We start from the raw sequence: 72,089 nt of genomic DNA on the forward strand, positions 1-72,089 counted from the left end.
CAGAATTAGGCTGCAATTGAGCGAGCTCATGCCTGCTAAGACCCAGACAGAATAGAGCTTGGAGGCCTAAAGGAACCTTGCAGGTCTTTTACTCCAAACTCAAGACCCTATGCCATTTCAGATACGTGGCTGTCTAGTCTTTTCTTTAAAAACCCCACTGATGAAGCCCCTACCACTTCTGAAGGCAAGCTATTCCACTCGTTCATTGTCCTCACTGCTAGGAAGTTTCTCCTTAATTCCAGGTTGCTTCTCTCCTTGATTAGTTTCCATCTGCTGTTTCTTGTCTTACCTTCAGGTGCTTTGGAAAATAAGTTGACCCCTCCTTCTTTGTGGCAGCCCCTCAAATACTGGAATACTACTATTCCAGTATTTGAATGTGAATTCAATGGTCTTGCTCTGCAGTACATAGACTCTGCAGTCTGCATAGATTCGAGGTGGCAGGACAGGAATGGGAAATACCTTTTCTAGGAAATTGCAAGGAACTGTGTACTGAAGCTCAAATAGTGTGGAAACATGTTTCAGTGGGAATACCTACCATTTTATTCGAGGCCCGGGGCTTATTTTGAAGAAGCTACGTGGGATCAGATGAGAAACTGCTCAGAATCCCAGAGAAGTAGGCTAGCCTGGGAATCTTCCCAATTTGAGGGAAGTGTAAAATTTATCTTCTATAAACTCAGCCAATTATGGACTTAGGCTTCATTTGTTCAAATGGAACAGGAGATGGTGTGATTTATCTGGACAATGAAATATGTCATTTAGCTTTAAAACAAAATTATATGAGCATTCTTCAAAACATTCAGCTAAGTGATTATTGTCAAGAGCGTGCGTACTATTGAAAACAAACTGTCCAAGATGAAGCAATCATCTCAAATAATCCAAACTTGAAAAATTCAAATAATGTCATAATCAAAAATATACCACAGATATTTCCCCTATCAGAAAATTCAGGGTAATAATTGCAAACCTAATGGTTTGCCCTGAAAAAAAGAACTGGCATTATAATGATTATAAAAATAATAAGAACAGACTTCAGCATCCTAAGATAAATAACACTGTAGGACAATGTTTTTGTTGCGAAGTTTTGAGCCTCCTTGTGAAGAAAAGAATTTTTGCCCTACATGATTTAATAACAAATTTAAAATGTATTCCTATTCCACTGAAAAGTTTACAGAAATAGACAATCTTATTAGCTAAGCTGTTTGCTTATTTTTATTGATGACATCATTTCAGATATGACTTAAAAGAGCCGAGGTGGCGCAGTGGTTAGAGTGCAGTATTGCAGTCTACTTCAGCTGACTGGTAACTGCAGTTCGGCAGGTCAAATCTCTCCGGTTCAAGGTTGACTCAGCCTTCCATCCTTCTGAGGTGGATAAAATGAGGACCCAGATTGTTGGGGGCAAGATGACTCTGTAAACGGCTTAGAGATGGCTGTAAAAAGCACTATGAAGCGGTATATAAGTCTAAGTGCCGTTGCTGTTGCTATTAAGGAAAAAAAACCTTTGTGATTACTTTTTACAACACCCATACCCTTTTAATATTGTGCTAAATTTGAATGCTGCAGATGTCAGTATCAACAGTCATAGAAATCAATTTGAAACATAAAATTAATACCCGTAACTATCTACACGAAGGTGATATAACACTCAGATTGAAATCCCCAGTATATAAATAACATCACAGAACATAATGCACAACAATTTGTTTGGCTCCATTAGCCAATTCACTGATAGAGCAGAGAGGATTATGTTTACATAATATACAAGCCCAAATTGAACAACCCAGTTTTATTTTTTGTTATATGAACTCAGGAACTTGGAAGTCTTCTAATCCAACCCCCTGCTCAATATACTATTTCAGACAATGAGATTAATTATCCAATCTTCTTTTAAAAACTTAGAGATAAAGCACCCACAATTCTGAAGGCAAGCCATTCTCCTAATTGATCTGTTACTAACTTAACAACTGCAGTGATTCATTTGACAACTGTGGCAAGAAAGGTCACAAAATGGGGCAAAATTCATTTAACAATTGTCTCGCTTAGCAACAGAAATTTTGGGCTTAATTGTGATTGTAAATCAAGAACTACCTGTATATGATTTATTTTTTTGGCACTAAGCTCTGCTAGCTTCTTCGTGGTTTCCTTGCATGAATGCAGTGAGCATTGCAAAGGGGACTGTGGACTTTGCTTAATTAGGACTGAAAATGACAAAATCTCCACAAATATAACCCGCCTCACAAAATATAACAGCAGGAGGGACAACATAACTGTGAAGAAGACACTAAATGCTGTACACATCCCAGAATTTGCAATCATCGTGCACAATTTGTGTATTGTAGTCCCAGCACTGTTAGAAGGATGGCTGACCTAATAGAAAAAATATTCAGAGATGTCTTTGTTTTCATAACTGATATAGGGCTGACTTCATACATACAGATTTCAGTTTTAGCCAATGCTCTTTAGAAAAAGTATAGGCAGCTGGAATTTTGGGACCAAAGCAAGTGAACAAGAAAGCAAACAAAAGGAGTTTTGTGAGGACCTTTAGCAGAGGGAGGAACAGGATAACTCAAATCTTGCCCAAAAAAATTGACATCAGTTGACCAGCACTGGTGATTTACCAGATGAGTGACAAGTTTCCAAACTAGAAGAGTAAACTAGTTACTCCTATTGCAAATGCTAAGCTTGTCTTCTTACTGGAGGACAAAATAAAAGGACTGCAGGACTACAGCCCATCTTTTTAAGAACATCAGAGAAGATGTAGCATACATCCTACATAGGCCAGTAGAACAAAACCTTCAAATAAAGACAGGACTTAGCAATAACAATAGCATTTCATATACCACTTCATAGAACTTTACAAATGCCAGCCAGTTGCCAAGCATCCAAACTGTGATCACATGACTGCAGAAGTGGTGCAACAGTCGTAGCCCTGAGGATGGCTGGTAAGCCACTTTTTCATGGCCAATGTAATTTAGAACCATTGTTAAATGAATGGCCATAAGTCAAGGACCACCTAAACAATGTTACCTTGTGTTATATTGAGTTAAATGGGATTTCAGTTAATATGATTGATTTTGATAAATGGATTTACATTCTTGTGATATTAAGAACTGTCATTAATCCATTTGTCAGATAATAGTAGTACTGTTAATATAGTAGTAATACTCTCTGCAAGTGCTTGAGCATCTATGTATTGTTTTAGCCACAAGATGTCACCATTGAGATACCTTAATTTCCAATTTCCAGTATTGAAGGTGAAACTATTCAATGCTATTATCACATATGAATTTTTTGCTGAATTGTTGAAAATACCTATTAAAAGTAACTCTCTTTCTTTGGTAGATCCAGAGCTACAGCAATCTCTAAATATAATGCCACAAATAAATTCCAAGACAAGAACATTCTGAACCTGGAATCATGATGATTTTACCAATTCACATCAATCTAGTGTGTATAAAATGAAAAAAAACAGGCCATCTAGACAATAGACTCTTACCGTTATTGTTAGTGGCAGGCTTGTGCATTTTTTTCTTTTTGTGAAATAGCCAAAAAATATACAGTAGAAAATTCTCAAAACATTTTGAGAAGAGTATTTAGGTACCTATTTATTATAAACTATGCCAGTAACATTTTGCCACAGCTATCCAATCAAATCTATAGACCTTATCATATTTACTAATGCGACTGTAAGCTAAAAGCGGTGGACAAATTTCATTTAGACTGAGGGCAAGATAAATACAAAATCTACATTCTCTGAGAAAAGTTCCTCTACATTTCATATAACAAAACTTCATATTCATTACTGAGAAATATTAGGCTGAAGGGATTCAGCAGCTTACAGTATTATGGTTCAATTCTATCTATCTGGGTTTAACAAGCTAAGATGGTGAAGCTGTTTGATCCTTTTGGCCATGGTGTATGTTCTCGTTTCTTTCATTTATGTTTTCCAAGGTGATGTTCTCATAAGTGGGATGAATAATAACCATCATTTCAAGCCAATATACCATGCTGACAGAGGACGAGGGCACTGTAGGCAGTAGGTTGGAGAAAGCTGGTCTAATCACTGATCAATTGGCCAGTATTCTTTTTTTCAGACTGAATTTGTAGCACTTCCACTTTTGTTCAACTAGGTCAAATTCCAACTGTCTGCTGGGGAATCAGACTGGCTAGGAAAGGAGTAAAATCTTTTTGTCCAAGGAGAAAGATAATGATATGATGTTGCTTTCTTTCTAGGGAAAAATGATATTAAAACTTTTTTAAAAAAAACAATTTAGCCAGAACAGGAATTTGTACAAATAATACAGTATCCTTTTGCAGAGATGTGGCCCAATTCAACAATAAAGATTGATACAGTAAGACCCTAACAATCTTATGAAATATATCTGATTTTGACTTGACTTCGGTCACTATTCAATTAATCAATATAGTCTGCCATTCCAAATGAAACCTTTATATCAGTTGAAATATAGGCTATGGGACTGAAGCTCTTCGTGAATTCTAGTTTGCACTGACATTGGATAAGAATGGCCAATTAAAAAATAGTCTGTCCTAGAAATAGACTGATCACGATATTCCAGAGTTTCTTTTTCTATTAGGAAGCCAACACTGCATCTGTCAGCTTTTTCTTGTTGTCAGCCTGCACCATGGGGGATTTTTACTCCAAGGCAAACTGATATTCCTTTTCCTCATAAAAGCTGCATGGCAAATAGATGAGCCACTCATTCTGCATCACATCACAAGAACTTAATTGATTGATGTCAGAAGCGTGTTCGCGTGTTGTGTATTGCCTTAGATTCCAGATACATTTTCACAAGAAGAAAGGATTCTAAATATGAAAGTCAAAAGAAAAGGAAATGCAGAAAGTGAATAAATTATGAACGTTTCACTTTCATAAAACTGTTCATTAATAAAAATGTTTAGTATCAGATCATAGCACACATCATCCAGGCAAAGGATGAGCAAATGTAAAAAAATAAAATTTTAAAAAAGGTAAATTCTTCCTTAAGATAAGTTAAATTTCTAACCAGGTTCAAGCCTGTGTAGCATCGGCACAGACAAATTATTGGAAAATAAACCTTTCTGCTTTAATCAAATTATAGGGGAGCTGAATGGTTTGTTGCTTTTTAACTCAACTATTATTTCTATTTTTCAGTTCTTTTACATTAAGGTACCACAGAATTTTTGTTGTTTTGAATAATACGATAGAAAGATAGAAAGAATTCTCAGGGCAGTGTTCTCATTACATTTTGACAACACTTCTTTTTCTACTTACCAAAAACCCTACAATTTCATTACAAGTTGTAAGAAGCACCTATGGGATCAGATCAAAATTACATTGAGTTCAATAATTAATAGCTAATTCAATTCCTTTAAAGCCTACAAACAGGACATTGGTACTATGCACCATCATGTTGTTTTATCCAACTGTAATTCAGAAATATACTGCTTTTAATGTTATCAATAGAATACATTATTCTATTCTAGATTAATAGCTATCTTTACTTTCATCTTCAACCTATCTGATTCCCACTTGGGTTATTTGGGTATTCTGCACATTTTCTGCCATTTTTTTTAATCTTGGCTATAGGCATCCAAGAAGTGGCTGATGTCTGAACTACATAAGAAAGATAGAAAACTAAAAGATCTAATAAACAGTCTCACCCAATTTTACTTCACCTTTCCAGGATAGATTCTAGAACATCTGCAATGAAAATTTTCTGCTCTTCTCCTCTATATTACAATTTCCCCCCCTAAATTCTATAGCCACCCATCAATCATTTGTTTTCCATTTGTTTGTCTAAGGCGGAAATAAGTGTTTTTTGAAATGGCATCACTTCTCAGATTTTTGGAGGCATCTCAGAGCCTCTCTTTTGCTAAGAGAATATGAAGTAATAAGGCCAAAGCCAAATGCAGTCCTTACCCATGCAAAGCAGTGGCTCCCCAGATCTTTTCACACAGGTTTTTCCCTGCTCCAAAAGTCTCAGTGCAATGCAGGAAGGGAAGGACACATTTGCCTCTGGCTTGACTTGTGGATCCGCAGCTTAGTTAATCTTGCTGGTTCTTGCTTGCTTGACAATATGACACTAGTTAAAAATCGGCAGCATATTAGAGGAGTAGAGGTCATCAGTTGTGAAGTTATATTCATACGTTTTCTCCTGGATGCAGAAAGAACAGAGTTCATTTGTTACAAGTAAAGAGCAGAGTAGCACTAATAAGGCAGAACTGTAAAAATCAAAGAGGCTTCTACATTGAGCCATTTTGTGAAACACTGAGGATATTTGCTCACTTATGTAAGAATCCAGACAATGCCTTTTCCAAACTTTAGTGTGAATTTTTTTTAAAAAAAAAATCTGGAATGAGTACACTCTTTTCGGGTGTTAAATAATAATAAATTGAAAGTCGGTTTTCAAATATAAAAACTTCAAGTCAGTTTTTACTCATGGCAACTGCGTAGACAAATCCTGGAATGGCTTGCCATGGCTTCCTTCAGTTTAGGACTCAGAGAGAGAGAGAGATTCCACTATACTGGTATATATTCATTCCAGATGTTGAAATCCATCAGTCTAGTGTGGTATAGATGGTATGAATGGTTGGAGAATAGGAAAAATGAGAAAGAGGAATAAAGGAGAGAGGGGGGAAAAAAGAAAAAAAAGAAAAAATGTTGAAGATCAAGGTACAATGTAGACGAAATAAAGGAAGATGGAAAATAATTGTTGAATAAGACAAAATATGTGTAAATAGATGTAAATAGCAAGAAAGGATCACCTTGAAATAGCTGAAGGAATAAGTGATATGTATATAAATGTTGTGTGTTTGTGTCTTGTTTTAATGTGTTCAAAATAAAAAACTTTTTTTTTAAAAAAAAGAAATCCATCAGTCTTAGTTAATAAAGCTGAAAGAAGATGAGCAGTGCAATTCAACAACATCTGGAAGACCCAGGTTACCCTTACCTCTCCTATCCAACAGGATTATTTTGGGGGAAAGATAAATTAGAAGTTTTTTATTCAAGAATGCTTTCATATTTTTCCGCTGATAATCAGCACGGAGGTTTCAAGTTAATCCTCAATTTAAAAAGCACAACCCTCTTCTTGCAAACAGTCACTAAGACAAAAAAAAAAAAAAAAGATACAAAACAAGGTTCACTCCACTGCCACCAACCCTCCTGCCAAGAAGAACAACATATTTTAAGATCTAGTGTTTGAAAAAGACAGATCCAAAATGAGTTAAAGAAATCTGGCACTTTTATATTATGAAACTATTGCAAAAGGCTGCCTTGTAGGAGCTAGCAGGGGAGATTAATCCTCTGGGGCGAGCTGGTCCTGCAGCCTTTCCAAATAGCTGACAAAACCCTTTGTCACTCCATGGAACCTAGGAAAGCAGGTTCCACCAAGATTGGAAACAGATCTTTGGAATGTCCGCTTCCAAGCCTCACTATTTCAAAAAAGAAAATAATTGACTTATTTTATTTTATTTTATTTATTTATTTGTCAAGAACCTATTAGGTAATTTATATAACTATAAGCATGAATTGAATACATAAAAATAGATACAAATAGAGGAAACATTAGGACAGGGACGGTAGGCATGCTGGTGCTCTTATGCACGCCCCTTACAGACCTCTTAGGAATGGGAGTGAGGTCAACAGTAGTTCAAAAATCTTTGCCTGAGAGAGACTATATCTATGAGGGTGAAAATTCATTCTCCGAGTTTGTGGGTTGGTTTCCAAACGTTTCATTACCAGGCTAGGTAACATCTTCAGTGGAGTGTGGAATTATCCAGAAGGCATTATCCAGAACCAAAGACAAGATACAGAAGGATGAAAGAAAAATGTAATCAATGTGATTCCAAGGGGTTGGAAGATTCTGGCTGTCATTTGCGACATACACAAAAGGGGTGTCAGAAATGACAGCCAGAATCCTCCAGCCCCTAGGAATGGTAATAGTCCACAAACCCGCAGCCACACTCCGCCAGGAACTATCCAGAACCAAAGACAAAATACAGAGGGATGAAAGAAACAATGTAATCTACAAAATCAACTTTAACCATTGCAACCAATTCTACATGGAACAAAAATCACATCAATTAAAAACCAGGACCCACAAATACCAGCTGGCAGTCAAACGCCATGATACCAAATTCTTAATCTCTACTCACACCGACACCAAACAGCACCAGTTCAATTGGAGCAACACAAAAATCATCGGCCACACTACTGCCCACCACACTCATGCGTTCATCAAAGTTTGGCACTCCACAAGTGATTCCATCAACAAACACATTGACCTACAACCAGCCTACAAACCCCTCAGAATCCAAATCAACCGGTACAGCCAACCAGAGACAGCACCAACCCACACAACCCCACCAGCAGTTCACCTCCCAATGACCCTGACTTGATGTAATCTCATTACAAGACCCATCATAAGACTCAATGATGACTCACTCTTGACCCATCACTAGACCCTCACTTGACATACCAATACCTGAAGCCCTTATAAACAGAAGAACACTGACACTGACATCTCCTAAACTCCACTGAAGATATTACCTACCCTGGTAATGAAACATTTGGAAGCCAACCCATAAGCTCAGAGAACGAACCTTCACCTTGATTGATTGATTGATTGATTGATTTGTCTCTAGAAACTCTCTAAAAAATATTGTGACTATTTGTGACAAACAAAACATTGCATAAATATCCTCTTTCATGAGGATCCCAAATAAAATTCCAATACATGGAAAATGCCCTACATATATTAAGCAAATCACAATTCAAACAATGGATCTTCTCCTTCCTCTCCATTCATATAAATATTAGAAGATTCCCAAGAAACCCAGTGAGTTTTTAATTTATTGTAATTGTTAACTGATATAGTACATGTACTTGTAAGGTCTCACATGTAACGTGAAGTGCATAATCAACCTACCTTCCCCTCTCTCCCATTTCACCCCATTTAAATCCTTCATCAGTCTAGCTAGTCTATGCATCTAATGCAGTGATCTACAGCTCATGAAAACATACAACTTTTAATAAAGATGTTAAAAGGTGCTACAGTACTAGATACTTTTATTACCTGATACAATACTAAGTTTTTTACTACCTGATTTTTTTTTACTACCATAAGACTAGCATGTCTGCCCTCCATAATTTCTTTACTTCACATATACTGGGATAACATACATGTCCAATAATAAACCAATTCTAGGCAACTGCAAGGGACTAGTGGCATGGTGGTTAAGGTGCTGGATTAAAATATGGGACACCCAGTTTAAGTATGGAGATTTATTAAGCAATATTAGGTAGGCAGGTGGACAGAGGACAGAGTATTCTATGCATCTCTGTAAGCTCTGGAGGAAAAGCAGCATAGAAATCTAATAAATAAGCTAATAAACTTAACTCAGAAGAAAGTAAGATGAAGTGTTTTGTTGCAGTTCCATGATTCCATAGATGGAGGTTAGAAACCTTGTTATGTATAACAAATTATCCAGAGGTATACTAATGGGTCCTGCTTTATTTTCCTTTCATCTCTGTTCTGAGCTGCATTCTGGTCACCTTTTTCAGAAATGTAGCATTTTTTGCAGTTTGGTTTTCATTACTCCCAATGGGATCTGAAAAGAGAAGAACAGGGTAGACATTGCCCCCAATCTGCCAGCGCAAATGTTCAGTGGCTCACTCGGGTGTCAGCCACAAAGCCTTTAGTATACAGGCAATTCTCAGTAGAGCCAGCCCCTCTCACCCCCCAAAACCCCCAGCCTTAATGGGATTTTGTAAAATGACCAATCACCAGTCCGTTGATAACTCCCCTAAGTATAAAGCAAGAGCCATGTTCATTAAAATTGGCTTTGTTAACCTTGTCATAAAAGAGCATAACTGACTCACTATGGATCCATCTGAATAGCCAGGGACATCCGCAGCAAGCCAAGATGTTGTCAAAATGATGAAATGTGTGTCATGACAGCACAACACAAGCTCTACCACTTATGTACTTGCAGGCAACACTGAGGCAGCAGTTCTGTGGGGACACATTTTATCATTGTCCCCCATCTCCCACTCTCACCCACTCTCCCCAACTGATACCCACATATATAGCCAGGATATCATTCGACTTTCAGATTATAAAGGTTCAGTAGCATATACATTTTTTTCCTCATTTTTTTTAACATAGCTGAAGAGCAAGGCAAACTTTGGGGCAACTGTCTGTCAAATGAGGCTTGAGATGCAGAGGACACCTGTCACAGATTAATTGTTCAATCATTCACTTAGGGACTTAAACATATATTACCCTCTATCAGCATTTGCAGATCTCAGAAATTGATTTAAAATGCCCAATCTTTTTTTTTTTTATCTGTGACAGAATACGTATCCATGTCCAAATGGTATGTATGAAAATGGCTGATCAGAACTACTACTCTGAATATTTCCTCAACTGACCCCAACTCGTTTCTGAGACATTATTTCAAGAGAAACTGATATATTTTTTTCTTTTTAAATGTCCTTTAAAAAATCTTGCTCTCTTCCCTTATATGAGCTAGGAATAAGCTCATATAAGCTTATTCCTAGCTCAATTATACCTTCAATTATACCTTTACACAGGGTTGGATCTCTTTTGTGATAAATGATCAGATCTATTTGTGTTAAACTCATCTTCTACTGAGGAAAGTCAGTCATAAATGCAAAAATTGTGAAATAAGACAGTAAATTTGGGGGTTTTTTTCTTCAAACATGGTCAAAAGAAGAATGCAAGAGGAGCCAAAGAAACCATTTCTCATCAGGAGGATCACTTGGTCCTGAGCTGACACAGGCATTATAGTAATCTCGGGCATCCATAAAACTTGTCTTCTCATATTGGCTGAGGTTAGCAGCAAGTACCGGCTTTCTGTCCTTCTGGAAACAGGAAGAAGCTGGTCCCACAATTACAGCGTAACCTTATCTTTCACATCTCTGGATCTTGTAGAAATTCTTCAGGCTTCTGGCACAGGAGAAATCATCTCTTACGTGTAAAGTTTAAGGTGCAACAGCCACAGGGTATAGGGATGCTTTTGTTTTGTTTTGTTTAAACAGCTCCTTGTTCCATTCTTCCCTAGATACAAAAAGAGCAAAAGCTGTGAAATCAGGACAGCATCTAACCCAGCATCATTCATTATGTCTTATGATATTTATTTATTTATTTTTTATTAGTTCGATTTATATATGCCGCCCTTCTCCGGAGACAATGCAGTAAGCAATAGCCTTCATACTTTTGTATATACCTGCTTAATAGGGCTTTTTGGCCCCCAGGGGTGTTCTATTTTATACAAAGTAAGCTTATTGCCCCCACAAACCGGGTCCTCATTTTACCTACCTCGAAAGGATGGAAGGCTGAGTCAACCTTGAGCCTGGTGAGAATTGAACTCGCAGTAATTGCAGGCAGCTGGCAGCTAAGTATTACTTTAACAGCAGCAGTTTAGTCCATTGCGCCACCAGGCTCTTATCAGGCTCTTATCTCCTCAGAAAACTTCCGTGGTCAGAGTTAGACTTCTCAGCAGAGTTTAAAAGGCTCTGCCAAAAGTTGTGGCTACAAAGCAGTGGTGAAATACATTTTTTTTTACTACCTGTTCTGTGGGCGTGGCTTGGTGAGCGTGGTGTAGCTTGGTGGGCATGGCAGGGGAAGGATACTGCAAAATCTCCATTTCCACCCCACTCCTGGGTGAAGGATATTGCAAAATCTCCATTCCCACCCCACTCTAAGACCAGCCAGAGGTGGTATTTGCGGTTCTCCGAACTACTCAAAATTTCCGCTACCGGTTCTCCAGAATCTCCTGCTGGATTTCACCCCTGCTACAAAGCATGACAGTACCAGCCAGGATGCTGCTTCAAGCAGGATTAAATTCGCCCAGCCTAGGATAGCACCCAGCCTATTATGGCAGTAGCATCCTGGGTACCACAGCTGGCTGGGTGCCTCTCTCTCAATCGGATGCTCAGTTATCTTTTGGCCAACTTAACCTTCCACACAGGACCGTTGGGAAGAGACAAGGATGGGCGTTGTGCATTGTTGCGAGTACACCGAGCGCAGCGTTGAACTCAACACATAATTGCCCTTTTAGATGTCAAGAGTTGAGCTGCCACGAGTACCTCTGAGTTCGTGCAGAGGGCTTTCCGCCAGCCTCCGCGGGAGGGGGGGGGGTCCTTTATTCCGCGATCCTTCGGCAGTCGGACATAATAGCGGTGCAAACGCGGCGTCACCGGGGGGGAGGGAAGGCGGGGGGGGGATGAGGAATCGCCAACCAGTCCCACCTGCCGCCGCCTCTTTGCAAAGTAAACCGGGCGGGGAGGGCGAGAAGCGCCCGCCCGCTGCCACCGAGGGCGTGGTGCGCGGAGCCGGGCTGCCTCCCGGAGGCCGCGCCTGCCATTGGCTTTCTCCTACAGCGGGAGGCTGGGCTAGGCAAGCCGGGAGGGGTGGGGGGCAGGGAAAGTTGCTGCCTGCGCCATGCAGTTCCCACTCGGCCCGGGAGTTTGCGCGGGACTGGCGGAGCTGAAGCCCAGGCGCGAAACAGGTAAGCTAATGCCGGCGGGGCTGGGCAAGTGCGGCGCCGTCCGGGACGAAGGACTCTCCTTGCATTCCACCCCTTTCCTCGGCTGAGCTACGCAAGCCCAAGCCTCTCCTCAGCGTCCTCGCCCTCCCGGCCCAGAAGGCAGAGGGACGAGTCCGGTCTCCCGTCAAATCCCAGGTTGAATCATCCCTCCCCGCTTACGCCCCCCCCCCACTCCCCCGAAGGGGCGGGGGAATGTCTGTCCCCGAGGGTTCGATCCCGCGCATCTTTCCCTGGCAAAGGGCAGCCCCGGAGCTCGCCGGCTTCGCCTTCCTCTAGGATGGGAGGTATCCTTAGGGCGAAGGATGGGTTGTTGCTTGGGAAACCGTGGAGCTTTTTTTTTTTTTTTTTTTTTTTGTGGGGTGTGGCGGGGAATTATTTGTTGGGAAAAGTTGGAAGGGGATTAATAAACGCGACGACTTTCGGTTTGGGGCAACGGAGGGGACTTGCGAAAAGTTGCACATTTTCTCCGGCAACTTTTCTTAGGTTGGAGCCGGGTTGAACAAAAGCCGGGACTCTTGGTAATTGTAAAAAAAAAAAAAAAAACGAACGCGGATTAAGGCGCTGCTTTTCAGCATGGCCTCCGTAGGGACTAGAACCGCAATAACTTGCTGGCCCGTAGCGAATCCAGTCCTCCGAAAGGATACCGGCGGGGGTGGGAATCCCAGCGTTTTATCCAGTAGCAGCAATTCATGCCGATATGGTTTTGTATCCGTAGACGTTATAAAGGAAAGAACGTGTGGTGTAGTAGTTAGGGTAAGAGGACGTAGGTTCAAGGCCGTTCTTAGCCAGTAGAAGCTTGTTGGGCGGCTCTTGGCCAGGCACTGCCACTCTTAACCTGGCCTACCTCACAAGGTTGTTGGGGAAGTGGATTGGAAGAGGGAGTCCTGTAGACATTGGAGCTCCTGAGCAAAGGGAGAAAATGAATATATTACTATTAGATCTAATAAACGAGCTTACCCCAAACAGAGGCCCTCAGGTATTTGGACTACAATGGCCATTATCCCCTGCTGCTCAGGGTGATGAGACATTGCTATTAAACCCCACTGGGTAAGGTTGCCCAAGGGGGAGACTCTGTCAGACACAGGCAGGTTGGCAAAACTTGCTGTAACATGTCAAAAGGAATCCAAGGACTGCTCTCTTTTTTCCCCCTTTTCTTTTCTTTCTTTTTCTTTTCTTTTCTTTCTTTCTTTCTTTCTTTTTTTTTTGCAGTCCAGGCTGTTTTGTGGTTTGACTCGAGGGGTGGCACTTGGGAAGGGGGAAATGATCTTGAGAAGCAGGAGTGCACTGGCAGCATCCAAGAAGGCAGAGTCTGAGAAGAAAACATGATCTCTCTTCCTCATCCCAGCTTGGTTCAAACTTCTCTCCTCCTCCTCCTCCCATTTTTTTTCTGCTTTTTTTTTTCAAGGGTGGCAAGACGTGAAAGAGAACTGGTCCATTCCTAGGGCTGTTCCTACCCTTCCAAGTCCGCTGTGGAGTCTCAGCCTGGTTGCACGCGCGGAGACACTCGCACCTTCTCTCCAGGCTCCCTTTCTCTGCCTTTCTGCTTGACCCGAGAAGATTGCTTTCAGAGGGCTGGAACCAAGGATCCTTTTGAGACGGAGACAGCCCAGGGAGCACCGCAGGAGAACAGTCCCTGACAAGAGGCGGTGATGCTGGGGTGCTCTCTTTGGGGCTGTGCATCCCCTGCGCTAAGTGGGGAGAGGCGAGGAGCTGGGGGGCTGGAGCTGTTACTCCTGCTGGTCCTTTCAGGCTGGGTTTGGGCACAGCAGCCACAACCGCAAATTCTCCCTTGCCCTGCGCTATGTGAGTGCTTCGAGACAGACCGAACAGTGAAGTGCATCAACGACAACTTGACAGAGGTGCCGTCTGAGCTGCCGCCTTTCGTGCAGAGACTCTTCCTCACCCATAACAGCATCAGCAACCTCTCTTCTGCCTCCTTCCTCTCCGCCTCCGTCTCGGAGCTCACCCTCCTCGACCTGAGGGGTAACCAGCTGGGCTGGGTGGGCGCGGAGACTTTTGCTGAGCTGCCCCACTTAAAGCAGTTGGACCTCAGAGACAATTTGCTCACTTGGCTCAGCCCCATGGCCCTGGGCAATACCAGCAGCCCCTTGGAAGAACTGTACCTGAGCAGTTCCCTCTACAACAACAGTTTTGTGGTCCTGGTGGCTGAGCTGCTCCAGACGGGCACACTTCTCAACTTGAAGCACTTGGACCTGTCTGATAACAATTTGATTTATCTGCCGGCCAGGATGTTCTCCGCACTGCCCAGTCTGGAGCACCTAGACATGCATAACAACTCCCTGGTGAGTTTACGTAACGTGTTTCTGGGGAGCCTCCAACAGCTGCGCACCTTCAATCTCAGCAGCAACGGTTTCAAGACCCTGAGGAACGACACCCTCCAGCAGCTCCAGGGCCTCCCTTTGCTGTCCCTCAATCTCAGCGACAACCCCTGGGTTTGCGACTGCCACATCGAAGACTTGGTGAACTGGCTGAAGGAGAGCAAGCAGGTCGAGGCTAAAGGGTCCCTCGAGTGCTCCTATCCCCAGGAGTTGCAAGGACGCTCTTTGGTGAGCATCGATGCGTCCAAACTCAACTGCCCCCTTCTGATCGATGACCAGACCCCACTACAGACTTCATACGTCTTCCTTGGGATAGTCTTGGCTCTCATTGGTGCCATTTTCCTCCTGGTTTTATATTTGAACCGAAAGGGGATCAAAAAGTGGATGTATAACATCAGGGATGCCTGTAGAGATCACATGGAGGGCTATCACTACAGGTACGAGATCAACACAGATCCCAGGCTAACAACCCACAACTCCAACTCAGATGTCTGAAGAAGTACTATGTGGAAATGGGCCTGATGCATAATAGCCCTGCATGAAATGTAGACTTTAACTCTTGCCCTTACCCCTACCTGCTTCCTCTCCCCTTTTCACCTAGACATCAGAGACTTCACTTGTGCAGAGAATTATGCTTCCCTGCACAACATTCACATTATTGTTATTATGAACGTGGTGCATGGTGTTAGGCAGTCTGTGCCATTGCTACTTTCCAGCCTTTTTCCTTTGCAACTCGCTGCCAGCTTGTGGTTGGATATTTCTTAGCATCTAAACAGATAAGGAATGTTCCCTCTTTGTTTCTCCCTCTTGATATTTTCAAAGAGTGAGCATATATTAAAAAGTACCATTCAACAAAGACTGCCTCAACTTTTTTTGAGAGAGAAACATTTTACCGATTGCTGGAAGGTTGGTTTTTGTGCCTCATAATTGTGAAAAGGTTTATAGATTCCATACATACTTAGAAAAGGGACATGTACAGACAAGCAAGTAAACCGCAAGCATGCAAAAAGGGAAAACCCTTAGCCCAAGTAAAATCATACCCCTTAGCCAAGTAAATCGGTAGTTTGCATGCTTGCTCTTTCCTTGGTTGTTTGTACAAACCAGTGGTATGGTTTTGCTTTTGGTAAAAAAATACAAGCATTTGCAATTTATGTGAAAACTGGTGTTTTTAAGGAATTCTCATCTCATATAAATTGCATATGAAGTGAGCGTGCACTGTTAAATAAGTCAATAAATGTTTCTGTTTTGCTGCAGCAGGCTATCCTCTTATAATAAGGAAGTTAAGACCCCAACATGATATTCTTTCCTTTTTGATTAAAAATTGTGCAAAATATGAAAAAACATCCTGTTTTTAAAAAAGATTTATTTGGAAGCATGTCATCAACTTAGTTTAATTTTAGACAGGCTAGAAAAATACAAAGTTAACAATAATTTGCACTTTTTTTTTTGGTTAAACTGCATGTGAACTACCATCTCTCTTATTATGCAATCTCATTTTACAGTCTGTTGTGACCTAGGAGTGGCAACTCTTAAGTGGAAAGATCAAGGATTAAATGACACTGATTTTTGGAGCAATCGCTGAAATTGGGAGCAGGATCTTGCTGCTGAATAATGGGCACTTGCACCTTTTTTTAAAAAAATCTATGCAAACATTACTTTTGGCAACTCGGTGGGAATTACTCCCAGATGCATGTGAGAAATCTTAAACTGAAAACACATATTTCATTGAATTAAAATATGGATTGTTTCATTGTTGCTCAGCTTATGTGAACCCAGTAAACTATTATTTATTCAACAAACTATGATTAAACCAATGGTGGCTTAACACATGAACCCAACCATAATGTAGCATGAGTTTCAATGACAACCCATCTGTGGAAAAAGAGTAGAGTTGCAAGTGTTTAATTTGACTAAATTGTACCTAATGTATCTAAGCTGCAATAATTAGAACATGGATCTAGAAGCACATACTTTTGGAAAACTAATGTAATGATAGAATTAAGCCATAGGTCCTGTGGAGTGGTAGGCTTACTCCAAAATAAGTATGCTTAGCAATAGCGTCTGATTATAAAACAACTTTGTTGAAGTCAGCATGGCCTTAGTTTTCAATTGAGAGGTTGTACATCTTCAGACCTCAAGGGGGGAGGCTGACATAACTGTTCACCAAGCTGGAGACAATATTATACAAGTCTAGTCTTCAAACCTTAGCTAATATTCACAAGGAATAACATAACATCTGTGCAAATGTATATTTTATGGTTTAACTTTTGCATGGCTATGACTTTATGTGTCTCTTTGCCCATTTATAAGGAAGGATGTTTTGCAAACCATAGTATCACCTTCAGTCTGACTGCTGTGATAGTCCAGGAAGTATATTAAACACATTATTCTTTGAAAAACTGGAATGCATGAACTGTGATGCCAATCTGCATATCAGCTCTAAATAGATACATTTACTTTCTGTTAGCAATTTTTGGAAAGTTGTATATCACGTTCTTGGTATTGCTTGTGAAATGCTAGGTCTAATAAATCACAAATAAGTTTACTATAGTGATAAGCAATATCCAGTTCCATATTGGTCTGGAAATAATTTCCAACTAAATCAATGGCATGGAAATCTATGTGTGTATAAAGTAATTAACATTATTCAGAATGTTTATAGCTTAACTATGCCACTGTTTATGAAGCTTCCACTCTTATGCGCACACACCATTACGGTATTGCAAGTTTTGCTAAATCTCTTTTTGCAAATTCGTTTGTTCCAATTTGGGAATGAAGAGTAATAAAACCTGTACTACTGATTTATGCTTTTATTTCACAAATACAAATTTTCTGATTTTAATCATTTCTTAGTCTGTAATATTACCAGAGTTAGTAATATAATTCTGTTGTGATATAAGCTCTTAAAAATAAAGTAAAATAAAATACAGCAGGTACTAACTAAAAATAGCATTTTCAGACAATGCTAGTGTTTAAGTCATTTTTTCAATGTTTTCAATAGAGAACGGCATTGCTGGGGGAAAAAACTGGTTTTGGAAGGTGCACTGCATTTTCTTAAGCAGTTGTGCAATGCAAGTCTTGAAAAATGTACCGACCAAACAAATGAATAATGTTAGCAGATACTAGTATTACAGGAAAACGTCAGATTCTTAAGGTTCTAAATGGTGTTGTATGCTGTAATAACTTTATATTTGAATCAACTTGAATCAAATAGTCTTTCATTTTAAAAAAACCAATCTGGGCATATTTGCATGTTTCCTAATCAACGAATATTCTCCTGAATCAGTGTTAATCAGATTGTCTTAAAGTGGAATAGACTTTTCCAATAAGACGAAGACAATTATAAAGAATTGTTTCTGTTTTGCAACTCAGCTCTATCCCCTGTTTTTCTATGCATTTGTTAATACAGGACATGTTGAGATGGGCATATTGCTCTTAAATGCTTTTAGAATTGTTCAACAATAGACTGATATTTTTATGTAATTGTTATGTTAGTTTGATGTAGAATTAAAACGTACAGAATATAATTCTCTAGCAGCTGAAACTAATGCATCTATTTCCATTTCTCTGCAATATCCAACTAGAAAGTATCTCCCTCTGTTTCTGACATTGGAGCCCCTTGTCATATTTCACGATTTCTATTTCCTTATCAGCCGATAACGCTTAGTAGGGTCCAGATTTGCCCAGGAAATCTTTTAGAAATTAAGTGTTTCAAAACAAATCAATGCTATTTTGTCCTCATCTAAGAACTTTATTCAAATTCAAGTGTTACATGGAAAATGGATCACCCCAATAGATACTATCATACTGTTCCATCCCAATAGGTTGTGACCAGCTGGTAATTACATACGTCATGGTATTGTAGAGCTGAAAAGAGACCAAAGTCAATATGATCTTTCTCCAGGTATACTTGGAATCTGCACAACAACATCTTAACATTTCTCAGAAGATTATTCTTTTTCATAGAACGCCAATCTCCAAATAGCTCAGTAACACCAACCTTGTAGCTGCCTGTACCTTGGGGCTCCTTGCTTATGTAATACCTAAATTTTCACACTTAACTAATAAGATATGCCATCTACACACCAAAGGCAGAAGTACCTTATGATGCAAGGGTAGCCAGCCACATAGAAAGAGCCCTATATGTGAAGGGCCATTGCCAGTTTCCCTTTTGTTCTCTTTCCTTTAAATGGATGTTTACTACTGAGCAGCATTTTCTCAGGAAAAGGAGAGGAGACACTAAGAGAGGTTACTTTTGTGGTACCAAATTAGAAAGCCTGTCCTGCTAACCACCTCTTTCCATCGAGTCTCTCTTCCATATGGCAATCTGTTAATTCAAACCAGGATGGGAAGAAGTAGACAAAAAGATGGTGATGCCTATAAAACTTCAAGCTGCAGTCTTTGCCTATTTTCAACCAAATCTTGGTTGTTTGTACTATCTTTCCCCCCCAATACCTAAGAATAGTAACAGTAACAGAATTGGAAGGGACCTTGGAGGTCATCTATTCCAACCCCCTGCTCACGCAGGAGACCTATACTAGGGATTCGAATAACCAAACTTCCTGGTTAAATAGTTAACCTCACTTCACATGGCTTGCATAGATGGTCTTCCAGAGCTTTCCTTTATGAACAGAGGCCAGAGGCTGCATAGGATCTCTTGCATACAATAAAAGATGCTCTTCTCTTGAGGGACAGCTTTTTCTCAAATCATCTGACATTTCAGTAATCGTACGATTTGAGTTCTAAAACCTCTGGTCATTTTGCTCTCCTATGATTTTTTCCTGGATACCAACTATATCTGTGTATATACTAACTGTATTGTTAACATTATAGATACCGACTTAATGTGCAATAATAAATAAGGAAGATGCATTTTGATACAATGATTGAACCCCAATCCTTATTTCCCTTAAAACTACCTGGTAGTCCAGGCATGGATCAAAGCCCTGGCCTATTAGTTTCAACAATGTTTTATACATGTCTAATCCATTACAATATAACATGATTGGACAGCAAGACTGTTGATAAAATGACTTAGTAATTTGAAACTTTCTTATTTAAAAAAAAATCTCTACTTCAAAAGTGATTCCCCTCCCCCCCCCTTTCATTCCACCCTTGATCTGTTGCCAATGGACTGGATAAATACCTGCCTTGACTGTTGCTCAGATAATTTATTTGTTAAATTATCTCTCGGATCAAAATACTTAAGGAGCAGCAATGACAGCTGGCAAGATCAAAAAATCTGATTTAATTTTATCTTTCTTTTTTTCAGTGATTGAATGAATTCAACCAACAAAGAAAACATCTCTGTGGGAGTAAAGAGAATAAGGCTTGGTTCAAGAGAGTTTGCAATTCCAACTTCCATATTTCACTCTTTATGTACTGCAAAAGCAAGGTGGAACTTATGTCCTTGGTATGAAGTGGACAACAACCTGCTTGACTGAAACAGGGTCCTGTCATTCTCATGGACTCCCTTGTGCCTGCTGTGTGATAGATGAAAAACCCTACGGATGGTTGTTCTTTTGGAAATATCTGTAACGTGGGCACTTGTGCATTTTCCCCTCTTCATGTCTTAAAGTTGCACTGTAACTGCAATTACATACAGGGGAAAAAATGGAAGTAATTTTGCTTTAGGGAGAGTTTTAAAAATGGGCTTTATTTGGCTGACTGTGAAGAGAGTTCAAGAAAGATTTTGATTCTCTTTCAATTCTCTTAACATGGGGGAAGCAACCTGATATTCTCAAGATATATTTGACAATTCCTACATTCCAGAGTGGATGGGAGTTGAAGTTGAAAACATCTAGAAAACACCAAGTTGCCTATGGTTACTCTTAACATTGGCAACTGTGATGTGTGCAATCTTCAAGCAAGCAGGCAACATAGACTCGGGGATAAAAGTATTTGAGAAGCACCATGATTATATATGTGTTCTGCCTGTTGGTTTCAAGAAAGATCTTTCAAACTTTGGGCAGTATTGGTTTCCACAGCATGATTGTTCTTTTCAGTTAAATAGCAGCTAAAATCTATCAGGGAAAATGTTTGTAATCTTTGACATCCTTCCCCCTTTCTATCTCAGCACCTATTATCATAGTGGCCCTTATTATTATCCATTATGTAAAGTGACTCACAAAAATACCAGTAGCCTGCCATGAAAAGCAGCTCATTCAATTACTGACTTGCCTATATTCCTGCTTGCTAAAATAAGCCTTCATTTATTTGAGTTTGGATGCCCCATATAGCTTTTTTTTCCCCTTGAATTACAAATTTGAACTACAGGGATCAAACTCATGAAAGCATAAGAAATATCTTTAGCTGGTTTCTGCAGAGTGTTAAGAAACAGAGGTTTGGGGAAGGAATGATTTTATATTAAGTATTTGGGAACTTACAGTATTCAGACGATCTGTTGGAAGGTTCTTAAAAAGGAGTTATTCCACTGAAAATTTGCATTTACCTATAGGTTCATGACTGCACTGGATTGCTGGATAGGATTAAAAAACACTCAGATCTAAATCCTCAATCATCTAGTGAAAGATTACTGGGAAGAAAGTAGCAGTATTTAAGTATTACCAGCTGCTCTTTATTTTATTTTGAAAAACACATTAGGGAACAAGGGCTATTATTCTGTCCTAACCCAACAGAATATTTAAGTACATCAAATGTAGAGTATCCTGAATTCTGAGCACTGTCTATGCTGAGACACTTTTGGCTTCGTGTTTAGTGGGGCTTATTAATGTGAATGCTCAAAGATTCAAGACTACATATATTATGGGGTCCTTGGTGCTCTCTGAGCTTGGTTGTTTTCATTCACATATTTCATTACCAACTAGGTAACATCATCAGTGATAGAAGTGAATGGGGGTTTGCACTCTGTTTATATACAGGTGATTCTCTTCTATTGGTACTGTAAATATTGGTCCATATAATTTCTCCATTTGAGCTGTGATCCCCATTTTGCACTGTCTATCCAAGCCTCCACTAGAATTTTTATAGGGAACATTTGCAAAATAAACAAGGGACTGGCAAAATGTAGGACTGTCAATATTTCAAAGTCAGAAATTCCTGAGACCCAAGGAACATATGCAATGAATGCCACTGCACTCCTATCATGCTTGGGATTTTCCCATAAGTCTCTGTCAGCCCTTTTAAAAGTCAGGATGCTCTATTAGATACATAGAGGGCTGGACAAATCCTTTAAATTGAATGTTTTGGAACAGGGGGTAGCCCATAGGCAACATCAAATCATTAAAGCAACTGCTTTCAGCTGGAGAACAAGAGCAGTTTCTGAATAAAGATGCAGCTGCTTTAACACGTGCTTACATGTGTTCTGAGCAACCTCTTTTGAATAATTTGCAGAGATCTGTTAAAAAGGCTTTTGACTGCTCCAAAGGGTTCTTTTCACATGCTTTAATTTAACATTTCATTCCTTGAATTCGTAGCCAAATTTGTATTCTTCAGAAATAACGTTTGAAACAAGTGTAATCCGGGTTTAGAATAGGTTTATTTAACTACTGGAACATGATCCATCAAGAAACTGTTGAAGTGAATAGGAGCTGCACAAACACAGGATTATCTTCTTGTACAGTCCTTGAGGAGGAGAATTGGCTTGTACCCAGAATCCCTTTTAAGCTTTGCAATGATGGGAATAGATTGCTGGCATGAGGAACATTTGAGGTATCCTTTTCTTACGTTTGTACTCCCTAGAAATGATGCATGAAAATGTACATTCCGTGTCTGAAAAATAACAATGTTTATATCTAATGCCAATTACATCCTTTAAAACTGCATAGATTTCCATCATATTCATTTCGAATGCATATGGCATGCAGGATTCAATCATAATGGAACTACAAGTTAAGACAGCCTGACAGGCACTGAACTAGCTTCTATTTAATCTTAAATCTCCTATATAGTTTGCAGATCATGTATTGTTTGAATCAGACATGTACTGTATTAGCATCTAAAATGTTTGTTGTGGTGCATGTATCTCTTACCTGTTGGAGACAACTCTATGTACTGGTCTATGAAGTAAGTTTTAGAAGTAAAATTGACAGTTGGCTAAATAGGTTGAGCCTGTTTTTGTTTTCCTAACTATAGTTTCATTTTTTTACACAAAGCAATGCTGATGTTTTAACAAAGATAAACATGTTGACCTGTATGATACAAGAGAACATGCTTTTCTACATAGCTGCTTAATTTCATAACTTTTCTTTATCAATCGCCTTTGGTGATTGTTGTGTGTGCATTTTTATAATCAGCCATGATTACCAGTTTCATAACTTCTTTCACAGAGAAGAAAGTCAAAATTGAAGTTTGGAGGAAAGGCTTCACCCCTCCCCTAGCAATCTGAGCTTGGATCTGGATCCTGCATTCTTGCTCCTGAGAAGCTCCATAGCTGCACACAACCTGAGCAACTATACCTCCTATTTGTGGCCCACCAGGATTGCATTCAAACAATAGGCTAGCAGCTACTTTCCAAAAGAGTTTTGAGGCCTTCTTTCCATTCTCCCACCTCCAGAAAAGGGAATTTAAGACTATGCAATGATAATTGGACTTTGATGTACATCTGAACATTTTCAGGAGGATTATGGACCCACCTATGTTTAACCATTTTAAATCCCTCCTGTGGGACCACATCGGAAAAAATGGAAATAACCACATAGATTGGCCTATTTAGAAAAGTCCTGTTAAAGGCCCCTCAGATACTTTGCCTCCCTTACTAACATTCAAACTAAAAATAACTCTAAACAAAACTGGATTAGTTTGGTACTACATTTAAGGCCTTCTGGTTTAGTTGGCTGAGAATGCAATTTTGCTATTCTTATGGTATTTTTTTTTCCTTTCCGTGTTCCAGACAGAACCAATAGATAATTTCTTCTCTCAAATAATGGTTGGTCAAAGATTAGGGAGTCACCCTTATAGCTGAATGAGAATTTGAACCAAGTCCAATTTTGCACCTTTAATAAAATCAAGTAGGCTCACAAAGTAAACCTACGGTATGTTAAATCAGTAGACTGTACAAGAGTGGCTGACCACATCATGTGTAAATTGCTTCTTTTGAGACAAACCCATTTCACAGAATTTTACCTGTATTTTATCCACTTTTACACCATTTGATATATCTTGTATCTTGTAAAGCACAAGCAAAGTGCAGTATTCCAGATATTGAACAGAGGAACAACATGGGGGTGGGGGTGGGGCAGGGGAGGATAACATGTCTTGAGGCAAATAATGTGATATATAAAAACCCACTTGATAAAAAGCATCCATGAAAAAGACCTAAAACAAGATGGATCTATGCCATCAGCAAGTTTGAGGGCCCAATTGGCAAAAGAAAGCTCAGGGCCATATTGGTTGGAAACCTGAGGAAGAGGTCTTCCTCCTGCAGTGGGTAGACAATAGCTAAAATGATGAATATAAATATATACACATATGTATATTTGTTTTCTTTCCTTTTCGTAGCCTTTATGTGTATTTATCTTTAGCCAGGTTCTTCCTATGTAAACCAAGTTTTTTATGCAGCCCTAGTTCAGTGAAATCACAATTCACTAGTTTCTAGGCTTTTTTTTTCTGGACTTCTCAGTCCTCATCAGTTAGCCACACCCTCATCCCATGTATCCTGGCTAAAGAGAAATACACATAAAGCCTACAAAAAGGAAAGAAAACAAATACTGTACTTTTACAGGGAGGATACAGTATATTTACAGTATATATACGGTGTGTGTGTGTACAGTTAATATTTTGGGTTTCTTCCCGTGTAATTGTGAACATATCCCTAAAAGGGTAGAAGCGACATTTTAGGGATATGTTCACAATTACACGGGAAGAAACCTGAAATATTAACTGTACACACATATATACCTGTGAAAACTTACATAGACAATATATATATATATATATATATATATATATATATATTTGTTTTCTGAGGTTTTCGCGGGTGTTTGTATGTAGGTCTTTGATTATTTGGGTTTTCTCCCATGTAGAATTGGAAGTGTCTTGGCGACGTGTCAATGAAGTTTCATTCGTCATCTTCAGGCTGGTGTTTTCGGCTTTGTGCCTCCAGGAGCAATGTGTGATAGCAGCTGTTTCCTCCTTTTAACTGCCAGTGGGGGTGTGAACTGATTGGGTGGGAGCTTGGCTGTGTTCTGATTGGGTGGAGGTGTGTTCTGATTGGTTGGGGGCTTGGCTGTACTCTGATTGGATGGGGGGGTTGGCTGTGCTCTGATTGGATGGGGGTGTGTTCTGTTTGTAACAACTGGCTTATTTAATTAACTGTTGTCATGGGGGGAAGGGGGAGAAGCTTATTCCTTTTTATTGTTTTATATTAATTTTTTTTGTTTTTTTTTTAGAAAAACTTTATTGAGATTTTTTTAAGAAAAAAAAACATAAATGTACTGACATTTTCAATTAATATCGGATGTGCAGTGTTTTAACTATATAGAGAAATAATACTTGGTGATATTTCAAATCACTTTTTACCGTTATTTAACACACCTTTTGGTCTTTCTTTCATTTTATCATACATCCACTTATACCACCTTTCCCACACAATATAATAATCTGACTTCTCATCATCGTTTAATTCATGAGTTAATTTAGTCATCTCTGTGCACTCCAATATTTTCCTAATTGTAAGCTCTTCTGGTGGTTGGGTTTTCTCTTTCCAATACTGTGTGTATGCCAATCTGGAGGCTGTAATTATATGAATCATTAAATGAATCTTTTCCTTTCCATATGGCTTCTTTACTATTCCCAGGAGAAATATCTCTGGTGTTAATTCAATATCTTCGCCAATTATTTCATATAACCATCTCCTGATCTTATTCCAATATCCTTTCGCTTCCGGGCATGTCCACCACATGTGAAAGAAGGTGCCTTGACCGTGGCCACATTTCCAACAGTTGGGATGTATATTAGGGTATATCTTTGCTAGCCGGGGCTAAATACCATCTATGGAGCATTTTGTAATGGTTTTCCTTGTATGTCGCCGCTCTAGTAAATTTAAGGTTCCTATTCCATGCCTCCTCCCATTCCCCAAAATTTATATCACGCCCGATATTTTTCTCCCATGCATTTATTTGATTCTTTGTGATATCTTCGGACTTGTCATCACCTAATAAATAGTTGTATAGTTTAGCCAGAATCTTTTTACCTGTTCCCGTCAGGACTTTATCCAATCCATTTGAACCAAGTTCTACACCGTATTGTTCTTTGTCTTTCTGATATCTAGATTTTATTTGTGAATAGGTCCACCAATCTAGAGTTATTCCTTGCTCTCGTAAAGTATCGTTTGATTTAAGATTCCCTCCTTCATCTAAGATATCTTTGTACCTGCCCATTTTTTCCATTCCCCATCTATTGGGGTGAATCAGGGCCTCCATCGTTGAGAGCCAACTTGGAATTTTTTTATAATATCTTTGCCTAATCGGGGTCCATGTTTGTATCAATGAGTCTCTAATTTTATGTCTATGGAAATATGTCTTCCTTTTCTTCTCTACATCCCAAATGTGGGCATGCCACCCTTTTTGCAAATCGTGGCCTTCTAGGGTAAGGATCCTCTCGTTTTCCAGGGTAATCCAATCTCTTATCCAGACTAGCTTAGCTGCCCTGTAATATATTTCCCAATCGGGGAGTCCAAATCCACCTATATCTCTTTTGCCCCTTAAAATTTTAATAGAAAACCTTGGTTTCTTCCCCTCCCATATAAATTCTCTGATAATTTTGTCTAATTCTAAAAAAAACGTTTTATCTAAATTCACCGGAATGTTTTGGAATAAGAATAATATTCTGGGGAGAATATTCATCTTAATTGCGGCTATCTTGCCCAAAAGTGATAATCTTATTTTCTTCCATCTGTCAAGGTCTTGTTTCATCTTTCTAATTAGGGGGGTATAGTTGTCATCTTTTAAGGTCGAACATCTTGATGTAATCCAAATTCCTAGGTATTTAATTTTTTTGGCAACCTGTAGTCCTAATACTTCTTCTATCTCATTTTTCTGACTCTCAGTTGTATTCTTAATCAATACTTTGGTTTTGGTTTTGGTCAGTATGAAGCCTGCCACCTCTCCGTATTTACTTAATTCCTCTAGCACTTTTGGTCCCGATTCTATGGGGTCCTCAAGGATTAGGGCTACGTCGTCTGCAAATGCTTGCGTCTTGTAAATCTCCTTCCTAATCTTCAGACCTTTTATTTCCTCATTGATTCTAATTTTCCGTAAAAGAACTTCTAAGGCCAAAATAAACAATAATGGAGATAGGGGGCAACCTTGCCTTACTCCCTTACTAATTTGGAATGTTTTAGTCCTATCTCCATTCACCAGAATACTCGCCTTTTGATTATCATAAATAGATTTGATCATCATTTCAAAGTTTGTTCCAAATTTCATAATCTCAATTTGTTTGGTCATAAATTTCCAATTTAGATTGTCGAATGCCTTTTGGGCATCAACAAAAATTAGGGCCATCTGTTTTCCGGGGTATTCTTCCTAGTACTCTAGGGTGTCTAGCACAATACTCAAATTGTCTTTAATTTGCCTCCCCAGGAGGAATCCGTTCTGATCTTTATATAGCCAATTGTTAAGTATCTTTTTCATTCTTTCTGCCATTATGCCCATGAATAACTTATAGTCAGTGTTTACGAGCAAAATTGGTCTGTAATTTTGAATTTGTTTTAGGTCGGCACCTTCTTTTGGCACAAGTGTGACATGCGCTTCCTTCCATAACTCTGGGATTTTATAGCCTGTCAATGTATCATTAAAAATTTCTACCAATTTCGGTTGTAGTATTTCTTCTAATTTTTTATATATTTCCCCTGGGAATCCATTGGGTCCTGGCGCTTTGTTATTTTTCAGTTTGGAGAGGCCTATTTTTAGTTCTTCAATTGTAATCTTCCTATTAAGCATTTCTCTCTCTTCTTCTGTTATTTGTGGGAGCTCTGCATTTGTCAAATATTGCTCTATTTTGTCATCTGGTACCTCCTCTTCTTTATATAGAGATTCATAGTATTCTCTTGCTCTATCCAATTTTTCTTCCTCTTTAGTCAATGGCTTGCCCTTAGAATCTTCTAAGATGTGAATTATCCCCTTTTCATTTTCCTTTTTTAATTTATAGGCCAACCACCTGCCCGATTTGTTAGTATTCTCAAAAAGATATTGTTTCGTTCTTTTCATTTTTTGCGCTAGCTCTTCTTGCTCCATGATATTTACTTTGTGCTTCCACATCATCCAATTTTCTTTGGCTGTTTCATCTTCTGGATTATCTTGGAGTTTTCTTTCTGATTCTCCTAAATGATTTAAATAGTCTTCCAGGGTCTTCCTTTTTTCTTTGTTTTTATGTACGGTATATGAAATCACGACTCCTCTCAAGTAGGCCTTCATTGTATCCCATATTATTGCGCGGGGTGTGCCCTTGTTTTCATTTTCCTTGAAAAAGAAATTCACTTCTTCTTTGAGTTTTTGTATACAATCTCTATCGCCCAGTAGTTTAGCATTAAACCTCCACCTCCGTTGGTACTTCCTCTGTACAGATTTCCATCTAATTTCTATTGGGTTGTGGTCTGTCCAGTCATTCGGGTTAATTACAGCCGTTCCAATTTCTAACCCCAGACTCCTGCTGACCCATGCCATGTCAATTCTAGACCACGACTTTTGTGCATTTGAGAAGAAAGTGTATTTCCTATTGTTTGGGTGCAGGGTACGCCAAATATCAATTAGGTCTAATTCATCAACTAAATCAAAAAAAGCTCTCGGAAAATTTGTCCTTTTATTTTTTTTTATTTTATTACTTTATTGTTTTATATTAGGTTTTTATCTTTCAAGCCACCCAGAGCCACTGAAGAGTGTGTTGGGCTTCCATATAAATTTAACTAACTAACTAACTAACTAACTAACTAACTAACTAAATAAATAAATAAATAAATAAATAAATAAATAAATAAATAATATTAGTACTTAGCTATTCCATTGTTGAAGTAATCTATTCTCTGCTTCCCGAATCCCAGCTGATCGGGAGGAAATGGGGATTTTGCAGTAACCTTCTCCTGGAGTGGGGTGGGAATGGAAGTTTTACAGTATCCTTCCCCTGCCACGCCCACCAAGCCACGCCCACCAAGCAATGCCACACTCACCACGCCACATCCACAGAACCGGTAGTAAAAATTTTTGAAACCCACCACTGGTCCAGGCATATCCTTTTTTGGTAACTGGGCACTACCTTCATCACTATTGTGGCTTTGGCTGGCAAAGAGATCAGATGTTTGGCTTTTGCAATCGTCTGACTGGCATTTTATGACATCTTATATATACAGATTTAACACTCTTTTGGAAAGGTGGTAAACCTCTTTTTAGCACATGTTTAGTGATCTTCTGAAAGTCAAGTAGTGCGTAGTATACAGCCACTGGGATCATTACACAGACAGCAGAGAAGAAGGGAGCCTATTTTCGTTCTAGAGGCAAATTTATTCTTGGTTAGCCTGAGGGAGGTGCCCTTTTACATGACTGAGTTCACATATCATGATATCCCATTACAGCATGTGCTTTGCTTTGGCTTAATGTGTAGTGTTTGCTTAGCCTGCGATGGCAAATCCTTTGGACTTGGCATGTCAAAAATTCAGAAAATGTTTAACTTGAAACTGTTCGCATTTCTCTCTCTCCCTCTCCCTCCCTCTCTCTCTCTCTCTCTCTCTCTCTCTCTCTCTCTCTCTCTCTCTCTCTCTCTCTCCCTCTCACACACACACACACACACACACACACACACACCTGAAAAAAGAGAAACAATTATCTGTCTCCCAATCCCCAATCTAGGCCAACCTGAACAGTGGCCCCGGGTGGCTGTGCCTAAAGTGGAGATCTGTGCCTAAAGTGGAGGCCCAGACCTTGACTTCAGCCCTAGTGCTACTGCTGCTACTCAAAAAGCTGGCACTGCAATTGCCCCCATGGCCCAGCACGCCCCGGGATCTGCTATACATATTTACCTTCAGACGGTGCTATCTTTACGTTGAGAGGCCCCAGCGGCTTATCCAAGGCTGCTCCATCTTGCACAAGGCCTTTGTCCTTGAAGCAGCTTCAGAAAAAGCTCTTCTGCGGCCTCCAAAAACTGCACAAAAGCATGCCTGTTCTTCCACGATTTTCTGAAGCTTTGGAGGCCACACAATTTCCAGAAGATCTGGAGGCTGTGGGAGATCACACTCTATTGTTATGCAGTTTCCACAGCCTCTAAAAATCATGCATGAAAGGAACATGTTTTTGAAAATGGTTGTCGTCTATTGGTGAACTCTGGCATGTCACCCAAAATATTGTGATATGTCATCTTTGACATACATGCCATAGGTTCGCCATGACTGACTTAGACACTGTCATTTCTAAATCATGGTTTATTGGCTAAGCATCATATATGAATCATGTCAGTAAGGCTTTTTCATCAAATAAATTAAAGCTTAATGTAATGAGTGAATCCAGCAATAATCTTTAGTTCAAGTACTTTTTAATGTCTTCCATTGTTGTTTCCAAATAACTGCTGTCTCAGAAATATTTAAGGAGTGTCATTTTAGCCCAGCTTTCCCAAATACAAAATGTTACTAATACAGAGGCTGAAAAAGACACCAGAAAATCTTCTGAGAATAAGTGTGCTTTTCTACACAAACAAAAATGATACAGACTTTTCCAAACCTGATGTTCTTCAGCTGTTCTGACTTCAACATTGCAGTGGACAGGGATCATGGGAATTGAAATCCAACACATTTGGAGTGCACTGGGATGGAGAAAGTTGCAACAGACTTATCACAAAGTTTCATAATTTGAATTCAATCTTTGTGAGCGGGGACCTGTATAAAGAGACATTCTATTTATTCATTCTCTCGTAATTGAAATGGTTTATATGTGCCCTGAAGCAGTTCAGATAAATGAGATTGAACGATGCTTAAAACTTATCCCAGGATCAATTTTAGTTGCTAAATGTCATATTAAGCACAAAAGTGACAGAATTAAAAATAGCATGGATGTGTAAAGGGAAAGTGGATGAAGTCTCAAGCATTCATTTATTATCTATGATATAATACTATTTAGGAAAACAGGCATTCAACAGGCATGCTGTAACCATGCTTAGTGAAACAATAGATTAAGACAGATTCCCGAAAGTGAGCTCATGGCTCTATCAGAGAGGATAGCAATTGCAAAAAGAATTATTTTCAAATCCATTAAAAGATCGGGTGCATTCAGTGGAGGATGCCCATGGAAAGGGGCAAAAAAGACAAGGTGGTAACCATAATGGTACAATTAAAAATGTCATCTTAACATTTTTAACATCTCCATCATCTGCCAACCTCCCTGATGCACTCTTATTTGTAATAGTTTTAACGGCCTTGACAATAAGAGACTAAGTTTTGGGGGTTTTTTTCATTCTTATTTATGATTCACTGCAAATGTGATTTTATGTTTATATATTGATAAATAAAACAGGAATATCTTTCCAATTGGGTATATAATTTGGTATGGGTTGAGGGCAGCACTTGCCTTTGAGTTGTCTGGCCACCAAATAAAGAATGGCTCTAGGAAAATTCAATTAGATTTCATTTCCAATGACGTGTAATTGACTCCTCCAATACAAAGTATTTTGAAGGTAATTCAAAAGTGCCCAAGCAACACCAGAACATCCCAGAATACTCTTAATTCACATTATTAGTGTTTTTTTAAAACCAATGTTAACTAAATAGTAATACTACTTAGACTTATATGCTGCTTCACAATGCTTTACAGTCCTCTCTAAGCGGTTTACAGAGTCAGCATATTGTCCCCAGCATTTGACCAACCTTGGAAGGATGGGAGGCTGAATCAACCTTGAACCAATGAGTGGCAGTTAGTAGAAGTAGTCTGCAGTACTGCATTCTAACCACTGTGCCAAGACTGCTCTTACTGTATATGAACTGTTGAACTTTTGAAGAGCTATTGAAGATAAGAGAGCAAGTTTGGTATAATGGTTAAGGCCATGGCCTAAAAACCAGGAGACTGTGAGTTCTGATCCTATCTTAGGCATGAAAGCTAGCTGAGTAACTTTGAGGCAGTCATTCTTTCTCAACCCAACTGATCTCACAGGGTTCTTTTTTGTGGGGAAAAGAGGAGGAGGAAGGAGTATTAAGTATGTTCACCATCTTGATTTACTTATAAAGTAATAAAGGTGGGATAAAAGTCTAAATAAAGTTTTAGCTGTTAGTGAAAATACATTTTGGCAGGCTTCCAGCATCAAAGCATCCTAATTACGGTGTTACCATCTAGCAAACCAACGGGTATCTATAAAAATCTTATCTACAACAAAAATGGACCATGTGTGATCCTCTAGATAATAGTTGCATACCAACTCTCATTAATCCTAGCCAACATGACAACTGGTTGTAAGAATGGAAGCTGCAATCTCCACATCTAGAACACTGCATCTTGCCCTTTCATGAGTTAAATCTCAAGGGGAATACTGTATATGAGAAATGATCTAAAATACATCTGATCTGTATCACATTGAGGTTTTAAAGATGAAAAAATAAGATTACTATGAAACAGGTTTTTTTTTAACATGAATTATCTCATTCTTGTTAGCTACATGAAGATTCATTGTAATACAAAGAATCACTGTTGCAATATTTTCAGGATCAGACTCAATAATAATAGTAGGAATTAAAGGTTTAAATATACTTCCTTTTATTTACAATAGGCATTCTATATTCACTGAATATTCACAGATAGAAGCGAGGAAAAGGGTGAAGGTGGCTCCTTATATATACAATGGGTGGAGCTATAAGTGGGAGTGGTGAATCATGAATACATTAGGAATTGAAGAATAAGTTAACCCCTGATATCCCATTCATATGCTATTTACACATTAGAGAATAAGGCATTTACATCTGACAAATCCCCCTCTAAATGCCGATTCGTTATACAACACCAATTACATTCAGATTCGGGACAATACAAGATATGCAGTTTAGAAGTTAAATATTTGTGCTGCTTAGAAGGTAAAGGCTTTGTCAATATGTCTGCTAATTGTTCTGAAGTATCACAGTGCACTGCTTTAATAAATCCATCCTGAGACAATTGTCTCACATGTTTAAATTTTATGTCTATATGCCTGGACCTTTGTCCAATGGCATCGGATCTAGATATTTCAATGGCTGCTTTATTGTCTTCATGCATAACAAAAGGCAAAGCAGGTTTTTTCCAAACATCTGAAATTAAATCGTTAAACCATACAAGGTTATTTGCAGCTTTGGATAAACAAACATATTCCGCTTCTGTCGTTGAAGTGGCTACTAGTTCTTGTTTACCAGTGTACCAGTAAACTGGACAGTCATTTAAGAGAAAAATATAACCAGATGTACTTTTTCTGCATGACGTGTCTCCAGCCCAATCCGCATCTGCGTAACATACAAACTTTGGTTCTTTGTTATCACTAGGTTCTAATACTAAGCAAAAATCTAGTGTACTTTTCAGATATCTTAAAATTCTTTTAACAGCTTCCCAATGGTACATTGTGGGTTTGCTGACGTGTCTGGATAGTAAATTGAGTGGTAAGGCGATATCTGGCCTAGTCCAATTAGATATATAAAGAAGTGAACCTATGATTGATCTATAAAATGTGTTATCCTTGAATTCAGGAGAAGATTCATCAGTATTTCTAAGAAAATCAGTTTGCATAGGGGTATCACAGGGTTTGGCATTGATTAAATTGCATTTATTTAAAAGTTCTATAATCTTATCTCTCTGAGTAAGTTTGAATCCCCTTCTAGTCTTATTAATTTGGACACCAAGATATTTGTTCACTTTACCTAGGGATTTCAACGAGAAATGTTCATTTAACTTATTTACAAAAGTTTCTCTTCTCTCTTTGTGTTTTCCTATATATAAAATGTCATCTACATAAATCAATACAAATTCAATGTAATCATCACCCTTTTTGACAAAGAAACAGTTATCAGCAGTGGTAGCATTGAAATCCATGGTCTTAAGTACTTTTACTAAACAATCATACCATCTTTTACCAGATTGTTTTAATCCATATAAACTCTTATTCAACAACCAAATTTCATTTTTGTTGGTGTATTGGCTATGAGGTGCTCTTACATATATTTCCTTGTCTAGTTTCGCGTGTAGATACGCAGTTTGTATGTCATATTGAAATACATCAAGGTTGAGTGCTGATGCTACCACTAGAGCTGTTTTGACACTCTCTGTTCTTACTGTGGGGGAATACGTGTCAGTATAGTCCTCCGGATATTTCTGTGCATAACCTTGTGCAACTAATCTAGCTTTGTATAGAGTGTTGCCTCCTTCTAAATTCTTAATTTTATATATCCACCTGGTACCAATAATTGTTTTATCTTTAGGTGCTATTGCAGGTGTAAATACATTTAATCCTTGTAAACTTTCCATCTCTTTCTTCATAGCTAGTTCCCATTTTTCTTTTTCTTCATGAGGAAGTTTTAACACTTCTTCATATGTATTAGGTGTTATTGGTTCACCATCCATATGCATTATGTAATCTCTGTATTTATTTGGCATTTGATTCCTGTTGTTCCTAATGGCTCTTTCAGGTTTGCTATTGTTATCATGCAAATATCTTGCTTCCTTTTTTGTTAGTGTGTCTGTCTTTATTTTGTGTTGGCTATTTGTCCAAGTTTTGGTTTTGCTTTTATGTTTGTTGATATTTTGTTTTTCTATGGTCCCTTCCTCATGAGATTTTGTTTCTTTGCATTTATTTGGAAATATTTCATTAAGATGTAATTTAGACCAGTTGGTCTGTTCATGGAACACAGCTGTTCTGGAAACTATAAATTTGTTATTATTATCAATGAATCTGTATCCTTTGGTGCCAGTTTCATATCCCATGAATCTGAGCCTTCTGGATACATTTTCTCCCTTTCTTCTCAACTGTTTAGGTATGTGTACGTCTGCAGTGACTCCAAAAATATGCATGTGTGCTAATTTTGGTTTCCTATTATACATTACTTCATATGGTGTTTTATTTATAATACTGGACCAGGTTCTATTTTGTGTGTAATTTGAATAATGTAAGGCTTCTGACCAAAATTGTTTGCTTAAGCCAGCATCCTCCAATGTGCACCTAATCATTGTTTGTAATGTGGAATTCTTTCTCTCTGCAATCCCGTTCTGAAACGCAGAAAATGGACTAGACGTGTAATGTAGCATTCCTCTATCTTTTAACCATTGGGAGAATTCTTTAGACATGAATTCACATCCCCTATCTGTCATAATTTGTTTTATTCTGATATTGTGTTGTGTTTCTATGCGTTTGTAAAATTCCTTAAATTTTTGAAAGGTTTCATCTTTATGTTTTAATGTGTAAACAAACCCATAACGACTATAATCGTCTACTATTGTCAGGAAGTAACGTTTTCTATAAGTGATTGATGGGGTTAATGGACCTACTAGGTCCATGTGTACTAAGTCAAAAATTTTGTTAGTTGATCTAGTAGATTTTCTTGGCCTGGGACTAGTTTTTAGTTTTGTAGATTTACATACTGAGCATTCCAAATAGTTTTCACAATTTTTTATTTTGACACCTTCTGCGTGTTCAGTCATTTTTTGTACTACAGGAAAACTGGCATGTCCTAACTTCCTATGTAAGATGTGAGCACACTCATCATGAATTGGCTTACCTATTTTTGGTTTTTTTTTATCGTGTGCATCTGTATGGTCATGAGATATTTTACATTCATCATTGTCACTGTTGCTGATGTTTTCATCATCTGCCTCAATACAATCTTCTATATTTGAATCAATGTTATGCAACCATTCTTCCTTTATTATCAGATAAGGTAGGCCTCCTTTAATCATTACAGTGCCTACATTTGTTTTATTCTTCTCCAAAGTCGCTTTTCCCTTTGAGAAAACTATATTAATGTCAGAATCTCTACTTAGTTTTATGGCACTTAGTATGTTATGAGGTATTTCAGGTATTAACAATACCCCCTCTATTTTTCCTAGACCAGGCAAAGTTACATTCCCTCTGCCTAATACTTGAACCTTTTCTTGGTTAGCTACCTTTATTATAAATTTACCTTCTGTAAATGAAGACAATATATTTTTGTTATTAGTGGTGTGATTAGTTGCTCCAGAATCAATAAGCCAATTATTGTTCTCATTTTGCTGTATTTTAGTGTTGTCTTGTTTATTTAGTCCATTCAGTGAACCAGATTTTTTATCCTTTGAATTTTCTCTGCCCCCTCTATTTTCTCTGTAATTTGGTGGGCTTCTATATCTATGTCTATCTATGGAGGACTGTCTATAATTGTATTTGCTCCTATATTCTGATCTATGTCTTTCCTTTGATATTTTGGGGCAATCTCTTCTATTGTGTTCCCTGGATCCACAATTGTGACATTTGTATGTTTCATTATATTTTTCTTGGAAAGCTACTTTCCTAAAAGGTTTGTGTTCTGTGTGATTGCTAGAACGATTTTTTCTTGAATTGTCTTCTGCTATCAATTTGTTGGATAGACTTTCTATGGATAAATATCCTAGATTGATAGTGTCTAAATGTGACATAAAACTATCCCATGATGAATCAAGTGAGTTGATAATAACACTTTTCATTGTTTGGTCTGAAATCACCTCCCCCCTCAATTGCAGCTCAGCTCTTATTTTGTTTAAAGATATTAAATGCTCACTTATGGAAACCCCTGGTTTTACCCTAGATGAAAAGAAATCCTTAGACATTCTTGTGGTGGTAGCTACACTGTCGCTGTGAAACAAATTAAACATGCATTGAATAATTTCTGAAACAGTCAGATTTGGTTTGATGCTATGATACATTGCAGGAGACACACTAGATATTATTAAGAAAAAAGCTCTATGGTGTAGGCAATCTATTTTTAAAGTCCAAGGTCTTTTTGGGGGACTAGTGATAAAGAATAGTAAGTTTTCCTTCATAAAGACAACCTGGAGCTGTTGATACCATTCTTGCAAATTAACGCCATCAACCCTTAGTTTTGGGAAGTCACTGGGTAAGTTTCCCACATTATTTTGTCCATTACTTACAACCTGAGGTAGTCCGTGGTCTCGCAAGTGTAGAAAATTGCAAAACGGCATGGGGATGCTCGCAACGAGTCTGCGTGGTTCTCTCACCAGTTCATGTCTTCCCGGACCGTCTGTGTAGTTTCGCGCATGCGCGTTGTCCATTTCTTCTTTGACGTCGTCGTGGAAGGTTCTCTCCATCGCGGCTCGCTCGCTCTGCTCCTCTTCAGACGAGTCGGTCTCTGGTTCGGCCTTGGGAGTTCTGGCGACGGCGGCTGCTCTTCCTTTTCTTTTGTGGGCGTTGTCACTTGCTTCGGTCTGTGGTGTAGGGCGGAATCGACAAGGCTCTCTAGGTTCGGGCGTCGTCGCTCTCGAAGTCAGGATGGATGCGGGCAGGTCTTGAGGTATCGGCTTGCTCGCTTTCTTCTTCGGTGACTTTTTGGTAATTTTTAGTTTTGGCCCAAATGCAGCAAAAAGCGTTTTCATCGCTGACTTTACTTGGGATTTCGTTGAGTCATCTTCACTTTCTGATTCTGACTCTTCCGAGGAGTTTGAATCCTCTTTTTCATTTTCGTTATCTGATAACGTTTTTCGCGCCAGAAATTTTGAACTGAGCATTTTGATTGGCTCTGCTTCGCTCACCTTGGAGGCCTGTTGAAACCAAGATGGCTGCCATTCAAAATTTCGCGCGGGATCACATTTTTTCTTCTTCTTAATGACTTTCTCTGTAGTCATATCACTTACTATTTTTGGTTCTTTAGACTTCTCATTAGTGATGTTTTTCTCTCTCGCTGCTCCGCTGTTCTTCAGCATTTCTTGGAGGTTCGCGATGAGGCTTTCATCATTCTTCTGGCTTTTTAATAGTTTTAATATCTCTGACCTGAGTTCGTTATTCTCTATTTCGATTTCCTCCTGGTCATCATTTTCATCTATTATTTCTTCGTCTTCAGTGGTGTATTCTTCGGATTCTCTTGAAATTGCGTTTGTGGATTCGTTGATTATTTCTTGTTCTGTTTCCATTTCTTTGCTGTAGGCCCTGGTGTTGGGCCTATCCTTCTTAGACATTTTTAAGTTTTTTTATTGAGTCAATTAACCATCCTCTGCTACCAGCTTGTTGCAATATTTTCAGGATCAGACTCAATAATAATAGTAGGAATTAAAGGTTTAAATATACTTCCTTTTATTTACAATAGGCATTCTATATTCACTGAATATTCACAGATAGAAGCGAGGAAAAGGGTGAAGGTGGCTCCTTATATATACAATGGGTGGAGCTATAAGTGGGAGTGGTGAATCATGAATACATTAGGAATTGAAGAATAAGTTAACCCCTGATATCCCATTCATATGCTATTTACACATTAGAGAATAAGGCATTTACATCTGACAATCACAATGTTTGCATTCTGCACCCAAAATACTTCTTTCACTTGTTTCACTTGTGATCTTCTGTATTATATTGTATTAAGTTTTCTGGTATGTGAACATTCTGAACAGTAGTAATTTTAGAGATTATTGCTTCAATGCAGCTTTAGTTAATAAGGAAATGCATTGCCCTTTCAAATCAGAACATAAAAGGAACAAACACAGAACACACCTGCATGGAAATTGAAACTGTTTACCTTTTGCAGCCCAACAAATGGTTAAAAAAAGAAACCCTTCATTGATTCATTGCATTTATGTCCAGCTGCAGTCCCACCACCACTCTCAGTGGCCTACATACAGCAAGAAAGTTTAAAGATCCAGAGTTGGATTAAAAATACTAAAAAAAATACTAATAAAATCCCAACTGAAAGGGGCAACTTAACCAAGATAAAATACCTGAAATGTAAAGGAGAAGCGAGAGGAATAAATGATGGCACCCTGTATGAATTCAGTTAAAAAAATATTTGCAAGAAGATATTTTCCTGGAAGCTAACAAGGAAGACAGCAGCCTGATCTCTACTAAAAAGCTATTCCAGAGCCGGGCACTGCTACAGGGAAGGGAAGTGGTACAGTACTTTTCTGGCAAAGGCTCCCTTTGCTTCTTGGAAATATGGGACAATCGGGAATTTCTTCCCAGATACAAGGAGATCAGACTGATTTTGTTTCAGGAAGCAGTCTTTCAGGTTGCCAGATGTCAAAGCATTTGTAAGGAGCAGGAGAGAAATCTGTGCAACTTGTCCCAAGTGTGAGGATTCAGAGTCAGCTGTATTAATAAGGAGAGTGATACAGATGCCTCAGGTAGCAAGTATAAGTAGCATAAGGTTGATGGCAACATGTTGAGATGCGGAACTGTGAGTGTAAATGCTGAGCCAGTCTTGTCCGTTCCACTTATTTATACACGAATGACACTAGATTGCTCTGTTCCAATTTAGTCACAAGTGGTTGAGTCCATATGCAGATATGGATTGAGCAGGAACATCCCCTTTGTCTTCCCTTCAGACAACAAAGTGCCTGATAATGAACTACTGTTTATGTAGGAGAGAAAAGCATTATGCAGAATCATAAAGTTGGATAGGGCCATTTTGTCACTGAATCCATCTGCCCTGTTTGATATAGGAATCCATACGAAAGCAGCTTCAGCAGATGGCCGCTTAGCCTCCATTTGAATGTATTGCCTGGAGGGAAATCCATTACCACAGGTATATTTACTTGTTTGGGCATCTACAGTGCTTGCGGAGAACTGACAGCAAATCAGATTTTGATGAGCATAGTGATGGGTTGTTGTTGTTTTTGTCACCAAGAGATTCTATGGTGTTCTCCAACCCAGATACAATAGCCGCCTTAAAGACAAATGCCATGAAACTGAAATAGAACTCAATAAATACATTAGTTATAGGCAACATAAACAAAATTTATAGGCAATTTTCAGCCACGAAAAGACCTAAATATTTAGAGAGGGAAAGGAGAAGATTCTTAAAGCACTTTTCGATTAGCTATATTTTTCATTGTTTAATTTTACTCAAGCTGGAGTTATTATACATATTAGATATTACTTAACACTGCACTCTTGAAAATGTCAATAACACTCTATGGCATCCTCTCATGTGCCCTCTTTCTTTCATTTCCATGCGGGGAGGGGTGTTAGAAGTTCTATCTAGTCGCAGTTTTCACCTAAGGCAATTGTTTACCATCTTTGTGTGCAGCTCTTTGTATGTGAGAGAGAGAGGGGGGAGGGAGGGGAGGGAGAGAGAGAGAGAGAGAGAGAGAGGGAGAGAGTTTTCTGTCTCATGTTCAATTTTTCTTCTCTTAAGGCTAATATAACCTTAAAAGAATGGTCTATTTCCCTTGTTGGAAATAATTCTGAAAGAAGTCTTCTGATTACTGCGAAGTTCCCCCAAATATTTACATAATTGTTTCATCTATAAGGGCTTTTTTTAGGCCATAGCAATGCCCAAATATACTCCAGTACAGATAGGTTCTGCATTCTCAGGCACTCTGGATCCATTTAGTTTCCCGCCATTTGACGAATGAGAGAGATTGAAAGATGCATTCATTTTCAACTGTTGAGCAATATACATATTAACCACACAATTGTTGTACTCTTAAGACTCGTTTTTAGACTGTTTTATTTATTCGTCGTATCTTTCTGTCCTGTTTATGTGTGTGTGTATATCTAAACTCATGCCTATTGGTGGTATGTGTCTTCCTCAATGTTTGGTCCTCTCTCAGAGGCCTAGGACTTTGAGGGGTCTGCACAGTGATCTTAGTTGTTCCTAGCATTGCATTCTTTTGAACATTATTATTTTTAAATGTGATGCCTTTGCTACTCCCTAAGCTTTTTTTTTTTTTTTTTTTTGTAGGCATTTCATTACCAAACAAAATAACATGATCAGTGCTAGTAATGAGTAAGGTTTGCTCTCATTTTATATACTTGTGGCTTGCCTTGTCAGTGTTGGTTGGAGTTTTTCTTGGCAGTTTCTTGATTGAGTTGTTGTTTACTGTTAGCTTAATTGTTGTCATTTTTAAATATATTTTTATTGTTCATTGATTGGAGATGCATTGTATGACAGGTAGTACAGAGTCAGCCTGAAGGGAATACTAACTTCCTCTCCTACGAATAGTTTAATTTAAGCATTAGAGGATCATCTTACAATCCCTGGAAGTATAGGGAAAGAGATAGATTACTTTGTACTCTGATCATGATCAGGTAGATTAGGGAAGGGTTATCTTAAATTCAGGATCAGAAAATACAGCTTTCTTTATGCAAATATATGTACTATAAATATTCAATACTGTAGGATGTATTTATTCATGACCAGCAGCTGAAGATGGTGGATGCGAAGACATTTATTATTTTATTATTTATTTTTTAAACAAATTCATATGGCCGCCCAACTCACACATGGTGATGCCAGATGGCATCTGAATTTTAAAAGGTGGGGGGGGGGGGGTTTCCAATCATTAGAAATAATCTATAGCATTAAACACAATCACAAAGTCTTCCCAAACATCTGTCAGAACAAGAGTTTTCTCATCAGGTACAACTCTTAAAAGGCTTCCTCAAGAGAGAATTGCATTCTGCCTTAATCAGAGAAGCCAAAACACAAATCTCCCTTCAGGAGAAAATGCTTGGAAGAAATGATCAAAAGAACTATTTGGGGAGGCAAGAGAAGAATTCTGTAATTAGCCCTGGCTACCTCAGCACATATTTAATGAACAGGCAAGCTTCCCAATGGCAGCCATTTTTTTAAAATAATGTTTCATGAATATCAAATGGGCCCCATATGAAAGGCTCCATGGCAGTGGTGGAATTCAATTTTTTTTTATTACCGCTTCTGTAGGCATGGTGTGGCTTGGTGGGTGTCGCTGGGTGAGCTTGGCAGGGGAAGGATACTACAAAATCTCCATTCCCACCCCACTTCAGGGGAACAATACTGCAAAATCCCCATTCCCTCCCCACTCCTGGGGGAAGGATATTGCAAAATCTCCATTCCCACCTCACTCTGGGACCAGCCAGAGATGGTATTTGCCGGTTCTCTGAACTACTCAAAATTTCCGCTACCAGTTCTCCAGAACCTGTCAGAACCTGCCGAATAGCACCCCTGCTCTGTGGATGAGTGAGGATGGGGCACTGAAGATGCAAAGGCCAAGGTATAGGGATCCAGTTGGATATGAGTATATCTCTGCCTGCAGAAACTTTTTTAAACAGGTTCTGTATGCTGTAATGTCATTCCATTTACAGGTACTTCTCAACTTACAACAATTCGGAGCAGAACTTCTGTCACTAAGCAAGGTGGCTGTTAAATTAAGAGTTGTGCCCAATTTTACGACCTTTTTGTCACTTTTGTTCAGGGAATCATTGAAGTTGTTAAGTGAATCACATGGTCATTAAGGGAATTCCCCACTGACTTTGCTTGTTGGAAGTTGGCTGGGAAGGTAGAAAATGGCAGTCATGTGACCCTAGGATGCTGCAACCATCATTAATACATGCTGGTTGCCAAGCCCCCAGATTCTGATTACTTGGCCATGGGGATGATACGACAGTCATATGTGCGAGGATCCATTTATAAGTCATTTTGTACTGTGTCATTGTAATTCGAATGGCTACTAAACAAAGATTTGTAAGTCGAGGACTATCTGTGGTAACTATCAGAATTATTACCCTGACAAGGAGGCAACTACTATGGTTTAATTGATCATTTCATAATTCATCCTGTGTGGAAGTTGAAGCTTTCCACACATGATGAACTACAACATTGCTCATCACTGCAGCATATTGGTAGGGGGGGGGGGGATTATGAAAAATGTAATTCAAAACATCTGTAGAATACCAGCTTAGGAAAAACAGTGCTTAACAACTGAGTTAATAACATTTCTTCCATTCCTGCATGTATAAATCTCCCAAAATTCTCTTACAGAATATCCTGTGCTCACTCTGAGAAATGTAAATTTCCACAGCGCTAGAGAGAAATCATTTTTTTTAAGTTACTGTATTTTATTGTTCAAAAAGAGCATTGTTCCTCTTTGTATACTTATTTGCCTAAAGTCCCAGAATCCCTTCAGCACAAATTAGCTTCTTTTTTTTCCAGTAAAGCAGTTCAGAATCAGATGATAATATAAACAAATAAAAACACTAAAAAACCCCATGAAATCTTGCCAGGATGAGGAGAGAGGAGGAGGGAGGGGGGAAAAAAGATTTTAAGTACTAGTCAAGAATTAAAAAGTTCAATTGTGTGATTGTTTGTTTACCTCCAGAAACGTGGAATCATATCCCCATTTATCAGGATTCCTCTCCTGGCTAATTACTATATTAAAAGGTCTTAGAAAGTGTGATTTAAACATTCATGCAGGTGTGTTCTTTTGATCAGAGAATCCCATCTTCAAAAGAGTATGGGTTTCTGCCAGCAACTGCACATTTTAGGGATGGATGTGGTCTGTAACTATGAGTCCTCAAGAACTGTCAGAGTCTGCTAGATCCATTATTTGGAGCAGATTCTGATTTCTTATTCCTTTTATCCAGGTACTTGGATAGAGTGGCCCTGTTTTTTCAGGCTTAGGACCCTGAGAAACATCAAGCTCCCTTAATAAATACAAGTAGTCCTTGACTTACCACCACAATTGAGCCCATAATCTATGCTGCTAAGCGAGACGGTTGTTAAGTGAAATTTGCCCCATTTGCAACCTTTCTTGCCACAGTTGCTAAGTGAATCACTGCAGTCAACAAGTTAATAACGGGGTTGTTAAGTGAATCCAGCTTCCCCATTGGCTTTGCTTGTCAGAAGGTCGCAAAAGGATCACATGACCCCAGGACACTGGAACCGTCTTAAATACATGCTAGTTGCCAAGCATCTGAATTTTGATCACAAGACCAAGGGGATGCTGCAATGGTCATTAAGTGTAAAAAATGGTCATAAGCAGTGGTGGGTTGCTCCTAGTTTGGCCCGGTTCAGCCAAGCCGGTAGTGGTGACGATGTGACATCACCGAACCATTCTCTTTGACTGGGAGCTGGGCCCTCCCACCCGCCCCTGATTTATTCCTACTGTTCTTTCTTGTTTTTTAGCCCAGCTGATAGGCATGGCAGAGTGGATTGCCGCACCTCAGCTGGCCAGAAACTTAACGCGCTTGCACAAAGCGCAAGTTTGGCGCACGTGCGAGCGAAGCGCGTGCGTGCGTGAAGAGAACCGGTGGTAACACTGGTTGGAACCCACCACTGGTCATAAGTCACTTTTGCAGTGATGTAACTTTGAACCGTCACTAAATGAACTATCATAAGTCGAGGACTACCTGTATTAGAAAAGAGGGTACCCTTTCCAAATCATTTTTGAGCCATGGACTGCACTATTAATACCACCCCATTGTATATACTCATAACCACACATTAGATCAGTCCATATTGAAGATTTATTTCAGATTTTCAAGTGTTTCTGTTAGAATATTGAGAAAGGTAGATTCTTTGTCCCCCCCACCCTTTTTTTTTTTTTTTCCTGGACACAGCCTACTTTTTAACATAACCTTCCCTCCAAGAGCAGGACAGTCAATGAAATATTGAGTATTCCAACAAGAGCATGTACAAATTGCTCACATGGCCACGAGGAAGTTTGAAGTGATGAAAAGAGGGCTTAAGAGTTAGCAGTTCTATTTAAATTATCAAGACAGAATTGCTTAAGCCAGAGATCTTCATACTTGGCAGCTTTAAGACTTGTGGACTTCAACTCCCAGAATTCTCCAGCCAGTTATGAAGTCCACAAGTCTTAAAGCTGCCATGTTTGAAGACCTCTGGCTTAAGAGGATCAAAAATAAGTCATGTCTTAATGTTTTTTACCAAGGGCCTCAATTCTTTGAAACTCACCCAAAGAAAGACAGTTCAGGACCTTCTTACCTTCTCCCTGCCCTATTCCCTATATACCTATTTCTCCTCCAGGAAAAAGAAAAGCTTCCGTGCGTGTTTCAATAAGTTTTTCAGATAATAAAAAGACATTTTAGAATTAATGTTCTAGTTCTGCGTGGCACGATTTTGTCTGACCGTAAAAATCATATAAATTTTTGAAAGTTATACCAAAACCTGTATAGGAATAACTCAGAAGTTCCCCACGGTGATACCTTTGCAAGTAAGTGTTTGCATATTAGAAGTATTCGTTTTCATTGTTTAAATGCAGAATCATTAGACAGTGCTCAGAATGAAATATATTACACAACTTAAGGCTATCCATGTTTAGCAGAAGAGTACACTATTGCCAACAAAACATAAACATTGGCTTTAACAAAGTAAGCAGAGTCACACACGTGCCCATTGCTGGCCCAGTATTAATTGCCTCTGTTAACATTCATTACTAAAGCATGTTTAGCCAACGAAGGCAATAAAATGAGAGAGTAGGCAGGCAACACACAAGCCTTTGAATATCATGCAGCACAAACCGGGCCTTCTCAAATGCAGCGTAAATTCCACCCCACTCCACCCCCATCCCCCGTTGCAAAATGAGATATTGAAAGCATTGTTTTTGAAAAATAGCTCCCAGAATGTCTATTTCAGTTCCTTCATTTGGTTGCATTGTGCTTGGGGGACACGAGAATCCTCTCATATTAAAAACCACACAAGGGAAGGAATCTTCAAAGGAGATCAAATTGTTTATTTTCACACCACTGTTTAAACTACTTACTTGTAGCAATGGGACTCTTAAGTATTAATGCCTACAGCACATTTCCTCCGTCACTTATGACAAACTGGCAGTTTGAGATTCATCTGCATTTTGACGGAAGGAAGGAGGGAGTTTTAGCCAGATACAATCAACTCCCCATGACAATAAAGAACCATATAGAGAAGGACTTCCTGTCAGGCATCATATTTTGATCAATGCATGAAGCACTAAAGGTGAACTCTTTCTCTGGCACATCTCTTAAGCACCATTATCAGTGAATTAATCTCAATTTAAAGCGCTCCATGGCTTAGGGCCGGGGTATTTACGAGACCGCCTTCTGCCACCAATACCCTCCCACCAGCCAGTAGGCTCGCACAGAGAGGGCCTCCTCAGGGTGCCATCCGCCAGACAGTGTCGGCTGGCAACCCCCAGGGGGAGAGCTTTCTCTGTGGCGGCGCCCGCCCTCTGGAACAACCTCCCCCCAGAGATACGTACAATACCAGACCTCCAGACTTTTCGTCGGGCCCTGAAAACTTATTTATTTCACCTGTGGCTTGATCCCACAGTTTTGGTTAAATTTAATTGATTTTAATTGGGTTGTTTTAAATTGTGGCCAAAAATATTTAATTATTTTTAAACTGTTTTTAAATTTTGTATGTTCTGTTTTCTTTTGGCTGTTCACCGCCCTGAGTCCTGCCGGAGAATGGCGGTATACAAATTAAAACAAACAAACAAACAAATAAATAAATAAATTGACAACTGAATTGGTAGAGTTTCCCTTTATATAACACCCTGGTATCTTCCTGGGTATGTCCATAATGCTTTTTTTGTCAGAAAAACAGTCTCTCTCTTCCTTGCTTATAACACTGCTTAACATTTTTAGATTAAGATTACACCTTTTATTTTCCCTTTTACAACCAGTGGCTTGAATTTAAACAATTAGTCTGTGATCACAATTGCAGTACACAGGATGTAATCATAAAAGGCTGCCTGGAACAGCAAAAATTTGGAGAAGGTGTTGCCAGTGAATCCTCCAAATACAGGTAGTTGCTAAGTGAGAAATTCGTTAAATGAGTTTTGCCCCATTTGGCAACTTTTCTTGCCACATTTGTTAAGTGAATCACTGCAGTTGTTAAGCTAGTAACACGGTTGTTCAGGGAATCTGGTTTTCCCACTGACTTTACTTGTCAGAAGGTCACAAAAGAGGATCATGTGACCCCGGGACACTGAAACTATCATAAATGTGACTCAGTTATCAAGCATCCGAATGTAAATCACGTGAACCCGGGGATGCTTTTCATAAGTATGAAAAATGGTCATAAGCAGTGGTGGTATTCAGCTGGTTCTCTCCGGATCGCGCGAACCGGTAGTGGCGACTGCAGGAGACTCTGCCCAACCACCCGGACGTAATGCAGGACTACTGCACATGCTCAGAAGGCCATGCGCGCACACACACACACACACACTCACATTTGCGAACCAGTAGGGAAGGTAAGTGAATCCCATCTCTGGAGTCACTTTTTGCGGGTGTAGCTTCAGTCAATAAGTGAACTGTTGGAAGTCGAGGACTACCTTCAATCAGGGGTGAAATCCAAAATTTTTCCTATCGGTTCTATGGCTTGGTGGGCGTGGCAGGGGAAGGATATTGCAAAGTCCCCATTCCCACCCCATTCTGGGGCCAGCCGATATTTGCCGATTCTCCGAACTACTCAAAATTTCTGCTACCGGTTCTCCAGAACCTGTCAGAACCTGCTGGATTTCACCCCTGCCTTCAATCCACAATTCTTCTGTCTGTATCTGATTCAGTTTCTACTTCCCTAGCAACTCAAGATATGGACATCTCAAGTGCTTTCCAAGGTTTGAGCAAAGAAAAGTTCAACCACTAGTTGTCTTAGTTTCTCTCCCAGAAACTGTTTTTAATGAGCACAATGCCTTCTTTCAGGGCAATCTTGAATATTCACTTGGCTCAGAACAGGAACACCTGGGATTTTTCACCATGGCTGTGCACTGAAAGCAGCCAAAAATAGGGATGCAAAGAAACTCATGATTTATTGCCAGCCTTTGTGAGTCACCTTTGAAGCATGAACTGGTCCTCTCACCACCTCACTGGCATCTGTAGGAATGAAAAAGCAATAGCAAACCTACATCTATAGAATTTGATCATGGACATCTGAAAAAGAATAAGCAGCGTATTTTATCCCTCTGGATTTCAAATTGCTAAAAAAAGTTGTTTTAAGGGGAAAAATAATTCCTTTAAAAGGAAAAAAAAATGTCAACAAAAGAAATAGATTGGTGATCATTTTCAAATGTGCTTTGGGGCTTGCCAATCAGAGGTGGGTTTCACGAGTTCTGGAGAGCTGGTAGTGAAAATTTTGAGTAGTTCGGAGAACCAGTAGTAAAAATTCTGACTGGCACCACCCCCATCTATTCTCTGCCTCCCAAGTCCCAACTGATCAGGAGGAAATGGGGATTTTGCAGTAACCTTCCCCTGGAGTGGGGTGGGAATGGAGATTTTACAGGATCCTTCCCCTGTCATGCACATCAAGCCATGCCCACCAAGCCATGCCACGCCCACAGAATCGGTAGTAAAAAAATTTGAAACCCACCACTGTTGCCAATATTTTTAGTCAAATGTGAAAAGGTGGGCAAACTAGTAAATCATATAGAAGAACATAAGGTACTCTCATGTCAAATAAAATACCGTATTGGTCCACCTAAGTTCAGTGGGTGTGCTAAGCCATTTTTTGTTGGAAAGTTGGAAATAAACATCTGTATGTTTTGTTTCTTGTTTTCCTAAGGTTGTTTTTTTAAATCCTTTTGCCTTATATCTCTGTGGTCTTGTTAGAAACTTTGATGGAACACAAAACAATATTCCTGACTTCCTAATAAGTCAGGAACGAAACAATACAAGCCTATATGTCTCCATTAAGGTATTATGAATAGCCATACAGGAAGTCCTCAATTGATTACCACAATTCAGCCCAAAATTTTTGTTGCTAAGTGAGACATTTGTTAAATGAGTTTTGCCCTATTTGACAACCTTTCTTGCCACAGTTGTTAAGTGAATCACTGTGGTTGTTACGTTAGTAACTTTGTGGCCTGTCAGTGGCCTGTGCAGATTGTAGCTGATTCTGACGAGGAGGCTGGTGTGGTGCTGCGCCAGTAGCCTGTGCAGCTGGCACCCGAGTCAGACAATGAGGAGGCTGGAGAAGATGTGGTGCCAGAGGCAGGGACTTAGCCAGGGCCTTCAGAACCTCCAGAAGCTCCTTTAAGTGAAGAGGACAAAGAGGAGGAGCCTCTTCTCGATGCACGGGTGCGCAGAGCGGCCAAAAGGCAGGAGTGGCTCCTCAGGAGGAGGCCTCCTCGAGAGTAAGGCTTGGGGCTAATTGGCCACTCCCCTAGCCTATTTAAGGAGGAATGCCGACTGAAGCAAGTTGTAGGGAACAACTTTAGTTCACTCTCCTTCGCGTCTGGATTCTTTGCAAATTGCTTCTGGGCTTTCTGCCAACCATAGTAAGATTGTAATTATTTTATCTTTGGTTTCTTGTAGGCTGTTAAGAAAGTTTATTAACAGCCTTTGTTTGAGAAAGACTGAGTTATTTTAGTAAATTAAGTTTTGTACAGACTTTGTGTGGGCTGCTTTCTGTGGGGTCCATAGCTGGGGCAGAACAGTAACATGGTTGTTATGTGATTCTGGCTTCCCTATTGACTTTGCTTGTCAGAAGTTCACAAAAGGGGATCACATGATCCACAGGATACTGCAACCATCATAAATATGAATCAGTTGCCAAGTGTCTGAATTTTGATCATGTGACCATGGGGATGCTGCACTTTTGTGTGTGAAATAAGTGTGAAAAATGGTCACACATCAGTTTTTTCAGTGCCTTTGCATCTTTGAATGGTCGCCAACTGAACTGTTTTAAATCGAGGACTACCTGTACTTTTTTAACCCTAGTCAGCTACAAATAATGATTTCATCATGGGGTTTAGCAATAGCAATAGCACTTAGACTTATATACTGCGTCATAGTGCTTTTTACAGCCCTCTCTAAGCAGCAGGGTGGATAAAAATCAATGATTTTTTTAAAAAAATCGGATTTTTTTTTAATTTAAATCGGATTTTTTTGATTTAAATCGGATTTATTTTAATAAAAAACTTTTGGGGTAAAAATCTATCGTAAGATAGTTTTCTATTTAAGATACATAAATAATTTAGTTTATTCAGCATGAAATGGAGCTTAGTTATGTAGCATGAGGCTGAATATTCTGCAACACTGGGACTATCAATGAGTCAACAGTGGGTCAAAGGAGTAGCAGAGATGACAGTTGCTCTTTAAAAATTATGATTTAAATCGAGTTGATTTAAATCAAGCCTTTTTACTAGTGATTTAAATCATGATTTAAATTGTGATTTAAATCAACTCGATTTAAATCAAATCCACCCTGCTAAGCAGTTTACAGAGTCAGCATATTGCCCCCAACAATCTGGGTCCTCATTTTACTGACCGTGGAAGGATGGAAGGCTGAGTCAACCTTGAGCCAGTGAGGTTTGAACTGCCGAACTGCAGCTAACAGCCAGCTGAAGTAGCCTGCAGTACTGCACTCTAAGCACTGCGCCACCTCGGCTCCATCTTTACAAGCCCTGCTTTCTTCCCTGACCGTACTCTCACACGATAGTAAGCAAGAACTAGACAAAGGCTTAGCAGACTGTGGTTTGTGTATTTGCTCAGTGTGTTAAACTAAACATCTTTCCTAAAATGATCCAGAAATGTCTAAAATCCATTCTCAGACTGTCTCTGGTTCAAGTTATAATTAACTTCTATAATTAAAAATAAAATCAAACACTTACTGAAAAGACCAGTAATAAAACAAGCAGCACAGATATGTGCGGTCTCTCTGGAATTTAAAGACCACACACAGAAATTCTATATCAACTGACCATAAGGCGGAAATTTATGGCACGATGCCAGCGTGTGAAGAATTGGAGACAGAGCCATTGTTTTGCAAAGCTTCTGGAAGCAAATGTTTTCCCATGGGTGAGAACACTTGCTGCGCTTCACTTTGTTGCAAACATGCTGTCATGTTATCATTTCACCATAACAGCTTGCTTTTAAATGTAACACAACAACGATGTGTTTGTGGGCAAGACGTTTGCTCCCCCGCCCAAAAAAAACCCTCTCAAAATAACTGCTCAAGGTTGGTTTTATCTGGGCGCATTATACGTCTTATTCATTTATTCATTTTATTTCCACTGTGGTTGGAAACTGAAAATAAGGGCCTGCAGCAGTTCACAGGATAGAATTTTTGAGCAGCCTCCTATTGGTCATGTGGAGGTGAACCCTGATTGAGTGTTCTCAGAATGACTTTAGCCTTTGGGAACAGACCAAAGTGGTGAAATCCATTTTTTTTTTACCACCAGTGCTGTGGGCGTGGCTTGGTGGGCGTGGCTTGGTGGGCATGGCAGGGGAAGGATACTGCAAAATCTCCATTCCCACCCCACTCCAGGGGAAAGTTACTGCAAAATCCCCATTCCCTACCCCACTCCTGGGGCCAGCCAGAGGTAGTATTGGCCGGTTCTCCGAACTACTCAAAATTTCCACTACCGGTTCCCCAGAACCTGTTGGATTTCACCCCGGAACAGAGATTTAAATCCATATCCTACCAGGAGTTTACAGTTTCAGCACTATCTTATCTTCATTCTGATTTCATTATGCATAGAAGCCTAGAGACTTCCAGTTGCTGCTGAAATATAACTGCAGTTCATGATAGCTGGGCTCCTTCAAGCTGAGGTTGAATAATATCTGGACAGTGGACACCACAAGTCCCTCACCTCTGATTTATCTTCTTGGTCTTCTAGAGAACAGGTGGCGTAGACACTTGATGGAATAAATAAAAATACCAATATAATAGCTCTCCAATTTCCAGCTATCCCAGGGTATAAATTTCATATATTTTTTTCCACCATTAAAAACTCGATTGACATCAAGAGGTAGAAACAACAATTGATATGTATTTAGGCCTGCATAAAGCTTTGAAGCCACCCTCTGATTCGGTGAAGCTTTAGTCAAGTTGTCCCACAGAAGTAGATTCACGCCTTAAAACAAATTGAGCCTTGCAAGGCACTTCATCAATTGGATGGCTTCTGTGCTATTTCTGGCGTACATCTCTAAAAATGTGCCAATCTTGCAAGCTACTGGAATGCTGAATTGGAGGGGGTGAGTTAACCATCTCACTAAATTATCTGTTTATCAGAGCTATTTTGTGGTGGCAAAGCTCGCATTGCTCTGAGCTTCATTCACTTCCTCGTTGTTCTGCCCCAGCTACGGACCCCAAAGAACACAGCACACACAAAATCCATTCAAACTTTAGTTTACTAAATAAACCAGTTTTTTACAACAACGGCTGTTAATTAACTGCATTAACAGCCGCCAAGAATTCAAAGAATAATACTGAAAGCTTACTGTGGTTGGCAGAATGCCCAGAAGCAATTTGCAGGAAGCTGATAAGATAAGCAAGACAAGACACGAAGGTATGTGAACGGAGTTGTTCCCTGCAAATTGCTTCAGTCGGCATTCCTCCTTAAATAGGCTAAGGGAGTGGCCAATTAGTCCCAAGCCTTACTCTTGAGGAGACTTCCTCCTGAGGAGCAACTACTGCCTTTTGGCAGCTCTGCATGCCTGTGCATCGAAAAGAGGCTCCTCCTCTTCATCCTCTTCACTTAAGGGAGCTTCTGGAGGTTCTGAAGGCCCTGGCTGAATCCCCGCCCCTGGCACCACATCTTCTCCAGCCTCCTCATTATCTGACTCAAGTGCCAGCTGCACAGGCTGCTGGCGCAGCACCACCCCAGCCTCCTCGCTGTCGGAATCAGCTACTAGCCACAACACTCATTCTCCATCCTTATTCCTCTGGTCAACCATCAGCCTGGGCTTTTTGGTTCTCTTGTCCCAATAGAACATTAGACTTCTGGTCCTGCCATCACAAATGGGAGTTCAATATACCACTCAGCACTCTGTGGTGCTGAGGCTCAGTGCCAATTTACATTGTACATTTAAACATTCTGAACAATTAGGGCGGATTTAGTTCTCTTGGCAAAGAATAGATGGGCATCAAGTGCTATGCCAACAGTTCAGTGTTTTTAAAAACAGAATGAGCCAAGACTAATACCACTTTCGTCATGCCAGCCTCATTCTCTGTGGCACTGCACTGCATTGTGCCAGCTTGCTCCTGCCATGGTCTCTGCTGATTCACTGATGGTTGGCAACAAGTCATGCTATTGCATAACTGAAAAAAGTAAGTTTTTTTAAAAAGCTATGTTTTTGCCATTGTGCCCAGCTCATCTTGGCTCCACAGCATAATTGTGCCAGTTATAAAAGGGGCTTCCAAAAAGAAGGGCCAGATTTGCCAACCTCTTAGTGTTTTCCCTCTCTTAAATTCAGTGATCAGAAGCAGAAAAGCTATCCTATCTCATAAGGTTGGTATTTTTTAGTTTCACAGCAAATCTGACACCCCAGAAAAGCAAGCAAGTAGAAAGTAAAAGTTTAAAGAGCTGATTTCTTTAAAAGAAAATCTTTTCTGTATTGCTTCTGCATAGATTTTCTATAGAATTTTTGCTGGAGAATTGAGACTGCTAAGCTGTCTTTTTCTCATTCCTGTCTTAACATTTCAAGTGATATTGCAGTTAAAATTTAAAAGATATCTGGAATAAGAACCGGCAGGATTAATGTCTGAAGAATTGATCTTTCTTATTATTTTCATCCTCTTTTCCCCAAAAAACGAATCCGCTCCAAATGATTTGTGTTTTTCCATTCTAACCTATGAACAACTTCATCAAAAAAAAAAATCTCTAAGCATCTCAAACGGAAACATTTTGCCCTGAATTGAAAGCTGGAGTCTTCCTCTCTTTCAATCTTGAGTCCACAACTCAAATAAAATCAGATCTGATTCACAAATGCTCACCCAGATTCCCTGGGCTATTTTTCTTGTGTGTGTTTGAAAGTTCCTCTCCAGATATTAGATGGCCAAATCAAGATTATGAGGTTAGAAAACAGAAAAGATAAAATGCCCAAGAACCAAAAACTACTTAGAGAGAAGTAACTGAATACGCAAAGCTAAGCCTCCAATGGCATCAAGTGAAATTGGATTGTGACTGCATTTCTGAAACTGGCTTTACCAGAACATCCAAATGTAAGATGTGAAAATGGATTAAAATGATAGCAGCCGATTGGCTTCTGACAGTTGGAGCAGCTGCTTTTCAAATTATTGATCTTTCAAAACTCTTGAGTCTAAAGTCACTGTTAGCATCATCTTTAGGCCAGAAAACCATGAAATATGAGTAGCAGCTCAGTAGGGGTAAGCATACTGCAAGATCAACCAGTTGCATTTCCAATCTATATTTTTTAGAAGCACTGCATTCCTGACGGATTATTGTGCTGCTGTTTCATAATAATATGGCTAGTTCAGTATAAATCAGCCTGTTAAACATTTCTTCCCTGCTCCTTCTTCTCATCTTTTGTAGATCAAAATTTTTCAAGCCCAAAAGAAAAAGAGGGCAGCCACTAAACTTCCCCAACTCCGTTCCCCCCGAAACAATGATAGAGAATGTCTCTCCTCTCCTCTACAGGAATTACAGTATCCAAAATATGTTGGGCAATAAATCCTTTCCTATCTTTTCCTCTTTGTTTTAGAATTTGACAATTCTCTTCAGTAAGATATTTTCGATCAAGGTTTATTTACTATTATTTCCTACTTCAATCTTTAGATCACCCTACTTCGTAATGATTTACAGCTTATAGATGAAAATAAAAATAAAACAGATTGTACCAAGAAAAGAAGACACTTGAGGGTGGGAGAGGAGGAGGAGGAGGAGGAAGAGAGAAGGGAGGGAGGGAGGGAGGGTGGGAGGGAGGGAAGGAAAGAAGGAAGAAAAGAAGGAAGGAAGGAAGGAAGGAAGGAAGGAAGGAAGGAAGGAAGGAAGGAAGGAAGGAAGGAAGGAGGCTCAACCACAATCTAAGTTCAGATCTTGGGAAAACAACTAGTCCTTAAGCAGTCTTTGGAAATTCAAAAGATGGGAGCAGTAGGAATCTCTGGGGCACCATTACCAAGAAGGCACACTACTGGGCGCTACAAGCTGACCCTGCTTAATTAACAGGACCCAGAATGTGGCACTTTAGCTGACTTTATGTACGAACGGAAACATACAGAGACAGATGTTTCCTCAAGTAAGCAAGCCTTTGGCCATGGAGGGCTTTAGGTGGCAATCAGCACCTTGACTACACCTGGAAGACAACTGGCAGCCAGTGCAGTTTACAAAGCAGCTGTGACACGTGCGCATACCGTGACACTCCCATCACACCCCATGCTATCACATTCTAGACCAGCTGCACCATGCCTAACTTGCCACAGGACATATTCTCTAACTTTTGAGAAGGAATTCAAGGGTTTGGGTACCAGAACAAGTGAGCCAGGTTTCATGCTTTGGACAATTTAAATTCACAAATCACAAAAACTTGAGAGAGGGTTTCTTCTGCAAATCTTAATGCATATGAAAAAACCTAATTTGGGAGGCAGGGAGTGGAAAATGAGCAAGGTCAAACTGTTTGGGATTTTGTTGCTATTTGTCAGCAGCTTGTGTTTTTCAGCCCCCACAATGGCATCATTGACTGCCTACTCTTAATCCTGGAAAGAGGTTATAGCCTAGCCATGATTAATTTTAGCCTGGGTGTTACATGACACACTGAACTAAATCACATACCAAATAACCACCAGGAACCCCAGTTCTAACATCTGAACCATCCTGAGTTCAAGAACTAAATTCCACAGAGGTTGGCCAAGTAAAGTTTCTTCCAACTCCTGATTTATCCTCATCAGATCTGCTGCCAATTTTTCCAACAATAGAGGGCGCTCTTTCCCTCGTTCCTGGACCATCAATAAGAAAAAGAAGTTTTTCCCCTTTTATGTAGATCATCAGGAAACAACATACAGTACTGGCATTTGAATAGGGTACACAATGGTACAAACAGAATTATATTCTAAAACTATTAACCGAACAGACCAGTAAACTCTTCCCCAGCTCTCCTCTCCAACCTTCCAAAATAACCAGTGGTGGGTTGCTACCAGCTCACCCCGGATCGGGCGAACCGGTAGCGGCAGTGGCGGGAAGCTCCACCCACCCGCCCGGGCGCTTCTGCACATGTGCAAAAGAGTTGTGCGCATGCACGAGCATGCGCGTACAGGCAGAAGCGAACCGGTAGCAAACTAAATTGAAACCCACTACTGATCTCCGCCCATGTTTCCTATAGATGGTTGCTTGCTGCTACCTTCGTGGATCAGGTTGAAGGCACTTTTCTCATCTCTCGCTGGCTCTAGCATCATTCTTCTCTTGAGTAAGGTCTCCCAACGGTTTCTCAGCTTCTCCTCACAGGTGACTCTTTCAGTTCTTCCCACCACTTTGACTCAGCTGCCAGTAGTTTATTTATTTTAGAAAATTTATATTGCCACCTACTCGCCCATGGCGACTCAAGGCGGCTTACATGAATATGAAAACATCATATAAAAATAAAAATAATTAAAGAAAATAATAAAATAATAAAAAGTAATAAAATAATAGCCCACCCGCCCACCCCCATCCCGGCGACAACACATATTCATACAAGCCATTTAATAGGCTCCATCCCGCTCTGGGTTCCCCAAGCCCGCTGGCAGAACCATATCTTAAGCGCCTTCTGGAAGAGTGTTAGAATGGGGGCCAATCTAATCTCTGGGGGAATGATGTTCCAGAGAGAGCCACCATGGAGAAGGCCCTTCTTCTGGGTCCTGCCAGATGTAATTCCCTAGGGGATGGGACCTGCAACATTCCTTGCCTTCCCAGTCTGGTGGGTCAGGTAGATGCAACCGGCAGAGATGATCCCTCAGATAACTTGGGCCCAAGTCATAAAGGCCAACCAGCTCACCTTTCCTAGCTCCCATCTCACCTGCCGCACCCAACATTGGGCTATTATCAGAGGTGGTATTCACCTGGTTTGGACCGGTTCGGGCAAACCGATAGCAGAGATTGCGGGTGGGCCTGCCTACCCCTATACTATGCCGTCCTATTTATCCATGTTTTCAAGGCCGGGCACATGCGCAGGCCAGGCACATGCGCGGAAGGTGCACACCCATGCAAAGCGAGCATGCGCACATGCAGCAAACCAGTGGTAATAATATGAGAAACCCATCTCTGCATATTATATACGCTTAAGCTAATGTTCTCTCCCCTGAAACTAACTTCCCTCCCTCCAAACTATCGTTTTCTCATTGATCTTTAGGACCGGGGATAGTTGCCTGTAACTTGGCATCAGCAAGGATTAGAGGAAAATCCTTCCTCTCATCTTTATTCCTGTTTACTTATTTATTCACCACAATTGCATTCTACAGTTTTAATAAATACTATGCTTTAAATCCTTCCTGCTTTGCACCCAACTTCCCAGCGTATCAACTGAGTTGAATACGTTTTAGTCTCTCACCCTGTATGAATCCAAACCATGAAGTTAACTTGGTAACAGAAGTGTTGAGATAACCCTACCTGAAGATTTCAATGCCATTCTTTAAGGCCCAATATTTAGCAGAACATACTTGTGTGAGTAGAACCACTCCCCTTAAAGAGCTTTTGATGAAGGGGCCTAAGATCCCAAAGGACAGATGAAAATTATTGAGGAAGCTACACACTATAATAGAAAGACTGCAATTGTGAACCTTCAGATCTATGAGTGGATGAAAAGAAAAGAAAGAAATACTCATTTTTTTCCTGTAAGAAATAGCCAAAGGGGTGAGTAAGAGTATTGGTCCCCCAATTGGGGGAAATTGGAGCAGAGAGAACAAGCTTGTTTGCTATCTGGACTCTGAATGCCCCTGGTGGTCAGCAGAATAAAAGGATATTTGTAGGATATTTGTCGGTTCCACAATTGCATTCTGAACAAGCTTGTAGTTTGGTGCAATAAAGACTAGACTAGACTAGTTTAAACTAGTCTAGACTAGTCTAGACTAGACTAGTCTAGACTAGACTAGAACAGAACAGAACAGAACAGAACAGAACAGAACAGAACAGAACACAATTCTTTATTGGCCAAGTGTGGTCAGACCCACAAGGAATTTGTCTCCGGTGCATAAGCTCACAGTGTACACATAAACAGCAAGTAATAGGTCATAGGTTATAAATCATAAAAGTTATCCAGGAAACCCATGGCTTCCTTAATTATGGGTAAACAAATCTTGAAAACAATGTCTCAAGAGTTTTAAGGGCAACTTATTACATGCATCACGCAGAACCAAATTCAACTGGCTTATCTTGCCCTACTTGGTTGACCTGCCTTATATTAGTACAATCAAACTTGATAAGAATGGAAATAATCATACACTTTACATCACAGGTGTCAAACTCACCATGTCACATTGTCATCATGTGACGTTTCGGGACTTTTTCCCATTTGCAGAGCTGGGGGGGGCGTGGCCTGCACATGACGCATCCGGCCCGTGGGCCGCCAGTTTGACACCCTTGCTTTACATTATTCCTTCACCAGCAGATGGCACAATAATTAGGATTATGATCCACAAATAATCTAGTGTAGTAATCCTCAATTTACAACCTGTCACTTGATTACTGTTCAAAGATATGTCAGGCTCAAAAAAAGTTACTTACGACCCAGTTACAACTGCCGCACCATCCCTGTGGTCATGTGATCACATTTCAGATACTTGGCAACCAGCTCACATTTAGGGTGACTTGATTTAGGACTGCAATGATACATGACCAAAAATTATGTGGTTCAATTGTGGTCGTAAATCAAGGATTACCTGGGATTAATTTACATTCTAACAATCCTTGCTTTAAGAGACCCACCTTTCAAAGTATATGAGGAATACCAGAGAAATGCAGCACCATCAAGCTGGCACATTAACTTCCCTGCTCCCCAAAAAGGAACTTTTGATAAAGCTGTTAAATAATCCTGTGTCCTTTGTGAACTTGTGAGGCCACTCCTGTAATCCAGAAAGCCTTTTACATCCACTCAGGGGACAGGCAGCAGTGGTGGGTTCCTCCCAGTTCAGCACGGTTCCGCCGAGCCGATAGCAGTGACGATATGACATCACCGAACCAGTTCTGCCCCCACCGCTCCCCCACCCCCGCATTATTCTTACCTTTTATTTGCCCCCCCCCCCAATCTATTGCTGCCTCCTGAGTCCCAGCTGCTGGCTAGAGGGGAAAAAACTGTTTAAACTCTTGCCGTGGGGCTTCAAAGGGCCGCCCTACAGCTGATTAGTGTTAAAAGAAAACAAATGAGTAGACCGGTGCCTGCAAAAATACATGAGTAGATAAATGCCTGCAAAAATACATGAGTAGATCAGTGCCTGCAAAAATAAATGGGTAGATTGGTACAGTTCTGCAAGCAGTTAAAAGCCTGGTAAACCAGTACTTCTGCTAAATCCTAAATAATTGTCACATGACCATCAAGCCACGCCCACAAAATAAGCCACGCCCACAGAACTGGTAGTAAAATATTTTAGAACCCACCCCTGACAGGCAGGTGTCTTCCCAAGGCAGTGACAAGCTCCCTTTCCAATCTTTGGGAGTTGAGGCTCTTCTGCGGTTCTTGACAGCATCTCTTCTGCTGGGATGCCAAGAGTGACTTACTTATAGCCGCATTAAGGCTGTAAACTGTTGGAAAGGAGCCATTGAGCTGCTTGCAGATGACAAATGAGGTATTCTTCGGAGCAAAACCAGGAAGGAAAATGATCGATCGTATATTCTCTCAGGGTGTTATACATAGTTGAAGTCATGCCTCTCTGCTCATTTTGCCATGATCAATTTTTCTGCTTCTTTTTTTTTTAAATCTCTGTGCTTCTGGCTGAGAACTGGACTTGCTGGCTCCATTAATTTAGATGCTCCAACAAATAGAAGAGCAAACACATACTCATCATCATTAATACTTTCATTTCTGCAACAACAATAAGTTTTTGCAAGGAGGAGAAGGAAGGTGTTTGGGACCATTTCAACTCTCCCATTAGAACAAAGCTCAGCAGGTAACTGGTACTGATGTAATTTAGTTGGTTGGGAGAAGGCAATAAGAGGGACTTCTTATCTCCCCTCTGGTCTGCCATACAGTAATTTGATGCACAGTTCTGGGGTCCCATCTGGCAAATCTTTATGTGGAAGTTGGCTTTGTCTATCTAATCTGTTGTTTTAAAGCTATTCAGCTCCATAAATACCACCAATATTTTGATGGACATGTTTTTAAAGGGATAAAATTTGGAAATCGGCCTTCTGAGATACTCCTGCCCTGAGCAAACTATTATGGTGACTACACTGGTAGGCACAGCTCTTGATAACACTGCAATGAACTTGGTGGGCTAACAAACTTCAGTGGCATTGAATATGCTGATTTCCCAATATTTTCTTCCAGATCAGACAACCCAGTAGAAATGGTAATGTGGAAAAGCATCTCCAGAGGAAACTCTGCAAAGACCCCTACACATGTTTACTAACATGTGAACATATGTAGAGATATTTTGGAAGGCAGGGATTTTTTTAAAGATCTCCATGAATTAACTTAAGCTTCATGGCACCACGGCCTAAGGGCCTGTTCTTATTATAGTACTCCAATGTTTACACACGTCTGAATGACATGGGCTTGGAAGTCAATCCTACCAACTGTCAGGCTCTTAAGCGCAAGACGGAAATATCTCAGTCACTTGCTGATATATTCCCATGGGCATTACAACTTTATAAACTACTCAGAAGGAACAGTACAGAATATAAACAAATGATAACCAAGCTGGGGAAAAAATACACCTCATTTAGATGATGGAGGGAAAACAGTAAACAAAATTTAGGTGTTCTCTGTGATAGACATCAAGTGTTGAATTATCCACATGGTTGTTATGGCCTTATCAGAGCCCAGTTCGGAGGAGGAGGAGGAGGAGGAGGAGGAGGAGGAGGAGGAGGAGGAGGAGGAGGAGGAGGAGGAGGAGGAGGAAGAGTTGGAACTGGGATCGTCCAACAGGGAAGGCATGCCAGGAGCTAAGGATGATGCTGCCCCAGGCCCCTCAGGCACTGGGGGAGCTGGTTGACCAGACGGAGAGCTGCCAGCGTGCACAGATACAGGGGAGGATCGGCTGATGACTGGCAGTGGTGCTGATAGGCAGCCGATCTTCTCTGATAATTCCAAACAGACGATTAGAACAATTGCCTACCCCATTCGATCCAAGGGCAAGCCCAGAGAAGGGCTGCGAGGCTACTTGGGCGGAGATCGTCCCACCCCTCCTCACAAGGAACACCTGCAGGGGAGTAACTGAAGGAGAAGCTATGGGGAGTTAGCCTTTGCCAGGAACAATTGTTTGCTTTGGATTACACTCCCCTGGCTTTCACTCCTGCCTGTTGCTGTTTGCCTTGCCTCGCTTGGAAGATTGCTCTTCGCCTTTTGTTTTGGACATAGTCGTTCTCTTGTGGCTTGCGTTTGGCCTTTGCTTCATTATATGCCTTTGGAACTGTTTCTTGGCTGGGACCTGTTTCTTGTGCTGAGGATTGCCCTTCTCTTCTGCCTGGACTCTTCCTTGTGGATTGGACTTGGAAACCTGGATCTTGTCCTGTGAGCGTGCTCCTACAACCAGGGCTGTGTTGGGGAGTCTGTAGATGGCTACCTTCAGGGTAGTGTTGTGGTAGAGCCCTACAGGATCATTGGAGGGCCATTGCCTGGAAGATTAGTTAAGAGAAATAAAAAACCTCTCTAGAGGCCTGCCTTGCCTTGACCCCCTGGGTCATAACAATGTTTAATTTGATTACTCAGGAACTCCAGGCACTTCATTGTGCTAAGTGAGAAGGATAAGCACAGACCCAGCTCACAGTTTTGGGACCCACTTTGGCAAAGCTTGTGTGTCAGTCTTGACCCTAAAAACGGGCATCGCTAGGATTGTTGAAGAAATGCAGAATAGGATTCAGTGCTTTGTGTATGTTGTGGCCCATCAGCAGCCTGTGCAGCTAGTATCTGATTCCGACAGCGAGGAGGCTGGTGTGGTGCTGCGCCAGCAGCCTGTGCAGCTGGCATTCGAGTCAGACAATGAGGAGGCTGGAGAAGATGTGGTGCCAGAGGCGGGGATTCAGCCAGGGCCTTCAGAACCTCCAGAAGCTCCCTTAAGTGAAGAGAAAGAAGAGGAGGAGCCTCTTCTCGATGCACTGGCGCGCAGAGCTGACAAAAGGCAGGAGTGGCTCCTCAGGAGGAGGTCTCCTAGAGAGTAAGGTTTGGAGCTAATTGGCCACTCCCTTAGCCTATTTAAGGAAGGACAATGACTGAAGCAATTTGCAGGGAACAACTTTGTTCACTCTCCTTTGTGTCTTGATCTTAGTTCTCTGCAAATTGCTTCTGGGCTTTCTGCCAACCATAGTAAGATTACAATTATTTATTCTTTGGATTCTTGTAGGCTATTAAGAAAGTTAATTAACAGCCTTTGTTTAAAAAAGACTGATTTAATTTAGTAAACTAAGGTTTGTACAGACTTTGTGTGTGCTGCGTTCTTTGGGGTCCATAGCTGGGGCAGAACAGTGGAACCTGCCTTCAGTTCGACATCAAATTGATAATACAGAAGACAAAATGCACAAGAGTGGTCATCATCTTTTAATGGAGGTAGCAAAGCTGGCAGGGGTGAAATCTAAAATTTTTTGCTACCGGTTCTGTGGGCGTGGCTTAATTAGTGGGCGTGGCTTGGTGGTAAGGTGACTGGGAGGGCGTGGCTTGTTGGTCAGGTGGGCGTGGCCAAGTCAGTGTCACTTCTTTGCCCTTTTTTAACTTACAAAACACAACACAACACAACTGGCTCACCCACAATATAAAAGCAGCTGTGCTAGACCCAAAATGGCCCCTGCAACAAGCAGGAACCTCACACAGCCACAAAAAGCCCCCCCCCCCAAAAAAACAACTTTCATACTTTACACGCACACAACACAACACAACTGGCTCACCCACAATATAAAAGCAGCTGTGCTAGACCCAAAATGGCCCCTGCAACAAGCAGAAACCTCACACAGCCACAAAAAGCCCAAAAAACCAACTTTCACACTTTACACACACAAAATTCCACATACAGCTTTGTGAGATTTTGTGTGATTGTGTTGTTAGAGTGAAACACTACAGAAACACACTAAATCTCAGAAAGCTGCACAAATATTATTTTATTTTTATTTATTTTTATTTTTATATAAAAGCAGCTAAATTTAAAATTTCCTAAACTTTAAATGGCTAGGTCTAAAAAAAGAACAACTAAAAAAAAACCCAATTAACTATTTTTTTAAAGCTCCCAAAGGGGAAAAAAACTTACCCAATTGAACAGGGGTCTCCAACCTTGGCAACTTTAAGACTTGTAGACTTCAACTCCCAGAATTCCTCAGCCAGCTTAGCTTTGCTGGCTGAGGAATTCTGGGAATTGAAGTCCACAACTCCCTGCCTGCTTGATTGCAAGGCATTGCGACCAGCAGCTAAGGTAAGCAAGCTGAGGGGGGGAGGGGAAGGGATTTTTGCTACCGATTAGCAGGCAGAGCCATTTAAAAGGAAAAAAGTTTTTTTCTTTTACATGGCTCTGGCAATCCAAGCTGAGTTGCCTGATTAGCAGGCAACTGAGCTGGGATCATCAAGAGCTTGGCTGGTCAGAGCCATTTAAAAGAAAAAAAAGACTCTGATGATCGCGCGGCTCAGCTGGGCATGGGGGGCGGGGGCAGGGATTTTTGCTACCGGTTCTCCGAACTGCCCGCTGCCATCGCTACCTACTCGCCCGAGCCGGTCTGAACCGGGAGCATTTCACCCCTGAAAGCTGGGATTTTTTTCAAAAAGATAGTCCTCAATTTACAACAGTTCATTTAGTGACCATTCAAAGTTGCAATAGCATTGAACATAAAAACAGCACATACGACTGTTTTTCACACTTGCAGCATCCCCATGGTCATGTAAGCAAAATTCAGGCACTTGGCAGCTGACTCATATTTATGACGGTTGTAATGTCCTGGGGGTCCCATGATCTCCTTTTACGACCTTCTGACAAGCAAAGTCAATGGGGAAGCCAGATTTGTTTAACAGCCATGTCAGCAACTTAACAACTGCAATGATCCACCCACCGTAACAACTGTGACAAGAAAGCTTATAAAATGGAGCAAAATTCACTTTACAAATGTCTCACTTAGCAACATAAATTTTGTGGTCATAAGTTGAGGCTTACTTGTAGTAACTTTAGGAGAATTAAGCATTAAATTTCCAGCATCCACAACTTGGAAAAACGCAAGTTTTCTCATTTCAGGTGGCCTGCCTGGTTTGCTCAGTTAAATGAGTGCCAAAAATAGGTGCCAGAAGACCTCCAAAAATGCATGGCAAATTGCATTTAACAGATGTGCAGTAGCCATAGAAACCACTGACTACACAAAGCAAGTAAATACACATATCACCTGCAATTTGATTCATGCGGCTTCTGCTGCAATTGTTGAAAGAATCCTTATAAGGGAGGCTTGTGAAAAACATATTAAGTGCAAATCTTGCAGGATGGAGAAAGCCACTAATGTTGCTACAGAAACATTTAAATGATCCCTCAAAGAAATATATGGATTGTGTCCTTGGTGTAGAATTCAAATAATAATATGTTGACAGAAATATAAATCATATAGAGAAAAATGGCACTCTGCTTTTGATCATACAAAAACATAACCAAAAGATAGTAGCGGGTTACTAAATTTTGACAGTGGATTTGACTGGGGCAAACAAAAGAGAATCTATCCAACTGCTAGAATTACCTTTGAAACACTGGACCTATTTATGTGGATTCCCGACCTCTATTGATGTGGAAATTACAATGGAATTTATTCTTTGAACAATGAAAGTCTTAAACTGAACTGCAGCAGAGCTGAAAGGTGCTAGTTCTTGTAGGAAAAGAATCAAGCAATTGCTTAAAGTTCCACATAGTCTAAAAATACCTAAATGTACGTTTGTCAGCATATCTTTAAACAATTTGGAACACACTTTATTGCAAGAAAGACTTATGGCAATCTCCAAGATGTTCTCAGTTCTCATTAACGGGCTAAATTGCATATTTGAAAGGTGTTCCTAACTCCCTTGGAATTTTATGATGATTACTGAGGATTTATAAAGAATTCTACTTGCATTGTGAAACTCTTGAATGATGTCAATGGAAGACAACAGGTAAGTGCTATCAAAGAAAGATCATCTCAAGCAGATTGCTGTGATTCTTCAGGAAACTTTAGATCTCTCTACAGTAGAATGAAAACAAGGAAAAAATACTGGCTTAATGATCTGACTTGGGGGAGTGCTGTGTTATTTTCATATAATTGCCTATTAGAGCAATATGTCTAAGGGTATATGCATTTGTTAATCTATCAATATCAGTATCATGTTTTAAATAAGATTTATTTCTCAGGAAACAATTAATAGATGAATCTCTTAATTATCATCAGATTCTCATATTGCTAAATATAAATTTATGAACTCAGCATAATAAAAATATAAAAATTCAACAATGTTGGTCATTTTTGTATGCATTTTTCTAGGGTACACATCTAGGCTACACACAGAACAATTAAAACTTGGACCACATGTTTTCTGAATAGTTTTTATCCCAGAGCTATAATTGTACTCAACAATGAACTAAAGGGCCACCATCAGTGAGCTGTTGGACAGCATTACTTGGTCTATTGTGTGGATGTTTGGGTGGTTTGGGGTGGGGAATTTGTAGTGTGTGGGAGTCAGGGGTGAAATCCAGCAGGTTCTGACAGGTTCTGGAGAACCGGTAGCGGAAATTTTAAGTAGTTCGGAGAACCAGCATATACCACCTCTGGCTGGCTCCAGAGTAGAGTGGGAATGGGGTTTTGCAGTATCCTTCCCCTGGAGTGGGGAGGGAATGGAGATTTTGCAGTATCCTTCCCCTGCCACACCCACCAAGCCATATCACGCCCACCAAGCCACGCCCACAGAACCGGTAGTAAAAAAAATTGGATTTCACCACTGGTGGGGGAGTGTTTGGGGATTGTTATGTGTGTTGGATCTGGTCTTTGGGTGTTAAGTGAATTTCGTTGTATGGGTATACGATGTATACACGTACAATGACAATAAAGTTATTATTATTTTTCAAGAATTTTTTAATACAGTGTTTTTATGTACCATTTATAATTTCAGGTTGCTTGTCGATCAACACAGCAGTTAATAGAAGTCAGCACAGAATTGCAAGTGTTGGAATGGGGGAGAAAAGTGAGTAACGTTGGTTAAAGGAACACACCCTTTGCCAAGTAAGAGAAATGAGACAAATAAGACTTCTTTGAGATCAGGAGGCTGAAGGCGAAGAAGTCAATGATTCCCACTAATGTGCACACAAACCTCTTTAAATAAATTGACATGGGAGAAGAGAAACAAAGCAATTTAGCTCTGCAAAGTGCCCATGTAATGCAATCGGCCAACTCTGAAGACATCCTCAAAGTATCTCAGATTCACTAGAACCATATAATGTCCTAGCTGACAGTAGGAGCATCAGATGTGGCTGGAGATGAGACTGCTTTTCTCAGAGGTCAAACATTTCACTTCAAATTTAGGGTTGTCTGGACGGAGGCTAGGTACAAAAATTTGTAGTGGGGAGGCAATGATGTCCAGGGGTTGGCTATGTCATAGATGAAAGTGGGGCAAAATTGTCTTACTCCTGCATGTTCGGGGGGAGGGGATGCTTTTAAAAACAATGCCTAACTTATTTTAGAGCTCCCATTACAGTTTTCTTTTTAACCCACTTTAGAAAACAGGAAACTATGCCACCAGTCAGCTGTGATCAACTGCGATCAGAGGGAGCCCTCACCAAAATAAGTTCGGTGGTGTATACAGCCTTAGGAATTGATTCAGAAACTCAGTATCCTGAAGTCAACAATGTGAAACTTACCACAGGAAGTTTCCCCACCTCACTTCTGGCTGCCTCAGACACCTGGTCAAGTGTCCTTCCACACCCATCAACAGAAGGGACTTCATTTCTCCCAGTGTTGGCTTTTGGAACATCATCAGGGCTCTTAAGCCTCAGGAAATATTATCTGTGGGGAACAGCTGCTAAATAAGAAAGCTAAGTATGCTAGCAAGCACTTCCAAACAGCAGATCAGCTTACTAGTCTTCTTCCAGTAGAGGTGGTGAATTGGGGATTTGAAACAGCTTCTCACATTTCCGTTTTAGGCAAGCAAGTTCATATTGGTGGTGTCTATTGAGCTGTGTGCTTTGTAATGTGAGATATCTTTTATTCCAGCCAGATGCAGAGAGGCAAATGTGAAAACCAATTGTGAAAGCCAATCACCACGACTGGACAATCTGCGGGCTTAAAATAGGATACTGCTTTGAGCCATAAGCACAACTGCGAGGTACACATATTTCCTTTTCAGCAGTCATCAAACAGAAATTCATAAAGGACTCTGAATGGACTTCACTCTGGAACAAAAAAACATCCAATATGCTGCTTATTCTGTCACATTTCATCTTTCAACAGGACGAAGTGCCACACAGGCCCTATCAGTATTTGTAGTTGCGTTTGCATATACAATTTTTATCTCATTTTTGTCTTTGCCTTAAGGGAAAAAAAACTAAGTTAGAATAAAGTATAACAACGGTGACCATATTTTCATGCAAAAAATAAAGACAAAGCTGAAAAAGAAGCAAAAAATGAAACAAAAATCTTTAATTTTAAGTTTATGTTTGAAGAGGAAACCCAAGAAAAACTTTACCAAAAAAATGCATATTCTAATAAAAATATTTGAAATCAAACAGTACGCGTAAATCTATGTTTAAAAAAGACAATTCAATTTCCATACTTTTCACATAAATGTTGGTGTTTTAAGTGGTAGCTTTTCTACAGAAAAAAGTTAAAAGTCAGAGGACCAAAATAAAGGACAAAAGTGATTTTTTTAAAAACAAATAAATAAATCTAAAGAAAAGTCCTTTCTGAAATAAAGGACTTTTATTTTAAAAAGCCATCCTTTAGATTTACTTATTTTGGGATGTATGGTCACTGAAGATATAACTCAAATTTGAGAATCAAAGTCTAAAATCTGGCCAGAATATTCCATCATCATCATCATAATTGTACCAAATTGTTTGACTGAGTTTTCTCTTAAATACTTTTGGAGAAGAAACATACTGCAAGACAAATGTGAGAAAAGCATAACAAGATTAGGAAACAGTTTAAATTCACTATCAACAGACAGACTAACTTTATTTTTATTTTAACTATAGTACTGCAAACCTCAGGCCCTTCTGTTGAGTCAAAGAGCCAGAGAGATGGGCCCAAAGATCAGGTGGATTTGCTAGAAGAAAGGGAGAAGTACTGGACTTCTAACACCAATGACTTTAACAAATCCTGTGCTTGCTTTACTGTAGTTAAATATTGTATAGCTGTGTCAGAAGAATAATTTGGGGTTCCAACTGGAGCCATGGTTGTGAAAGAATAAATAAAAATGAGATCAAGACAGCTGTGAGGAAAGAAGAAATATTTCTTCCCAGTGGTGAAATTCAAATTTTTTACTACCGGTTCTGTGGGTGTGGCTTGGTGGGCGTGGTGTGGCTTGGTGGGGGTGGCTTGGTGGGGGTGGCAGGGGAAGGATACTGCAAAATCTCCATTCCCACCCCACTCGGGGGCCAGCCAGAGTTAGTATTTGCTGGTTCTCCAAACTACGCAAAATTTCCGCTACCAGTTCTCCAGAACCTGTCAGAACCTGCTGTATTTCACCCCTGTTTCTTCCTAAAAGCAAACAGTTTATTTTTAGGGGCAGCTGTAGAAAAGTGGGGTACAGTGGCAGACCTTTATAGGGGGTGCTTGTTCATGCTGATTCGAGGGTGACACTTGAGGAGGATGTGTGTCTGTGTGGAGGTATGTTTATTCTTGTGAACATGCAGTTCCTCTGGGAGACCTAATTCAATTAACTCTGTGTTTGCAGACTTTATCCTTTGATATTTAGATTAGGTCTGAGTAACCTATTTGGGGGTTTGAGGAAGTTTGTTAATTTTAATTGATTAACTTTGTCAGATGTAAATGCCTTATTCTCTAATGTGTAAATAGTATATGAATGGGATATCAGGAGTTAACTTATTCTTCAATTCCTAATGTATTCATGATTCACCACTCCCACTTATAGCTCCACCCATTGTATATATAAGGAGCCACCTTCACCCTTTTCCTTGCTTCTATCTGTGAATATTCAGTGAATATAGAATGCCTATTGTAAATAAAAGGAAGTATATTTAAACCTTTAATTCTTACTACTATTATTGAGTCTGATCCTGAAAATATTGCAACAAGCTGGTAGCAGAGGATGGTTAATTGACTCAATAAAAAACTTAAAAATGTCTAAGAAGGATAGGCCCAACACCAGGGCCTACAGCAAAGAAATGGAAACAGAACAAGAAATAATCAACGAATCCACAAACGCAATTTCAAGAGAATCCGAAGAATACATCACTGAAGACGAAGAAATAATAGATGAAAATGATGACCAGGAGGAAATCGAAATAAAGAATAACGAACTCAGGTCAGAGATATTAAAACTATTAAAAAGCCAGAAGAATGATGAAAGCCTCATCGCAAACCTCCAAGAAATGCTGAAGAACAGCGGAGCAGCAAGAGAGAAAAACATCACTAATGAGAAGTCTAAAGAATCAAAAATAGTAAGTGATATGACTACAGAGAAAGTCATTAAGAAGAAGAAAAAATGTGATCCCGCGCGAAATTTTGAATGGCAACCATCTTGGTTTCAACAGACCTCCAAGGTGAGCGAAGCAGAGCCAATCAAAATGCTCAGTTCAAAATTTCTGGCGCGAAAAACGTTATCAGATAACGAAAATGAAAAAGAGGATTCAAACTCCTCGGAAGAGTCAGAATCAGAAAGTGAAGATGACTCAACGAAATCCCAAGTAAAGTCAGCGATGAAAACGCTTCTTGCTGCATTTGGGCCAAAACTAAAAATTACCAAAAAGCCGCCGAAGAAGAGAGCGAGCAAGCCGATACCTCAAGACCTGCCCGCTCCCATCCTGACTTCGAGAGCGACGACACCCGAACCTAGAGAGCCTTGTCGATTCCGCCCTACACCACAGACCGAAGCAAGTGACAACGCTCAGAAAAGAAAAAGAAGAGCAGCCGCCGTCGCCAGAACTCCCAAGGCCGAACCAGAGACCGACTCGTCTGAAGAGGAGCAGAGCGAGCGAGCCGCGATGGAGAGAACCTTCCACGACAACGTCAAAGAAGAAATGGACAACGCGCATGCGCGAAACTACACAGACGGTCCGGGAAGACATGAACTGGTGAGAGAACCACGCAGACTCGTTGCGAGCATCCCCATGCCGTTTTGCAATTTTCTACACTTGCGAGACCACGGACTACCTCAGGTTGTAAGTAATGGACAAAATAATGTGGGAAACTTACCCAGTGACTTCCCAAAACTAAGGGTTGATGGCGTTAATTTGCAAGAATGGTATCAACAGCTCCAGGTTGTCTTTATGAAGGAAAACTTACTATTCTTTATCACTAGTCCCCCAAAAAGACCTTGGACTTTAAAAATAGATTGTCTACACCATAGAGCTTTTTTCTTAATAATATCTAGTGTGTCTCCTGCAATGTATCATAGCATCAAACCAAATCTGACTGTTTCAGAAATTATTCAATGCATGTTTAATTTGTTTCACAGCGACAGTGTAGCTACCACCACAAGAATATCTAAGGATTTCTTTTCATCTAGGGTAAAACCAGGGGTTTCCATAAGTGAGCATTTAATATCTTTAAACAAAATAAGAGCTGAGCTGCACTTGAGGGGGGAAGTGATTTCAGACCAAACAATGAAAAGTGTTATTATCAACTCACTTGATTCATCATGGGATAGTTTTATGTCACATTTAGACACTATCAATCTAGGATATTTATCCATAGAAAGTCTATCCAACAAATTGATAGCAGAAGACAATTCGAGAAAAAATCGTTCTAGCAATCACACAGAACACAAACCTTTTAGGAAAGTAGCTTTCCAAGAAAAATATAATGAAACATACAAATATCACAATTGTGGATCCAGGAAACACAATAGAAGAGATTGCCCCAAAATTTCAAAGGAAAGACATAGGTCAGAATATAGGAACAAATACAATTATAGACAGTCCTCCATAGATAGACATAGATATAGAAGCCCACCAAATTACAGAGAAAATAGAGGGGGCAGAGAAAATTCAAAGGATAGAAAATCTGGTTCACTGAACGGACTAAATAAACAAGACAACACTAAAATACAGCAAAATGAGAACAATAATTGGCTTATTGATTCTGGAGCAACTAATCACACCACTAATAACAAAAATATATTGTCTTCATTTACAGAAGATAAATTTATAATAAAGGTAGCTAACCAAGAGAAGGTTCAAGTATTAGGCAGAGGGAATGTAACTTTGCCTGGTCTAGGAAAAATAGAGGGGGTATTGTTAATACCTGAAATACCTCATAACATACTAAGTGCCATAAAACTAAGTAGAGATTCTGACATTAATATAGTTTTCTCAAAGGGAAAAGCGACTTTGGAGAAGAATAAAACAAATGTAGGCACTGTAATGATTAAAGGAGGCCTACCTTATCTGATAATAAAGGAAGAATGGTTGCATAACATTGATTCAAATATAGAAGATTGTATTGAGGCAGATGATGAAAACATTAGCAACAGTGACAATGATGAATGTAAAATATCTCATGATCATACAGATGCACACGATAAAAAAAAACCAAAAATAGGTAAGCCAATTCATGATGAGTGTGCTCACATCTTACATAGGAAGTTAGGACATGCCAGTTTTCCTGTAGTACAAAGAATGACTGAACACGCAGAAGGTGTCAAAATAAAAAATTGTGAGAACTATTTGGAATGCTCAGTATGTAAATCTACAAAACTAAAAACTAGTCCCAGGCCAAGAAAATCTACTAGATCAACTAACAAAATTTTTGACTTAGTACACATGGACCTAGTAGGTCCATTAACCCCATCAATCACTTATAGAAAACGTTACTTCCTGACAATAGTAGACGATTATAGTCGTTATGGGTTTGTTTACACATTAAAACATAAAGATGAAACCTTTCAAAAATTTAAGGAATTTTACAAACGCATAGAAACACAACACAATATCAGAATAAAACAAATTATGACAGATAGGGGATGTGAATTCATGTCTAAAGAATTCTCCCAATGGTTAAAAGATAGAGGAATGCTACATTACACGTCTAGTCCATTTTCTGCGTTTCAGAACGGGATTGCGGAGAGAAAGAATTCCACATTACAAACAATGATTAGGTGCACATTGGAGGATGCTGGCTTAAGCAAACAATTTTGGTCAGAAGCCTTACATTATTCAAATTACACACAAAATAGAACCTGGTCCAGTATTATAAATAAGACACCATATGAAGTAATGTATAATAGGAAACCAAAATTAGCACACATGCACATTTTTGGAGTCACTGCAGACGTACACATACCTAAACAGTTGAGAAGAAAGGGAGAAAACGTATCCAGAAGACTCAGATTCATGGGATACGAAA

At 39.9% G+C, this 72,089-nt stretch overlaps 1 protein-coding gene and 2 long non-coding RNA genes across 3 annotated transcripts; 2 read left to right on the forward strand and 1 right to left on the reverse strand.

The window, feature by feature from the left end:
- Positions 1-1,782: 1,782 nt before the first annotated feature.
- LOC117674055 (uncharacterized) lies at positions 1,783-12,301 on the reverse strand. Its single transcript, XR_004593656.3, has 5 exons — positions 12,111-12,301; positions 10,583-11,079; positions 9,397-9,607; positions 5,919-6,153; positions 1,783-4,227 (listed from the first exon to the last, which is right to left on the reverse strand). It is a non-coding gene; the product is annotated as an uncharacterized LOC117674055 (long non-coding RNA).
- TPBG (trophoblast glycoprotein) lies at positions 12,239-17,857 on the forward strand. Its single transcript, XM_034431839.3, has 2 exons — positions 12,239-12,532; positions 13,977-17,857. The coding sequence occupies exon 2, from the start codon at positions 14,221-14,223 to the stop codon at positions 15,403-15,405; it is 1,185 nt and encodes a 394-aa protein (XP_034287730.2). The 5' UTR covers positions 12,239-12,532; positions 13,977-14,220; the 3' UTR covers positions 15,406-17,857.
- LOC148116805 (uncharacterized) lies at positions 12,778-22,970 on the forward strand. The gene is made up of 2 exons (XR_015731373.1): positions 12,778-12,855; positions 20,183-22,970. It is a non-coding gene; the product is annotated as an uncharacterized LOC148116805 (long non-coding RNA).
- The last annotated feature ends 49,119 nt before the right edge of the window (positions 22,971-72,089 follow it).

The sequence above is a fragment of the Pantherophis guttatus genome, chromosome 1, assembly GCF_059756535.1.
Source record: "Pantherophis guttatus breed Tessera chromosome 1, ASM5975653v1, whole genome shotgun sequence".
Lineage (NCBI taxonomy): Eukaryota > Metazoa > Chordata > Lepidosauria > Squamata > Colubridae > Pantherophis > Pantherophis guttatus.

Coding starts and splice junctions, on each gene's coding strand:
- TPBG (XM_034431839.3), top strand. CDS start 14,221: ATGCTGGGGTGCTCTCTTTGGGGCTGTGCATCCCCTGCGCTAAGTGGG.